Source organism: Manis pentadactyla, unplaced genomic scaffold (genome assembly GCF_030020395.1).
Source record: "Manis pentadactyla isolate mManPen7 unplaced genomic scaffold, mManPen7.hap1 scaffold_525, whole genome shotgun sequence".
In the NCBI taxonomy this organism is placed as follows: domain Eukaryota; kingdom Metazoa; phylum Chordata; class Mammalia; order Pholidota; family Manidae; genus Manis; species Manis pentadactyla.
The window spans coordinates 1-58,839 of NW_026644912.1; the positions used below are offsets into that span (position 1 = coordinate 1).

Consider the following 58,839-nt stretch of genomic DNA (forward strand, 5'->3'; position numbering starts at 1 on the left):
TCTCTTTCATATCGTATCTTAGTTCATTTTCGGGGTAGCCCAATTAGGCTTTGATCTTCTGTATAGACGCAAACAGACCCTTTGCTTACACTTTTATATGCCCTTTACACTCTTGTGTAGAACTCATTGGAGGTTACCACACAGGAACTGCCCTTTTTTTTTTTTTTTTTGGTATCACTAATCTACACTTACATGACGAATATTATGTTTACTAGGCTCTCCCCTATACCAGGTATCCCCTATAAACCCCTTTACAGTCACTGTCCATCAGCATAGCAAAATGTTGTAGAATCACTACTTGCCTTCTCTGTGTTGTACAGCCCTCCCTTTTCTCCTACCACCCCATGCATGTTAATCTTAATACCCCCCTACTTCTCCCCCCCTTATCCCTCCCTACCCACCCATCCTCCCCAGTCCCTTTCCCTTTGGTACCTGTTAGTCCATTCTTGAGTTCTGTGATTCTGGTGCTGTTTTGTTCCTTCAGTTTTTCCTTTGTTCTTATATTCCACAGATAAGTGAAATCATTTGGTATTTCTCTTTCTCCGCTTGGCTTGTTTCACTGAGCATAATACCCTCCAGCTCCATCCATGTTGCTGCAAATGATTGGATTTGCCCTTTTCTTATGGCTGAGTAGTATTCCATTGTGTATATGTACCACATCTTCATTATCCATTCATCTATCGATGGACATTTAGGTTGCTTCCAATTCTTGGCTATTGTAAATAGTGCTGCAATAAACATAGGGGTGCATCTGTCTTTCTCAAACTTGATTGCTGTGTTCTTAGGGTAAATTCCTAGGAGTGGAATTCCTGGGTCAAATGGTAAGTCTGTTTTGAGCATTTTGATGTACCTCCATACTGCTTTCCACAATGGTTGAACTAACTTACATTCCCACCAGCAGTGTAGGAGGGTTCCCCTTTCTCCACAGCCTCGCCAACATTTGTTGTTGTTTGTCTTTTGGATGGCAGCCATCCTTACTGGTGTGAGGTGATACCTCATTGTAGTTTTAATTTGCATTTCTCTGATAATTAGCGATGTGGAGCATCTTTTCATGTGTCTGTTGGCCATCTGTATTTCTTTTTTGGAGAACTGTCTGTTCAGTTCCTCTGCCCATTTTTTAATTGGGTTATTTGTTTTTTGTTTGTTGAGGCGTGTGAGCACTTTATATATTCTGGATGTCAAGCCTTTATCGGATGTGTCATTTTCAAATATATTCTCCCATACTGTAGGGTTCCTTTTTGTTCTATTGATGGTGTCTTTTGCTGTACAGAAGCTTTTCAGCTTAGTATAGTCCCACTTACTCATTTTTGCTGTTGTTTTCCTTGCCCGGGGAGATATGTTCAAGAAGAGGTCACTCATGTTTATGTCTAAGAGGTTTTTGCCTGTTTTCTTCCAAGAGTTTAATGGTTTCATGGCTTACATTCAGGTCTTTGATCCATTTTGAGTTTACTTTTGTATTTGGGGTTAGACAATGGTCCAGTTTCATTCTCCTACATGTAGCTGTCCAGTTTTGCCAGCACCACCTGTTGAAGAGACTGTCATTTTGCCATTGTATGTCCATGGCTCCTTTATCAAATATTAATTGACCATATATGTCTGGGTTAATGTCTGGATTCTCTAGTCTGTTCCATTGGTCTGTGGCTCTGCTCTTGTGCCAGTACCAAATTGTCTTGATTACTATGGCTTTATAGTAGAGCTTGAAGTTGGTGAGTGAGATCCCCCCTACTTTATTCTTCTTTCTCAGGATTGCTTTGGCTATTCGGGGTCTTTGGTGTTTCCATATGAATTTTTGAATTATTTGTTCCAGTTCATTGAAGAATGTTGCTGGTAGTTTCATAGGGATTGCATCAAATCTGTATATTGCTTTGGGCAGGATGGCCATTTTGACGATATTAATTCTTCCTCGCCACGAGCATGGGATGAGTTTCCATCTGTTAGTGTCCCCTTTAATTCTCTTAAGAGTGACTTGTAGTTTTCAGAGTATAAGTCTTTCACTTCTTTGGTTAGGTTTATTCCTAGGTATTTTGTTTTTTTTGATGCAATTTTGAATGGAGTTGTTTTCCTGATTTCTCTTTCTGTTGGTTCATTGTTAGTATATAGGAAAGCCACAGATTTCTGTGTGTTGATTTTGTATCCTGCAACTTTGCTGTATTCCGATATCAGTTCTAGTAGTTTTGGGGTGGAGTCTTTAGGGTTTTTTATGTACAGTATCATGTCATCTGCAAATAGTGACAGTTTAACTTCTTCTTTACCAATCTGGATTCCTAGTATTTCTTTGTTTTGTCTGATTGCCGTGGCTAGGACCTCCAGTACTATGTTAAATATCAGTGGAGAGAGTGGGCATCCCTGTCTAGTGCCCGATCTCAGAGGAAATGCTTTCAACTTCTCGCTGTTCACTATAATGTTGGCTGTGGGTTTATCATAGATGGCCTTTATTATGTTGAGGTACTTTCCCTCTATTCCCATTTTGCTGAGAGTTTTTAACATGAATGGATGTTGAACTTTGTCAAATGCTTTTTCAGCATCTATGGAGATGATCATGTGGTTTTTGTCTTTCTTTTTGTTGATGTGGTGGATGATGTTGATGGACTTTCGAATGTTGTACCATCCTTGCATCCCTGGGATGAATCCCACTTGGTCATGGTGTATGATCCTTTTGATGTATTTTTGAATTCGGTTTGCTAATATTTTGTTGAGTATTTTTGCATCTACGTTCATCAGGGATATTGGTCTGTAGTTTTCTTTTTTGGTGGGGTCTTTGCCAGGTTTTGGTATTAGGGTGATGTTAGCTTCATAGAATGAGTTTGGGAGTATCCCCTCCTCCTCTATTTTTTGGAAAACTTTAAGGAGAATGGGTATTATGTCTTCCCTGTATGTCTGATAAAATTCCGAGGTAAATCCATCTGGCCCGGGGATTTTGTTCTTTGGTAGTTTTTTGATTACCACTTCAATTTCGTTGCTGGTAATTGGTCTGCTTAGATTTTCTGTTTCTTCCTGGGTCAATCTTGGAAGGTTGTATTTTTCTAGGAAGTTGTCCATTTCTCCTAGGTTTCCCAGCTTGTTAGCATATAGGTTTTCATAGTAGTCTCCAATAATTCTTTGCATTTCCGTGGGGTCCATCGTGATTTTTCCTTTCTCGTTTCTGATACTGTTGATTTGTGTTGACTCTCTTTTCTTCTTAATAAGTCTGGCTAGAGGCTTATCTATTTTGTTTATTTTCTCGAAGAACCAGCTCTTGGTTTCATTGATTTTTGCTATTGTTTTATTCTTCTCAATTTTATTTATTTCTTCTCTGATCTTTATTATGTCCCTCCTTCTGCTGACCTTAGGCCTCGTCTGTTCTTCTTTTTCCAATTTCGATAATTGTGACATTAGACCATTCATTTGGGATTGCTCTTCCTTTTTTAAGTATGCTTGGATTGCTATGTACTTTCCTCTTAAGACTGCTTTTGCTGTGTCCCACAGAAGTTGGGGCTTAGTGTTGTTGTTGTCATTTGTTTCCATATATTGCTGGATCTCCATTTTGATTTGGTCATTGATCCATTGATTATTTAGGAGCAAGTTGTTAAGCCTCCATGTGTTTGTGAGCCTCTTTGCTTTCTTTGTACAGTTTATTTCTAGTTTTATGCCTTTGTGGTCTGAAAAGTTGGTTGGTAGGATTTCAATCTTTTGGAATTTTCTGAGGCTCTTTTTGTGGCCTAGTATGTGGTCTATTCTGGAGAATGTTCCATGTGCACTTGAGAAGAATGTATATCCCGCTGCTTTTGGATGTAGAGTTCTATAGATGTCTATTAGGTCCATCTGCTCTACTGTGTTGTTCAGTGCTTCCGTGTCCTTACTTATTTTCTGCCCAGTGGATCTATCCTTTGGGGTGAGTGCTGTGTTGAAGTCTCCTAGAATGAATGCATTGCAGTCTATATCCCCCTTTAGTTCTGTTAGTATTTGTTTCACATATGCTGGTGCTCCTGTGTTGGGTGCATATATATTTAGAATGGTTATATCCTCTTGTTTGACTGAGCCCTTTATCATTATGTAGTGTCCTTCTTTATCTCTTGTTACTTTCTTTGTTTTGAAGTCTATTTTGTCTGATATTAGTACTGCAACCCCTGCTTTCTTCTCACTGTTGTTTGCTTGAAATATGTTTTTCCATCCCTTGACTTTTAGTCTGTACATGTCTTTGGGTTTGAGGTGAGTTTCTTGTAAGCAGCATATAGATGGGTCTTGCTTTTTTATCCATTCTGTTACTCTGTGTCTTTTGATTGGTGCATTCAACCCATTAACATTTAGGGTGACTATTGAAAGATATGTACTTATTGCCATTGCAGGCTTTAAATTCGTGGTTACCAAAGGTTCAAGGTTAGCCTCTTTAGTATCTTACTGCCTAACTTAGCTCGCTTATTGAGCTGTTATATACACTGTCTGGAGATTCTTTTCTTCTCTCCCTTCTTGTTCCTCCTCCTCGATTCTTCATATGTTGGGCGTTTTGTGCTGTGCTCTTTCTAGGAGTGCTCCCATCTAGAGCCGTCCCTGTAAGATGTTCTGTAGAGGTGGTTTGTGGAAAGCAAATTCCCTCAGCTTTTGTTTGTCTGGGAATTGTTTAATCCCACCATCATATTTGAATGATAGTCGTGCTGGATACAGTATCCTTGGTTCAAGGCCCTTCTGTTTCATTGTATTAAATATATCATGCCATTCTCTTCTGGCCTGTAGGGTTTCTGTTGAGAAATCTGACGTTAGCCTGATGGGTTTCCCTTTATAGGTGACCTTTTTCTCTCTAGCTGCCTTTAACACTTTTTCCTTGTCCTTGATCTTTGCCATTTTAATTATTATGTGTCTTGGTGTTGTCCTTCTTGGATCCTATTTGTTGGGCGTTCTGTGTATTTCCGTGGTCTGTTCGATTACTTCCTCCCCCAGTGTGGGGAAGTTTTCAGCAATTATTTCTTCTAAGATACTTTCCATCTCTTTTCCTCTCTCTTCTTCTTCTGGGACCCCTATAATATGGATATTGTTCCTTTTGGATTGGTCACACAGTTCTCTTGATATTGTTTCATTCCTGGAGATCCTTTTGTCTCTCTCTGTGTCAGCTTCTATGCGTTCCTGTTCTCTGATTTCAATTCCATCAATGGCCTCTTGCATTCTATCCATTCTGCTTATAAACTCTTCCAGAGTTTGTTTCATTTCTGCGATCTCCTTTCTGGCATCTGTGATCTCCTTCCGGACTTCATCCCATTTCTCTTGCGTATTTCTCTGCATCTCTGTCAGCATGTTTATGATTCTTATTTTGAATTCTTTGTCAGGAAGACTGGTTAGGTCTGTCTCCTTCTCTGGTGTTGTCTCTGTGATCTTTGTCTGCCTGTAGCTTTGCCTTTTCATGGTGATAGGAATAGTCTGCAGAACTGGGACGAGTGACGGCTGGAAGGACTTCCTTTCTTGTAGGTTTGTGGCCCTCCTCTCCTGGGAGAACAGCGACCTCTAGTGGCTTGTGCTGCGCAACTGCGCGCAGACAGGGTTTCTGCTTCCTGCCTGGTTGCTATGGAGTTAATCTCTGCTGTTGCTGTGGGCGTGGCCTGGCTCGGGCAGCTACTCCAAAATGGTGGAGTCGCGTTGGAGCAGGAGCTGCTGGGAGGCTATTTATCTCCGTAAGGGGCCTCCCTGCTCCCTGCAGCCCAGGGGTTAGGGTGCCCAGAGATCCCCGGATTCCCTACATCTGGATTAAGGGACCCGCCCTGCCTCTTTAAGACTTCCAAAAAGCACCCGCCAAAACAAAACAATGACCACCAAAAAAAAAAAAAAAAAGAAAAAAATTTTTAAATTAAAAAAAAAAAAAGGTGGTCGTTCGTTTTTCTTTATTCTCCGGTGCCAGCCTCAGGCCTCTGCTCACCGGTCTTTCTGCCCTGTTTCCCTAGTATTGGGGTCCCTATCCCTTTAAGACTTCCAATAAGCGCTCGCCAAAACAAAACAGCAAAAAAGCAAAAAAAAAAATGGTCGCGCACTTTTCTTATGTCCTCCGGCACCCGGCCTCCGGTGCCAGCTCACTGTTCTTGCTGCCCTGTTTTCCTAGCATCCAGGGCTCCCTGGGCACATACTGTGTCTGCGCTCTGGCCCGGATGGCTGGGGCTGCGTGTTCGGCAGTCCTGGGCTCCGTCTCCCTCCCGCTCTGCCTACTCTTCTCCCGCCGGGAGCTGGGGGGAGGGGCGCTCGGCTCCTGCCGGGCCGGGGCTTGTATCTTACCCCCTTCGCGATGCGCTGGGTTCTCTCAGGTGCGGATGTGGTCTGGATATTGTCCTGTGTCCTCTGGTCTTTATTCTAGGAAGGGTTGTTTTTGTTATATTTTCATAGATATATGTTGTTTTGGGAGGAGATTTCCGCTGCTCTACTCACGCCGCCATCTACCGCTCCTCTCCCTCAAGAATAATTTTATATGAATTTGATGTTGACATATTTTGGCATGCTGGGAGATATAAAATACATCATTCAATTTAAAAGACAAGATACCAATAAATGGAAAAAAGCACAGTGCTTATGAATAGGAAGAATTAATATTGTCAAAATGTCCATACTGCCTAAAGCAAAGTACAGATTCAATGCTATCTATCAAAACACCAACACCATTCTTCAACAAACTGGAACTAACAGTTCTAAGATTCATAAGGAACAACCAAAGACCCCGAATAGCCAAAGCAATACTGAGAAGAAAGAATAAAACAGCAGGGATCTTGCTTCCCAACTTCAAGCTCTACTACAAAGCCACAGTAATCAAGACAATTTGGTACTGGCACAAGAACAGACTCAAAGACCAGTGGAACGGAATTGAGAGGCCAGATATTAACCCAAACATATATTCTCAATTAATATACAATAAAGGGGTCATGAATACACAATGGGGAAATGACAGCCTCTTCAATAGCTGGTGTTGGCAAAACTGGACAGCTACATGTAAGAGAATGAAACTAGATCATTTTCTAACCCCATACACAAAAGTAAATTCGAAATGGATCAAAGACTGGAATGTGAGTTATGAAACCATAAAACCCTTAGAAGAAAACATAGGCAAAAATCTCTTGGACATAAACACAAGCAACATCTTCATGAACAATATCTCCCCGGGCAAGGGAAACAAAAGCATAAATGAGCAAGTGGGACTATATCAAACCATAAAGCTTCTGTACAGCAAAGGACACCTTCAGAAGAACAAAAAGACATTCTACAGTATGAGAGAATATACTTATAAATAACATATCTGATAAGGGATTGACATCCAAATTATATAAAGAGCTCATGACCCTCAACAAACAGGAAGCATATAAGTCAATTAAAAGATGGGCAGAGGAGCTGAACAGACACTTCTCCAAAGAAGAAACTCAGATGGCCAACAGGCACATGAAAACATACTCCACGCAGCTAATCACCAGAGATATGCAAATTATAACCACAATGAGATATCACCTCACACCTGTAAGCATCGCCATCATTGAAAAGACAAACAACAACAAATGTTGGCGAGGTTGTGGAGAAAGGGGAACCCTCCTACACTGCTGGTGGGAATGTAAACTAGTTCAACCATTGTGGAAAGCAGTATGGAGGTTCCTGAGAATGCTCAAAATAGGAATACCATTTGACCCAGGAATTCTCCTTCTAGGAATTTACCCTAAGAATGCAGCAGCCCAGTTGGAAAAAGACAGATGCACCCCTATGTTTATTGCGGCTTGTTTACAATAGCCTAGATATGGAAGCAACCTAAATGTCCATCAGTAGATGAATGGATAAAGAAAAGGTGGTACATATACACAATGGAATATTATACAGCCATAAGAAAAAAACAGATCCTACCATTCGCAACAACATGGATGGAGATAGAGGGTATTATGCTCAGTGAAATTAGCCAGGCAGAGAAGGAAAAGTACCAAGTGATATCACTCATATGTGGAGAATAAGAACAAAGGAAAACTGAAGGAACAATACAGCAGCACTATCACAGAACCCAAGAATGGACTAATAATTACCAAAGGGAAAGGGACTAGGGACGATGGGTGGGAAGGGAGGGATAAGGGCGGGGAAAAAGTAAGAGTGCATTACGATTAGCATGTGTAGTGCGTTTGGGGCACGGGGAGGGCTGTGCAACACAGAGAAGACAAGTAGTGATTTTACAGCTTCTTACAACGCAGATGGACAGTGACTGTGATGGGGTATGTGGGGAGTACTTGGTGAAGTTGGGAACCTAGTAAACATAATGTTCTTTCTGTAATTGTAGATTAATGATACCAAAAGAAAATAAAGCAGTAAAAATAAATAAATAAATAAATATAGGAAAGCATGCTGGCAAAATGTAGGAGGGAACATCAAATAGTTTGCAGAACGTCTACTTCTGTGTTATTGTCTTCCGTTGATGATAAAGTGCTTAGCAGTTGTTTATTTTCAGTGGCATACACAACACTGAGCCAGAAAATATGTAAATTATGTGACATACTTACATACAAGTTTTCTTTGGTATCTATAGTCTTAGTTGTATAAAGCTGAATTTGGAAAAACTTCTTGAGTTCTTGCATTTTATGCCCTATGAATTGCTGATGCACACGGATGAGAAATCACACTGAAAAACAGGCAGGCCATGTGACTGCAAAGAAATGGGCCAGAACTGTCACATTCTCTCTGGACCTGAGCTGTCTAGTATGGTATCCACCAACTACAGATGGCTACTAGTACTTGAGATGCGTGTAAGTCTGAAGGGAGGTGTGCCACAGGGCATAATCCACGCAAGATGTGGAAGACTTTGTGCAATAAAACAGTGCAAAGGATCTCAGGAATAATGCTTTTTATTTATTTATTTATTTATTTATTTATTTATGTGAGGGCATCTCTCATATTTATTGATCAAATGGTTGTTAACGACAATAAAATTCTGTATAGGGGAGTCAATGCTCAATGCACAATCATTAATCCACCCCAAGCCTAATTTTCGTCAGTCTCCAATCTTCTGAGGCATAACAAACAAGTTCTTACATGTAGAACAAATTCTTACATAATGAATAAGTTACATGGTGAACAGTACAAGGGCAGTCATCACAGAAACTTTCGGTTTTGCTCATGCATTATGAACTATATACAGTCAGTTCAAATATGAATACTCATTTGGTTTTTATACTTGATTTATATGTGGATACCACATTTCTCCCTTTATTATTATTATTTTTAATAAAATGCTGAAATGGTAGGTAGATACAAGATAAAGGTAGAAAACATAGTTTAGTGTTGTAAGAGAGCAAATGTAGATGATCAGGTGTGTGCCTGTAGACTATGTGTTAATCTAAGCTACACAAGGGCAATAAAACATCCACGGATGCAGAAGATTTCTCTCAAAACAGGGGGGGTGAGGTTCTAAGCCTCATCTCTGTTGATCCCCAATTTCTCACCTGATGGCACCACTGCGACTGTGCCTGTCTTAGGTTGTTCCTCCCTTGAGGAATCTTACCTGTCTGTGGCTAACCAGTCATCTTCCGGGGCCATACAGGGAAATGTAAAATTGGTAAGTGAGAGAGAAGCAATATTGTTTGAAAAGGTTAGCTTTTTACTTCTTTGCATATTTATGCCCTTTGGCTTCCATGCCCAGCATTTGTCTTGAGGTATCTTTACCACTTGGAAGAATTATGATACTCGGTAAATTTGATATGAATCACGAATTCTATTTAGGGGTTGTAATTAGGAAGGAAGAAGAAAAGCTATAGAAGTAGCAGGCGGAAGAAAATATGGGAAAATTTATTATTTCTTTGATATATCTTCTTGTAGAGTAACTTCAGCATGTATAGGTTTTAAACTACTAATTAAATTGCGCACACACATTAACATAATAGGAGTATAGTTACATAACCAAAGCATACCTGTAATAACCAGCCATCTCCAGTGAAACCAAGAAAACCAGTTAGGCACTTTAGGCATTTGTGAAAACTTATCTATGATATGGTGGATATTGTCCAACTGAACTTGAATAGTCTGAGAGAAATCAGACAAATTAAAACAACCCATTCCTGGGGAATGTTCACAACCTTTATGTTCTTTTAACAGTAAATAGTCTGTAGTTGTAAGATTTTGGAGCGCTACAATTTGCACTTCTCCTAATTCTTGGTTGAGTTCTAACAGTATAAATCCAGTCAAATTTGGTGTTTTACTGTATGCACAGGCCAGCTTAGATATCTCCTTCCTCAATCCCATGGCAAGTCCAGGAGCTGGTGGAATGAGTGCATCTACAGCTGTAGCAGTGCGTGGATCATTGTTGGGGTTTTTTGATGATCATCTTCTGGCATGAGTCTTCCAGAGAGTGCTGATGTTGGAAGTTCTCTTTCATATCGTATCTTAGTTCATTTTCGGGGTAGCCCAATTAGGCTTTGATCTTCTGTATAGACGCAAACAGACCCTTTGCTTACACTTTTATATGCCCTTTACACTCTTGTGTAGAACTCATTGGAGGTTACCACACAGGAACTGCCCTTTTTTTTTTTTTTTTTGGTATCACTAATCTACACTTACATGACGAATATTATGTTTACTAGGCTCTCCCCTATACCAGGTATCCCCTATAAACCCCTTTACAGTCACTGTCCATCAGCATAGCAAAATGTTGTAGAATCACTACTTGCCTTCTCTGTGTTGTACAGCCCTCCCTTTTCTCCTACCACCCCATGCATGTTAATCTTAATACCCCCCTACTTCTCCCCCCCTTATCCCTCCCTACCCACCCATCCTCCCCAGTCCCTTTCCCTTTGGTACCTGTTAGTCCATTCTTGAGTTCTGTGATTCTGGTGCTGTTTTGTTCCTTCAGTTTTTCCTTTGTTCTTATATTCCACAGATAAGTGAAATCATTTGGTATTTCTCTTTCTCCGCTTGGCTTGTTTCACTGAGCATAATACCCTCCAGCTCCATCCATGTTGCTGCAAATGATTGGATTTGCCCTTTTCTTATGGCTGAGTAGTATTCCATTGTGTATATGTACCACATCTTCATTATCCATTCATCTATCGATGGACATTTAGGTTGCTTCCAATTCTTGGCTATTGTAAATAGTGCTGCAATAAACATAGGGGTGCATCTGTCTTTCTCAAACTTGATTGCTGTGTTCTTAGGGTAAATTCCTAGGAGTGGAATTCCTGGGTCAAATGGTAAGTCTGTTTTGAGCATTTTGATGTACCTCCATACTGCTTTCCACAATGGTTGAACTAACTTACATTCCCACCAGCAGTGTAGGAGGGTTCCCCTTTCTCCACAGCCTCGCCAACATTTGTTGTTGTTTGTCTTTTGGATGGCAGCCATCCTTACTGGTGTGAGGTGATACCTCATTGTAGTTTTAATTTGCATTTCTCTGATAATTAGCGATGTGGAGCATCTTTTCATGTGTCTGTTGGCCATCTGTATTTCTTTTTTGGAGAACTGTCTGTTCAGTTCCTCTGCCCATTTTTTAATTGGGTTATTTGTTTTTTGTTTGTTGAGGCGTGTGAGCACTTTATATATTCTGGATGTCAAGCCTTTATCGGATGTGTCATTTTCAAATATATTCTCCCATACTGTAGGGTTCCTTTTTGTTCTATTGATGGTGTCTTTTGCTGTACAGAAGCTTTTCAGCTTAGTATAGTCCCACTTACTCATTTTTGCTGTTGTTTTCCTTGCCCGGGGAGATATGTTCAAGAAGAGGTCACTCATGTTTATGTCTAAGAGGTTTTTGCCTGTTTTCTTCCAAGAGTTTAATGGTTTCATGGCTTACATTCAGGTCTTTGATCCATTTTGAGTTTACTTTTGTATTTGGGGTTAGACAATGGTCCAGTTTCATTCTCCTACATGTAGCTGTCCAGTTTTGCCAGCACCACCTGTTGAAGAGACTGTCATTTTGCCATTGTATGTCCATGGCTCCTTTATCAAATATTAATTGACCATATATGTCTGGGTTAATGTCTGGATTCTCTAGTCTGTTCCATTGGTCTGTGGCTCTGCTCTTGTGCCAGTACCAAATTGTCTTGATTACTATGGCTTTATAGTAGAGCTTGAAGTTGGTGAGTGAGATCCCCCCTACTTTATTCTTCTTTCTCAGGATTGCTTTGGCTATTCGGGGTCTTTGGTGTTTCCATATGAATTTTTGAATTATTTGTTCCAGTTCATTGAAGAATGTTGCTGGTAGTTTCATAGGGATTGCATCAAATCTGTATATTGCTTTGGGCAGGATGGCCATTTTGACGATATTAATTCTTCCTCGCCACGAGCATGGGATGAGTTTCCATCTGTTAGTGTCCCCTTTAATTCTCTTAAGAGTGACTTGTAGTTTTCAGAGTATAAGTCTTTCACTTCTTTGGTTAGGTTTATTCCTAGGTATTTTGTTTTTTTTGATGCAATTTTGAATGGAGTTGTTTTCCTGATTTCTCTTTCTGTTGGTTCATTGTTAGTATATAGGAAAGCCACAGATTTCTGTGTGTTGATTTTGTATCCTGCAACTTTGCTGTATTCCGATATCAGTTCTAGTAGTTTTGGGGTGGAGTCTTTAGGGTTTTTTATGTACAGTATCATGTCATCTGCAAATAGTGACAGTTTAACTTCTTCTTTACCAATCTGGATTCCTAGTATTTCTTTGTTTTGTCTGATTGCCGTGGCTAGGACCTCCAGTACTATGTTAAATATCAGTGGAGAGAGTGGGCATCCCTGTCTAGTGCCCGATCTCAGAGGAAATGCTTTCAACTTCTCGCTGTTCACTATAATGTTGGCTGTGGGTTTATCATAGATGGCCTTTATTATGTTGAGGTACTTTCCCTCTATTCCCATTTTGCTGAGAGTTTTTAACATGAATGGATGTTGAACTTTGTCAAATGCTTTTTCAGCATCTATGGAGATGATCATGTGGTTTTTGTCTTTCTTTTTGTTGATGTGGTGGATGATGTTGATGGACTTTCGAATGTTGTACCATCCTTGCATCCCTGGGATGAATCCCACTTGGTCATGGTGTATGATCCTTTTGATGTATTTTTGAATTCGGTTTGCTAATATTTTGTTGAGTATTTTTGCATCTACGTTCATCAGGGATATTGGTCTGTAGTTTTCTTTTTTGGTGGGGTCTTTGCCAGGTTTTGGTATTAGGGTGATGTTAGCTTCATAGAATGAGTTTGGGAGTATCCCCTCCTCCTCTATTTTTTGGAAAACTTTAAGGAGAATGGGTATTATGTCTTCCCTGTATGTCTGATAAAATTCCGAGGTAAATCCATCTGGCCCGGGGATTTTGTTCTTTGGTAGTTTTTTGATTACCACTTCAATTTCGTTGCTGGTAATTGGTCTGCTTAGATTTTCTGTTTCTTCCTGGGTCAATCTTGGAAGGTTGTATTTTTCTAGGAAGTTGTCCATTTCTCCTAGGTTTCCCAGCTTGTTAGCATATAGGTTTTCATAGTAGTCTCCAATAATTCTTTGCATTTCCGTGGGGTCCATCGTGATTTTTCCTTTCTCGTTTCTGATACTGTTGATTTGTGTTGACTCTCTTTTCTTCTTAATAAGTCTGGCTAGAGGCTTATCTATTTTGTTTATTTTCTCGAAGAACCAGCTCTTGGTTTCATTGATTTTTGCTATTGTTTTATTCTTCTCAATTTTATTTATTTCTTCTCTGATCTTTATTATGTCCCTCCTTCTGCTGACCTTAGGCCTCGTCTGTTCTTCTTTTTCCAATTTCGATAATTGTGACATTAGACCATTCATTTGGGATTGCTCTTCCTTTTTTAAGTATGCTTGGATTGCTATGTACTTTCCTCTTAAGACTGCTTTTGCTGTGTCCCACAGAAGTTGGGGCTTAGTGTTGTTGTTGTCATTTGTTTCCATATATTGCTGGATCTCCATTTTGATTTGGTCATTGATCCATTGATTATTTAGGAGCAAGTTGTTAAGCCTCCATGTGTTTGTGAGCCTCTTTGCTTTCTTTGTACAGTTTATTTCTAGTTTTATGCCTTTGTGGTCTGAAAAGTTGGTTGGTAGGATTTCAATCTTTTGGAATTTTCTGAGGCTCTTTTTGTGGCCTAGTATGTGGTCTATTCTGGAGAATGTTCCATGTGCACTTGAGAAGAATGTATATCCCGCTGCTTTTGGATGTAGAGTTCTATAGATGTCTATTAGGTCCATCTGCTCTACTGTGTTGTTCAGTGCTTCCGTGTCCTTACTTATTTTCTGCCCAGTGGATCTATCCTTTGGGGTGAGTGCTGTGTTGAAGTCTCCTAGAATGAATGCATTGCAGTCTATATCCCCCTTTAGTTCTGTTAGTATTTGTTTCACATATGCTGGTGCTCCTGTGTTGGGTGCATATATATTTAGAATGGTTATATCCTCTTGTTTGACTGAGCCCTTTATCATTATGTAGTGTCCTTCTTTATCTCTTGTTACTTTCTTTGTTTTGAAGTCTATTTTGTCTGATATTAGTACTGCAACCCCTGCTTTCTTCTCACTGTTGTTTGCTTGAAATATGTTTTTCCATCCCTTGACTTTTAGTCTGTACATGTCTTTGGGTTTGAGGTGAGTTTCTTGTAAGCAGCATATAGATGGGTCTTGCTTTTTTATCCATTCTGTTACTCTGTGTCTTTTGATTGGTGCATTCAACCCATTAACATTTAGGGTGACTATTGAAAGATATGTACTTATTGCCATTGCAGGCTTTAAATTCGTGGTTACCAAAGGTTCAAGGTTAGCCTCTTTAGTATCTTACTGCCTAACTTAGCTCGCTTATTGAGCTGTTATATACACTGTCTGGAGATTCTTTTCTTCTCTCCCTTCTTGTTCCTCCTCCTCGATTCTTCATATGTTGGGCGTTTTGTGCTGTGCTCTTTCTAGGAGTGCTCCCATCTAGAGCCGTCCCTGTAAGATGTTCTGTAGAGGTGGTTTGTGGAAAGCAAATTCCCTCAGCTTTTGTTTGTCTGGGAATTGTTTAATCCCACCATCATATTTGAATGATAGTCGTGCTGGATACAGTATCCTTGGTTCAAGGCCCTTCTGTTTCATTGTATTAAATATATCATGCCATTCTCTTCTGGCCTGTAGGGTTTCTGTTGAGAAATCTGACGTTAGCCTGATGGGTTTCCCTTTATAGGTGACCTTTTTCTCTCTAGCTGCCTTTAACACTTTTTCCTTGTCCTTGATCTTTGCCATTTTAATTATTATGTGTCTTGGTGTTGTCCTTCTTGGATCCTATTTGTTGGGCGTTCTGTGTATTTCCGTGGTCTGTTCGATTACTTCCTCCCCCAGTGTGGGGAAGTTTTCAGCAATTATTTCTTCTAAGATACTTTCCATCTCTTTTCCTCTCTCTTCTTCTTCTGGGACCCCTATAATATGGATATTGTTCCTTTTGGATTGGTCACACAGTTCTCTTGATATTGTTTCATTCCTGGAGATCCTTTTGTCTCTCTCTGTGTCAGCTTCTATGCGTTCCTGTTCTCTGATTTCAATTCCATCAATGGCCTCTTGCATTCTATCCATTCTGCTTATAAACTCTTCCAGAGTTTGTTTCATTTCTGCGATCTCCTTTCTGGCATCTGTGATCTCCTTCCGGACTTCATCCCATTTCTCTTGCGTATTTCTCTGCATCTCTGTCAGCATGTTTATGATTCTTATTTTGAATTCTTTGTCAGGAAGACTGGTTAGGTCTGTCTCCTTCTCTGGTGTTGTCTCTGTGATCTTTGTCTGCCTGTAGCTTTGCCTTTTCATGGTGATAGGAATAGTCTGCAGAACTGGGACGAGTGACGGCTGGAAGGACTTCCTTTCTTGTAGGTTTGTGGCCCTCCTCTCCTGGGAGAACAGCGACCTCTAGTGGCTTGTGCTGCGCAACTGCGCGCAGACAGGGTTTCTGCTTCCTGCCTGGTTGCTATGGAGTTAATCTCTGCTGTTGCTGTGGGCGTGGCCTGGCTCGGGCAGCTACTCCAAAATGGTGGAGTCGCGTTGGAGCAGGAGCTGCTGGGAGGCTATTTATCTCCGTAAGGGGCCTCCCTGCTCCCTGCAGCCCAGGGGTTAGGGTGCCCAGAGATCCCCGGATTCCCTACATCTGGATTAAGGGACCCGCCCTGCCTCTTTAAGACTTCCAAAAAGCACCCGCCAAAACAAAACAATGACCACCAAAAAAAAAAAAAAAAGAAAAAAATTTTTAAATTAAAAAAAAAAAAAGGTGGTCGTTCGTTTTTCTTTATTCTCCGGTGCCAGCCTCAGGCCTCTGCTCACCGGTCTTTCTGCCCTGTTTCCCTAGTATTGGGGTCCCTATCCCTTTAAGACTTCCAATAAGCGCTCGCCAAAACAAAACAGCAAAAAAGCAAAAAAAAAAATGGTCGCGCACTTTTCTTATGTCCTCCGGCACCCGGCCTCCGGTGCCAGCTCACTGTTCTTGCTGCCCTGTTTTCCTAGCATCCAGGGCTCCCTGGGCACATACTGTGTCTGCGCTCTGGCCCGGATGGCTGGGGCTGCGTGTTCGGCAGTCCTGGGCTCCGTCTCCCTCCCGCTCTGCCTACTCTTCTCCCGCCGGGAGCTGGGGGGAGGGGCGCTCGGCTCCTGCCGGGCCGGGGCTTGTATCTTACCCCCTTCGCGATGCGCTGGGTTCTCTCAGGTGCGGATGTGGTCTGGATATTGTCCTGTGTCCTCTGGTCTTTATTCTAGGAAGGGTTGTTTTTGTTATATTTTCATAGATATATGTTGTTTTGGGAGGAGATTTCCGCTGCTCTACTCATGCCGCCATCTACCGCTCCTCTCCCTCAAGAATAATTTTATATGAATTTGATGTTGACATATTTTGGCATGCTGGGAGATATAAAATACATCATTCAATTTAAAAGACAAGATACCAATAAATGGAAAAAAGCACAGTGCTTATGAATAGGAAGAATTAATATTGTCAAAATGTCCATACTGCCTAAAGCAAAGTACAGATTCAATGCTATCTATCAAAACACCAACACCATTCTTCAACAAACTGGAACTAACAGTTCTAAGATTCATAAGGAACAACCAAAGACCCCGAATAGCCAAAGCAATACTGAGAAGAAAGAATAAAACAGCAGGGATCTTGCTTCCCAACTTCAAGCTCTACTACAAAGCCACAGTAATCAAGACAATTTGGTACTGGCACAAGAACAGACTCAAAGACCAGTGGAACGGAATTGAGAGGCCAGATATTAACCCAAACATATATTCTCAATTAATATACAATAAAGGGGTCATGAATACACAATGGGGAAATGACAGCCTCTTCAATAGCTGGTGTTGGCAAAACTGGACAGCTACATGTAAGAGAATGAAACTAGATCATTTTCTAACCCCATACACAAAAGTAAATTCGAAATGGATCAAAGACTGGAATGTGAGTTATGAAACCATAAAACCCTTAGAAGAAAACATAGGCAAAAATCTCTTGGACATAAACACAAGCAACATCTTCATGAACAATATATCCCCGGGCAAGGGAAACAAAAGCAGAAATGAGCAAGTGGGACTATATCAAACCATAAAGCTTCTGTACAGCAAAGGACACCTTCAGAAGAACAAAAAGACATTCTACAGTATGAGAGAATATACTTATAAATAACATATCTGATAAGGGATTGACATCCAAATTATATAAAGAGCTCATGACCCTCAACAAACAGGAAGCATATAAGTCAATTAAAAAATGGGCAGAGGAGCTGAACAGACACTTCTCCAAAGAAGAAACTCAGATGGCCAACAGGCACATGAAAACATACTCCACGCAGCTAATCACCAGAGATATGCAAATTATAACCACAATGAGATATCACCTCACACCTGTAAGCATCGCCATCATTGAAAAGACAAACAACAACAAATGTTGGCGAGGTTGTGGAGAAAGGGGAACCCTCCTACACTGCTGGTGGGAATGTAAACTAGTTCAACCATTGTGGAAAGCAGTATGGAGGTTCCTGAGAATGCTCAAAATAGGAATACCATTTGACCCAGGAATTCTCCTTCTAGGAATTTACCCTAAGAATGCAGCAGCCCAGTTGGAAAAAGACAGATGCACCCCTATGTTTATTGCGGCTTGTTTACAATAGCCTAGATATGGAAGCAACCTAAATGTCCATCAGTAGATGAATGGATAAAGAAAAGGTGGTACATATACACAATGGAATATTATACAGCCATAAGAAAAAAACAGATCCTACCATTCGCAACAACATGGATGGAGATAGAGGGTATTATGCTCAGTGAAATTAGCCAGGCAGAGAAGGAAAAGTACCAAGTGATATCACTCATATGTGGAGAATAAGAACAAAGGAAAACTGAAGGAACAATACAGCAGCACTATCACAGAACCCAAGAATGGACTAATAATTACCAAAGGGAAAGGGACTAGGGACGATGGGTGGGAAGGGAGGGATAAGGGCGGGGAAAAAGTAAGAGTGCATTACGATTAGCATGTGTAGTGCGTTTGGGGCACGGGGAGGGCTGTGCAACACAGAGAAGACAAGTAGTGATTTTACAGCTTCTTACAACGCAGATGGACAGTGACTGTGATGGGGTATGTGGGGAGTACTTGGTGAAGTTGGGAACCTAGTAAACATAATGTTCTTTCTGTAATTGTAGATTAATGATACCAAAAGAAAATAAAGCAGTAAAAATAAATAAATAAATAAATATAGGAAAGCATGCTGGCAAAATGTAGGAGGGAACATCAAATAGTTTGCAGAACGTCTACTTCTGTGTTATTGTCTTCCGTTGATGATAAAGTGCTTAGCAGTTGTTTATTTTCAGTGGCATACACAACACTGAGCCAGAAAATATGTAAATTATGTGACATACTTACATACAAGTTTTCTTTGGTATCTATAGTCTTAGTTGTATAAAGCTGAATTTGGAAAAACTTCTTGAGTTCTTGCATTTTATGCCCTATGAATTGCTGATGCACACGGATGAGAAATCACACTGAAAAACAGGCAGGCCATGTGACTGCAAAGAAATGGGCCAGAACTGTCACATTCTCTCTGGACCTGAGCTGTCTAGTATTATATCCACCAACTACAGATGGTTACTAGTACTTGAGATGCGTGTAAGTCTGAAGGGAGGTGTGCCACAGGGCATAATCCACGCTAGATGTGGAAGACTTTGTGCAATAAAACAGTGCAAAGGATCTCAAGAATAATTTTATATGAATTTCATGTTGACATATTTTGGCATGCTGGGAGAAATAAAATACATCATTCAATTTAAAAGTAAAGATACCAATAAATGGGAAAAAGCATAGCGCTTATGAATAGGAAGAATTAATATGGTCAAAGTGTCCATACTGCCTAAAGCAAAGTACAGATTCAATGCTATCTATCAAAACACCAACACCATTCTTCAACAAACTGGAACTAACAGTTCTAAGATTCATATGGAACCACCCAAGACCCCGAATAGCCAAAGCAATACTGAGAAGAAAGAATAAAACAACAGGTATCTTGCTACCCCACTTCAAGTTCTACTACAAAGCCACAGTAATCAAGACAATTTGGTACTGGCACAAGAACAGACTCAAAGACCAGTGGAACGGAATTGAGAGGCCAGATATTAACCCAAACATATATTCTCAATTAATATACAATAAAGGGGTCATGAATACACAATGGGGAAATGACAGCCTCTTCAATAGCTGGTGTTGGCAAAACTGGAGAGCTACATGTAAGAGAATGAAACTAGATCATTGTCTAACCCCATACACAAAAGTAAATTCGAAATGGATCAAAGACTGGAATGTGAGTTATGAAACCATAAAACCCTTAGAAGAAAACATAGGCAAAAATCTCTTGGACATAAACACAAGCAACATCTTCATGAACAATATCTCCCCGGGCAAGGGAAACAAAAGCAGAAATGAGCAAGTGGGACTATATCAAACCATAAAGCTTCTGTACAGCAAAGGACACCTTCAGAAGAACAAAAAGACATTCTACAGTATGAGAGAATAGACTTATAAATGACATATCTGATAAGGGATTGACATCCAAATTATATAAAGATCTCATGACCCTCAACAAACAGGAAGCAAATAAGCCAATTAAAAATGGGCAGAGGAGCTGAACAGACACTTCTCCAAAGAAGAAACTCAGATGGCCAACAGGCACATGAAAACATCCTCCACGCAGCTAATCACCAGAGATATGCAAATTATAACCACAATGAGATATCACCTCACACCAGTAAGGATCGCCATCATTGAAAAGACAAACAACAACAAATGTTGGCGAGGTTGTGGAGAAAGGGGAACCCTCCTACACTGCTGGTGGGAATGTAAACTAGTTCAACCATTGCGGAAAGCAGTATGGAGGTTCCTCAGAATGCTCAAAATAGGAATTCCATTTGACCCAGGTATTCTACTTCTAGGAATTTACCCTAAGAATGGAGCAGCCCAGTTTGAAAAAGACCTATCCCCCATGTTTACTCCAGCACTATTTACAACAACCAAGATATGGAAGGTACATAAGTGTCCATCAGTAGATGAATGGATAAAGAAGATGTGGCACATATACACAATAGAATATTATTCACCGTAAGAAGAAAGCAAATCCTACCATTTGCAACAACATGGATGGAGCTAGAGGGTATTATACTCTGTGAAATAAGCCAGGCGGAGAAAAACAAGTACCAAATGATTTCACTCATCTGTGGAGTATAAGAATAAAGAAAGAAAAACTGAAGGAGCAAAACAACAGCAGACTCACAGAACCCACGAATGGACTAACAGTTACCAAAGGAAAAGGGACTGGGGAGAATGGGTAGAAAGGGAGGGATAAGAGGGGGAAGAAATGGAAGGGGGCATTATGATCAGCAGACATAATGTAGGGGGTCACGGGGAGAGCTGTACAACACAGAGAAGACAAGTAGTGATTCTACAGCATCTTACTACGCTGATGGACAGTGACTGTAATGGGGGTATGTGGGGGGGAGATGGGTGATGGGAGAAGTCTAGTAAACATAATGTTCCTCATGTAATTGTAGATTAATGATACCAAAGAAAAAAAACACAGTGAGATATCACCTCACACCAGTTAGGATGGCCAGTATCGAAAAGACTAAGCAACAAATGCTTGCAATGACATGGAAAAGTGGAACCCTCCTACACTGCTGGTGGGAATGTAAGCTAATTCAACCATTGTGGAAAGAAATATGGAGGTTTCTCAGAAAACTAAAACTAGAAATACCATTTGACCTGGGAATTCCACTCCTAGGAATTTACCCAAAGACTATAATTTCTCAGATTCAAAAACACATATGCACCCCTATGGTTATTGCAGCACTACTTAAGATAGCTAAGATATGGAAGCAACCTAAGTGTCCATAAGTAGATGAATGGATAAAGAAGATGTGGTACATATACACAATGGAAAACTACTCAGCCATAAGAAGAAAACAAATCCTACCATTTGCAACCACATGGATGGAGCTTCAGGATATGCTTGGTGAAATAAGGCAGGCTGAGAAAGTCAAGAACCAAATGATTTCCCTCATTTGTGGAAGGCAACAAGGAAGCAAAACTGAAGGAACAAAACAGCAACAGACTCACAGACTCCAAGAAGGTACTAGCAGTTACCAAAGAGGAGGGGTAGGGGAGGAAGGGAGAAGGGGATTCAGGGGTATTATGATTGGCACACATGGTGTGTGGGGGGATCAAATGGAAGACAGTGCAGCACAGAGAAGGCAAACAGTTGACTCTGTGGCATCTTACTCCACTGATGGGCAGTGACCGCAATGGGGCATGGGCAGAACACGATAAAGGGGTGAATGTAGTAACCACATGGTTTTTTCATGTGAAACCTTTATGAGAATATATATCAATAATACCTTAATAAAATAAATAAATAAATGAAAGAAAATATCTTACTTCTTGGCAAAAAGTAAATCTGTGACAAATTACTACACTGAGGGACAGTGGCTGCAATAGGGTATGGGGGGGCAACTCGATAATATGGGTGAATGTAGTAACCACATTGGTTTTTCATGTGAAACCCTCAAATGGGGGTATATCAGTAATACCTTAATAATAATAATAAAAAGAATCTTACTTCTCAACTTCCTGAGTGCTAAAATGCAATCTCATCTTTAAGATGGGATCCTTCGTGCCTTTTACTATGTAGTCTGTGGCTGGGCTTACTTGCCATATTAATTGCCCAGGTTATATATTACGTCATTAGGGGCTCGAGGAGGAAAAGCAGCATCCAGGCAAAGCTAAAGTTATACTGGGCCTTTTAGCAGGCTAAAGTAAAGTTTACAATAGCCTCATTTAATTGACACAATGAAGGCATGGGCCATGCTGAGCTATTTTCTTATCTGGGGGATGTTCACACATTCCAGGCCAAGTTTCTCCTGGCTTTTTAGTTTTAACTCAGCTTCACTGAACAATGCTTATACTCCTACTAGTCTGACATTTTACTTTAGAGAATTAATGTGACTCTGCGCTCAACTGTTTAATACAGAGTTTTGGTAGGGGTCTTTTTCAGAGGCCTCCACGCTACTCTTACTATACCCACGGTCCCTGTCTCAGAATCTCTGCCGCTAATTGCAAACTACTCAGCTGCAGACCACAAACCTCAATGACTGAAAGACAGTAATTTTTAAATACAAGAAAATGCACTGTCAATTCCAAAACCAAAGTAAAGAAACTTCATTCCCAAATAGAAAATACGAGAGGTACCTCATGAAAAAATTTTCAATTCTAAAGGCGCTGCCTCCGGGCAGCCTCTACCCCGCCGCCCCGCTGCGGGTCCCACTTGAACTTCAGCTCCCCCAGCCCTCGCCCTCGAGGCCCCCGCCTAGAAAATCTACACAAGGCAAACCGCCCACGGGTCTCCACATATACGTGGCCTCACCTGTGCCCTCCACCTGTGGCCCCGGCCCAGGCAGCGGTAGCAGGTCGGCGGCGCGGCACCAGGCCAGACAGAGAGCAGCCGCCTTCACCGCCCGGTCCCAGACAGAGGAGCAGCGGTCCAGCGAGCCCCTCTCCCCTGCCTGGCAGACTTCGGCGGCGGCGCGGACAGCCTTCTCAGCGCACTTGCTCCACCTCCCTCCCTCCCCGAACAGCCCCTCTGGTGGAGTGCGCCATCTCCCGACCCCCGGCCGGGCCCGGCAGGCCCACCACCCGTGTCGGTCGCTTCCCGGTCACACGGGTGATGCAGTATCCGCCAAGCAACTTGCACGGACGCCCCTCACCAGCTCCACCGCGACCTCAGGTGGAGACAGGGGTCCCCGCGCCCCGTCCGGGTCCGGCCGCCCACCGAGGTCACGTACCTTCCAGCCCGCAGAGCCGTCGCTTCACCTTCATCCTTCAACTAGGGCCTGCTCTTGACCACCCACCGTAGATCTGCGGCAGCGTGAGCCGCTTCTCGGCCGAGCTCTCAATCTCAATGGACTCGGCGATGCGGTCGGCATGGGACAGGTTGCACCACGCGCTGTGGCCGGACGAGCTGCTGTTGCGCGGCTGCCCCTCAGTGGCCACCGAGGCAGAAGGGAGGCCCTCGGCGGCATCAGGGTTCCTGGTTGCGCCACCCCACGGCGCTAGGCTGGAGGTGGCAGAGCTGTAATGGCTCACGTCCGACCGGGGCAGCGGCTTCAAGTCCGGGTCAATCGCCGCCTTTCGCCCGCCACTGGAGAGAAGAGAAGGGGCGAGGGCGGCGCCGGGGGCCCAGCAAGCGCGAAGAGATGATCTGAGGCTGGGGAGTGAGGTCAGTGCTGCCAGCACATTCGTGCCGGGAGGAAGGCACAGCCGAGGACAGCGCGGGTCCAACATCTGGTCTCCGCTGGGCACACGGTGCGAAGGAGTCGGCTGTCTGAGGGCGCCGGGTCGACCCTGCGGACAGGGCCGGAGGACAGAAGAACGGAGGGAGCCGTTAGAAACCCCTCTCCTGGCGGCGCTCGCGAAGCTAATGAGTACTGAACACGGAGGCGGGAAAGCCTGCATCTACTGTGCAGCTGCCTGAAACACGTGTTCTGTGGGCGCCCCCAAAGGCGGTCTGCTCTGCGTTGGTGCTCACTCATTGGCCACGAGGGACACCTGTCTGGGGCGGGCCTGCGAGTGACTCTGCGCAATAAATGGCAGTCAGCGCCATCAATCGAAGCGAGGCAGCCAATGGGCGTGCACGCAGAACACATTGAATAAGCAAAATAGCACCAGATTCACATAACCCAAGAATGGACTAACAGTTACCAAAGGGAAAGGGACTGGGGTGGATAGCTGGTAATGGAGAGATAAGGGGAGAGGGAAAGAAAACGTGCATTACTATTAGTACGTATAATGTGGGAGTGGGGATCACAGGGAGGGCTATACAACACAGAGAAGACAAGTAGGGATTCTACAGTATCTTACTCTGCTCATGGACAGTGACTGCAATGGGGTACCTGGAGGCATCTTCATGATGGGGGGAGTCTAGCAAACATAATGTTACTCATCTAATTATATATTAATGACAGAAAGATAGATAGACAGATAGGTAGATAGATAGATAATGAATGAGTGAATGAATGAATGAATGAATGAATAAATAAATAAATAAATAAATAAAAGAATGCAGCAGACCAGTATAAAAAAGATATGTGCACCCCTATGTTTATCACAGCACTATTCACAATAACCAATCTACAATTATATGAGCAACATTATGGTTACTAGACTCCCCAGGTCATCAAGTAGCCCCACCACATACCCCATTACAGTCACTGACCATCAGCCTAGTAAGCTGATATAGAATCACTACTTGACTTCTCTGTACTAAACTGACTTCCCCTTGGGACCCCTCCCACATTATGTGAGCTAATTGTAATACCCCTTTGTTTTTCCCCGCCCTTATCCCTCCCTTCCCACCCATTCTCTCCAGTCTCTTTCCCTTTGGTAACTGTTAGTCCATTCTTGGGTTCTGTGATTCTGCTGCTGTTTTGTTCCTTCAGTTTTCCTTTGTTCTCTTACTCTACATATGAGTGAAATAATTTGGTACTTGTCTCTTTCCACCTGGCTTATTTCACTGAGCATAATACCCTCTAGCTCCATCCATGTTGTTGCAAATGGTAGGATTTGTTTTCTTCTTATGGCTGAATAATATTCCATTGTGTATATGTACCACATCTTCTTTATCCATTCATCTACTGATGGACACTTGGGTTGCTTCCATTTCTTGGCTATTGTAAATAGTGCTGCAATAAACATAGGGGTGCAACTGTCTTTTTGAAACTGGGCTGCTGCATTTCTCTGAATTTTTAATACTGGCTTCCTGCATCCAGTACATGGGCTCCAGATTTTAATAGTAAACATGAATTTGTAACACTCCATCCTAAATTTCAGCTTTTCACTAACTTTATTCTAACGATTTCAGTCCCATTTTGTTAAGTGCCTGAACCTGGCAAATATTCCACATGTAATTCCAGTTTGGTTCCTAGAGTCTCGGTATTTTTGGTTTAATCATTGGTCTGAAAGCTTTCAGGATACTCTGCAGGAGAAGAAAATGGTATTGGCTCCCTTTTGGCATTTAGTATTGATCCTTCTTCCATAATTAAAAAAGATATTTTTTTGAGAGGGCATCTCTCATATTTATTGATCAAATGGTTGTTAACAACAATAAAATTCTGTATAGGGGACTCAATGCACAATCATTAATCAACCCCAAGCCTAATTCTCAACAGTCTCCATTCTTCTGAAGCATAACAAACAAGTTCTTACATGGTGAACAATTTCTTACACAGTAAATAAGTTCTTACATGGTGAACAGTGCAAGGGCAGTCATATCACAGAAACTTTCAGTTTTGATCTCGCATCATGAACTATAAACAATCAAGTCAGATATGATTATTCGTTTGATTTTTATACTTGATTTATATGTGAATCCCACATTTTTCCCTTATTATTATTATTGTTTTTTAATAAAATGCTGAAGTGGTAGGTAGATGCAAGATAAAGGTAGAAAACATAATTTAGTGCTGTAAGAGGGCAAATGTAGATGATCAGGTCTGTGCCTATAGACTAAGTATTAATCCAAGCTAGACAAGGGAAACAAAACATCCACGGATGCAGAAGATTTCTATCAAAACCCGGGGGGGTGAGGTTCTTAGCCTCACCTCTGTTGATCCCCAATTTCTCTCCTGATGGCCCCCCTGCAACTGTGCGTGTCTTAGGTTGTTCCTCCCTTGAGGAATCTTACCTGTCTCTGGCTAACCAGTCATCTTCCAGGGCCATACAGGGAAATGTAAAGTTCGTAAGTGAGAGAGAAGCAATATTCTTTGAAAAGGATAGCTTTCTACTTCTTTTCAGATTTATGCCGTGTGGCTTCTATGCCCAGCATTTGTCTTGAGGTATCTTTACCACTTGGAAGAATTATGATACTCAGTAATTTTCGATATGAGGCACGAATTCTACTAAAGGGTTGTAATTAGGAAGAAGAAAAGCTACAGAAGTAGCAGACAGAAGAAAACATGGGAAAATTGATTATTTCTTTGACATATCTTCTTGTAGAGTAACATAAGCATGTATAGGTTTTAACAAACTACTAATTAAGTTGCATACACACATTAACAGAATAGGAATACAGATACATCACAAAAGCAGACCTACAATTACCAGCCATATCCAGTGAAACCAAGAAAACCAGTTAGGTACCCTATGCATTTGTAAAAACTTATCAATGATATGATGGATAATGTCTGACTGAATTTGAATAGTTTGAGAAAAATCAGACAAATTAAAACAACACATTCCTGGGAACTGTTCACATCCCATATGTTCTTTTAACAGTAGATAGTCTATAGACGCACGATTTTGGAGCACTGCAACTTGCCCTTCTCCTAATTCTTGGTTGAGTTCCGACAGTATAGATCCAGTCAAATTTGTTGTTTTACTGTATGCACAGGCCAGCTTAGATATCTCCTTCTTCATTCCAATGGCAAGTCCAGGAACCGGTGGGATGAATGCAGCTACAACTGCAACAGTGCCAGGGTCTTTGTTGAAGTTCTTTGATGATCATCTTCTGAAATGACTCTTCCAGAGGATGTTGATGTTGGAAGATCTTCTTCATACAGTATCTTAATTCATTTTCTGGGTAGCCAAATTAGGCCTTGATCCTCTGTATAAACACAAACAAACCCTTTGCCCACACTTTGATATGACCTTTATACCATTGTGAAGAACCTATTGGAGATAACCACACAGGAACTGCTTTTTTTTAAGAGAAAGATATATTATCAGAAAAGTGTACTTCCATAGCTGATCATCCCACAACCTTTAAAAGATCAAAATTAAGGATATGTAAAGGATGCATTAATCATTGATTTACAGTTAGTTTTATCCTATCGGGAAGTAATCCCCCATTTCTTTCTTTTTTTGTTATCATTAATCTACAATTACATGAAGAATATTATGTTTACTAGGCTCTCCCCTACACCAAGTCCCCCCCACAAACCCCATTACAGTCACTGTCCATCAGCATAGCAAAATGTTGTAGAATCACTACTTGTCTTCTCTGTGTTGCACAGCCCTTCCCTTTCTCCCACCCCCCACATTATGCATGCTAATCATACTACCCCTTTCTTCTCCCCCCCCTTATCCCTCCCCATCCACCCATCCTCCCCAGTCCCTTTCCCTTTGGTAACTGTTAGTCCATTCGTGGGTTCTGTGATTCTGCTGCTGTTTTGTTTCTTCAGTCTTTCCTTTTTTCTTATACTCCACAGATGAGTGAAATAATTTGGTACTTGTCTCTTTCCACCTGGCTTATTTCACTGAGCATAATACCCTCTAGCTCCATCCATGTTGTTGCAAATGGTAGGATTTGTTTTCTTCTTACGGCTGAATAATATTCCATTGTGTATATGTACCACATCTTCTTTTCTTAGGTTGCTTCCAATTCTTGGTTATTGTAAATAGTGTTGTGATTAACATAGTGGTGCATCTGTCTTTCAAACTGGAGTGCTGCATTCTTATGGTAAATTCCTAGGAGTGGAATTCCTGGGTCAAATGGTAAGTCTATTTTGAGCATTTTGAGGAAACTCCATACTGCTTTCCACAATGGTTGAACTAATTTACATTCCCACCAGCAGAGTAGGAGGGTCCCCCTTTCTCCACAACCTCACCAACATTTGTTGTTGTTTGTCTTTCGGATGGCAGCCATCCTTACTGGTGTGAGGTGATATCTCATTGTGCTTTTAATTTGCATTTCTCTGATAACTAGTGATGTGGAGCATCTTTTCATGTGTCTGTTGGTCATCTGAATTTCTTCTTTGGAGAACTGTCTGTTCAGCTCCTCTGCCCATTTTTTAATTGGATTTTCACTTTTTGTTTGTTGAGGTACATGAGCTCTTTAAATATCTTGGATGTCAAGCCTTTATCGGATCTGTCATTTACAAATATATTGTCCCATACTGTAGGGTACCTTTTTGTTGTATTGATGGTGTCTTTTGCTGTACAGAAGCTTTTCAGCTTGATATAGTCCACTTGTTCATTTTTGCTTTTGTTTTCCTTGCCTGGGGAGATATGTTCAAGAAGAGGTCACTCTTGTTTATGTCTAAGAGATTTTTGCCTCTGTTTTTTTCTAAGAGTTTTATGGTTTCATGAGTTACATTCAAGTATTTGATCCATTTCGAATTTACTTTTGTGTATGGGGTTAGACAATGGTCCAGTTTCATTCTCTTACATGTAGCTGTCCAGATTTGCCAAAACCCTCTGTTGAAGAGACTGTCATTTCCCAATTGTATATCCATGGCTCTTTTATCAAATATTAATTGACCATATATGTTTGGGTTAACGTCTGGATTCTCTAATCTGTTCCACTGGTCTGTGGCTCTGTTCTTGTGCCAGTACCAAATTGTCTTGATTACTATGGCTTTGTAGTAGAGCTTGAAGCTGGGGAGTGAGATCCCCCCAACACTTTGTTCTGCTTTGTGAGGATTGCTTTGGCTATTTGGGGTCTTTGGTGTTTCCATATGAATTTTTGAACTATTTGTTCCAGTTCATTGAAGAATGTTGCTATTAATTTGATAGGGATTGCATCAAATCTGTATACTGCTTTGGGAAGGATGGCCATTTTGACAATATTAATTATTCCTAGCCAAGAGCATGGGATGAGTTTCCATTTCTTAGTGTCCCCTTTAATTTGTCTTAAGAGTGTCTTGTAGTTTTCAGGGTATAGGTCTTTCACTTCCTTGGTTAGGATTATTCCTATTTATTTGATTCTTTTTGATGCAGTTGTGAATGGAGTTGTTTTCCTGATTTCTCTTTCTATTGGTTCATTATTAGTGTATAGGAAAGCCACAGATTTCTGTGTGTTAATTTTGTATCCTGCAACTTTGCTATATTCCGATATCAGTTCTAGTAGTTTTGGAGTGGAGTCTTTAGGGTTTTTTATGTACAATATCATGTCATCTGCAAATAGTGACAGTTTAACTTCCTCTTTACCAATCTGGATTCCTTGTATATCTTTGTTTTGTCTAATTGCCATGGCTAGGACCTCCAGTACTAAGTTAAATAACAGTGAGGAGGGTGGGCATCCCTGTTTTGTTCCCGATCTCAGAGGAAAACCTTTCAGCTTCTTGCTGTTCAGTATGATGTTGGCTGTGGGTTTATCATATATGGCCTTCATTATGTTGAGGTACTTGCCCTCTACACCCATTTTGCTGAGAAGCTTTTTTCATGAATGAATGTTGAATTTTGTCAAATGCTTTTTCAGCATCTATGGAGATGATCATGTGGTTTTTGTCTTTCTTTTGGTTTATGTGGTGGATGTTGTTGTTGGATTTTCAAATGTTGTACCATCCTTGCATCCCTGGGATGAATCCCACTTGGACATGGTGTATGATCCTTTTGATATATTTTTGAATTCAGTTTGCTAATATTTTATTGAGTATTTTTGCATCTACATTCATCAGGGATATTGGTCTGTAATTTTCTTTTTTGGTGGGGTCTTTGACAGGTTTTGGTATTAGGGTGATGTTGGCTTCATAGAATGAGTTGTGGAGTATTCCCTCTTCTTCTATTTTTTGGAAAACTTTAAGGAGAATGGGTATTATGTCTTCTCTGTATGTTTGATAAAATTCCGAGGTAAATCAATCGGGCCGGGGGATTTGTGTTTGGGTAGTTTTTTGAGTAAAATTTCAATTTTTTTGCTCGTAATTGGTTTGTTTAAATTTGTGTTTCTTCCGTGGTCAATCTTGGAAGGTTGTATTTTTCTAGGAAGTTGTCCATTTCTTCTAGATTTTGCAGCTTGTTAGCATATAGCTTTTCATAGTAGTCTTTAATAATTCTTTGTACTTCTGTGGAGTCTGTCGTGATTTTTCCATTCTCATTTCTGATTCTGTTGATGTGTGTTGATTCTTTTTCTCTTAATAAGTTTGGCTAGAGGTTTATCTATTTTGTTTATTTTCTCAAAGAACCAGCTCTTGGTTTCATTGACTTTTTCTATTGTTTTATTCTTCTCAATTTTGTTTATTTCTTCTCTGATCTTTATTATGTCCCTCCTTCTGCTGACTGTAGGCCTCATTTGTTCTTCTTTTTCCAGTTTCGATCATTCTGATGTTAGACTATTTATTTCGGATTGTTCTTCCTTCTTTAAGTGTGCCTGGATTGCTGTATACTTTCCTCTTAACACTGCTTTCACTGTGTCCCACAGAAGCTGGGGCTTTGTGTTGTTGTTGTCATTTGTTTCCATATATTCCTTGATGTCTATTTTAATTTGTTCGTTGAACCATTGATTATTTAGTTACATGTTGTTAAGCCTCCATGTGTTTGTGAGCCTTTTTGGTTTCTTTGTAGAATTTATTTCTAGTTTTATACCTTTGTGGTCTGAAAAGTTGGTTGGTAGAATTTCAATCATTTGGAATTTTCTGAGGCTCTTTTTGTGACCTACTATGTGGTCTCTTCTGGAGAATGTTCCATGTGCAGTTGAGAAGAATGTGTATCCTGTTGCTTTTGGATGTAGAGTTCTATAGATGTCTATTAGGTCCATCTGTTCTAGTGTGTTGTTCAGTGCCTCCGTGTCCTTACTTATTTTCTGTCCAGTGGATCTATCCTATGGGGTGAATGGCGTGTTGAAGTCTCCTAAAATGAATGCATTGCATTCTATTTCCCTCTTTAGTTCTGTTAGTATTTGTTTCACATATGCTGGTGCTCCTGTGTTGGGTGTATATATATATTTAGAATGGTTATATCCTCTTTTTGGACTGAGCCCTTTATCATTACGTAATGTACTTCTTTATCTCTTGTTACTTTCTTTGTTTTGAAGTCTATTTTGTCTGATACTAGTACTGCAACCCCTGCTTTCTTCTCCCTATTGTTTGCATGAAATATCTTTTTCCATCCCTTGACTTTTAGTCTGTGCATGTCTTTGGGTTTGAGGTCTGTTTCTTGTAAGCAGCATATAGATGGGTCTTGCTTTTTCATCCATTCTATTACTCTGTGTCTTTTGATTGGTGCATTCAGTCCATTTACATTTAGGGTGACTATTGAAAGATCTGTACTTATTGCCATTGCAGGCTTTAGATTCGTGTCTACCAAAGGTTCAAGGTTAGCTTCTTTAGTATCTTACTGCCTAACTTAGCTCGCTTATTGAGCTGTTATATACACTGTCTGGAGATTCCTTTCTTCTCTCCCTTCTTATTCCTCCTCCTCATTTCTTTATATGTTGGTTGTTTTATTCTGTGCTCTTTCGTGTTTCCTTTAACTGCTTTTAGTGGGTTGTTGATTTTATTTTTTGCCTTTAGTTAGTATTTGGTTGGTCTGCTTTCTTTGCTGTGATTTTATTTTCTCTGGTGACATCTGTTTAGTCTTAGGAGTGCTCCCGTCTAGACTAGTCCCTCTAGAATACCCTGTAGAATTGGTTTGTGGGTGGCAAATTCCCTCAACTTTTGCCTGTCTGGGAATTGTTTAATCCCTCCTTCATATTTAAATGATAATCGTGCTGGATACAGTATCCTTGGTTCAAGGCCCTTCTGTTTCATTGCATTAAATATATCATGCCATTCTCTTCTGGCCTGTAAGGTTTCTGTTGAGAAGTCTGATGATAGCCTCATGAGTTTTCCTTTATAGGTGATCTTTTTCTTCTCTCTAGCTGCCTTCAAAACTCTGTCCTTGTCCTTGTTCTTTGCCATTTTAATTATTATGTGTCTTGGTGTTGTCCTCCTTGGGTCCTTTCTGTTGGGAGTTCTGTGTATTTCCATGGTCTGTTCGATTATTTCCTCCCCCAGTTTGGGGAAGTTTTCAGCAATTATTTCTTCAAAGACACTTTCTATCCCTATTTCTCTCTCTTATTCTTCTGGTACCCCTATAATGCGGATATTGTTCCTTTTGGTTGGTCACACAGTTCTCTTAATATTGTTTCATTCCTGGAGATTCTTTATCTCTCTGTGTCAGCTTCTATGGGTTCCTGTTCTCTGCTTTCTATTCCATCAATGGCCTCTTGCATCTTACCCATTCTGCTTATAAATCCTTCCAGAGTTTGTTTCACTTCTGTAATCTCCTTCTGGACATCTGTAATCTCCCTCCGGACTTCATCCCTTAGCTCTTGTATATTTCTCTGCATCTCTGTCAGCATGTTTATGATTTTTATTTTGAATTCTTTCTCAGGAAGACTGGTTAGGTCTGTCTCCTTCTCATGTGTTGACTCTGTAATCTTTGTCTGCCTCAAATTTTACCTTTTCATTTTGATAGAGACAGTTTGCAGAGCTGGCACGAGTGACGGCTGGAAGAACTTCCCTTCTTGTTGGTTTGTGGCCTTCCTCTCCTGGGAGAACAGTGACCTCTAGTGGCTTGTGCTGGGCAGCTGCATGCAGACGCGGCTTCTGATTCTTGCCCGGCCGCTATGGAGTTTATCTCTGCTGTTGCTGTGGGCATGGCCTGCCTCGGGCTGCTGCTCTGATATGGCGGAGCCGCGTTGGAGGGGAAACGGCCGGGAGGCTGTTTATCTCTGTGAGGGCCCTCTGTCTGACCTGCCCTGCTATACAGGGGTTTAGGGTGCCCGGAGTTCCCTGCTGCTGGACTAAGTGTCCCAGGACGCTTCCGTCTGGCTGTGTGGTCCCTGTCCCTTTAACACTTCCAAAAAGCACTCGCTTTTCTTTTTCCCTGGGGCACCGGCTGCCGGGACCTACTCACACATCTTACTGTCCTTTTTCCCTAGTATCCAGCACCCCACGCATGCACTGTCTGCGGTCCAGTGTGGATGGCAAGGGCTGGCTGATTAGCAGTCCTGGGCTCCTTCTCCCTCCCTCTCTGACTCCTCTCCTCCTGCTGGGGAGCTAGTGTGAGGGGCGCTCAGGTCCCACTTGGCTGCAGCTTGTATCTTACCCCCTTCGTGAGGTGCTGGGTTCTCGCAGGTGTGGATGTAGTCTGGTTGTTTTCCTGTGTCTTCTGGTCTCTCTTTCAGGAAGAGTTGTCTTTGTTGTATTTTCAAACATATATGTGGTTTTGGGAGGAGATTTCTGCTCCTCTACTCACGCCGCCATCTTGGCTTCACCTCTAAAAAAGATTTTGACATCTTAGGAAAAATGATTGATTCCATGTATGGTACCAAAAGATCACAAAGTTAAATTGAGAATTGTAGGGTTATCCCAAAGGAAAAGGAATATGCCATTATATTTTTAGAGGAATCAATTCTTTCTTTAAGACATACTGAGAATTAATCTTGCCTTTAGAGCCCTCTGGCTGTATTTTTTCTTAGCAATATTATGATCTATTTTTGATGTTTTAGTTCATAGAAAATTTCAATCTGTTACATACGTTTACATTTATTGAATTCTTTTTCTTCTTTGAGGTTCTATTCATGGTCTTCATAGGACTGACTTTATCTTGGTTTTCACAGTGTATATTGTGGTACCTCATTAATTTGGTGAAAGTAGAAGTTGGTTTGGTATATCTAATCTGTATTGCTCTCATCTTCATGAATTTAAACAAACATCTTTCTCCTAGGCTTGAGTTTCTATATCTTAAGCAGTTTGGATTAAGTGACCCCTACCACCTCTGAGATGTTTGGACTTAGTATTGTTCCCAGGTTGAAGGCTGTTTCATTCTTAGTCCCCTCCCTAGTTGCTTCACTGTACCAATCCAAGACCATTTCATAATTTAGAACAGGTGAGTAGCTGTTTGGTTCTTGGTAAAAACTAAGAAAAATGATTTTAGAAGGAATTTTGAAGCCACATCTTAAATGTTATCAAAATGGAATTTACCTTTAATTAATGATGCTGTAAATATTTGTGGTGTAAAATTTAATGTGCTGTAGAAATTAGTGATGCTACAGTTGGAATTTGAAGAATTTTTATAGCCAACATGTAATTTTTTATTTAAATACAGTTCATCTGTATATTACTATTTCATCCAATTTACGATGCCATTAATGGATAGACACAACCTTATTTAAAATACTGCTAAGAAAGACTGCCAGCTAACAGACTCACCATTGAGTCTAAGGTATACCCCTATTTCAGAGACATTAAAATGTAAATCTTAGCCATTTTGAGTTTTCAGGCCCTTTTCTGTCCTAACAGTGACATGGGACCACTCTTCTATTGACAGTTTATCTTAAAACACCTGCAAAACCGGAAGGAGTTCCTGTTTCATAAGAACAAGTGGACCTCTTTCCTTCACCGTCACTAGTAAGAGTTAAAAATTAGATTTTGTAGTTTTCAAAGAAACCATGCTTATCTTATTGCTGATTTTGTGTATTTATGTGTGTCCCTTTATTAGCACCTCAGGCAAGTAGAAGTGGCTGGAAAGTTTGTTGAGTTTTTTGGAAGTGGAGTTTCACAATTATCTATAGTGGATCAAACTACAATAGCAAATATGTGTCCAGAATATGGTGCTATCCTCAGCTTTTTCCCTGTTGACAATGTGACTTTAAAACATTTAGAACATACAGGTAAGAAGCAAGATCATTTAGGATAAACTTGTTACATTTCCAGTGTGTGTCTCTGAAATATTCTATAGTAAGTCACTATTCTTGTACATGTTATTTAGTTATTCATGAAATTGTCTTATTTTAAAAGAATGCATAAAATGCATATTAAACTTCCCAGATTCTGGTCTGTTCCTGGTTCCCTGGGGCCCATTTACGGCAACGTAAAGGGATTATCTATACTGCCTACCTTCAGCTTTGTTTTTCCCCATAATGATGGAGACCTCCATTCTGCTTAGGGATCAGAGGTTGCAGTTTAATGGGAGTCAAGCTTGAGAATATTCTCCTCTGTTCTTTTAGCAGGAATAGGTGGTCACCAGACAAAGAGTTTGGGACCCAGTGCTCTGACAGTAAGAAGCACGTGATTTGGTGAAAAGCAGCACAGGGTTACAAGTTCCGAATCTTCTGTAGCCTGGTAAGCTAGGAGTTTTTACCACTCTTATGTTGAGTAGTTTATGTATTATAAGAAGTACCTGAAAACCCACAATGTGTTGATACTACATAAGGCCCCTTGTTTTTAAAAAGCAGGACCTCTTTTCTTATTTTGATCCACTTCCTCTTTTTTTTAAGTAAAAACAATTTTGTTTTTTTATTGAAGCATAGTTGCTATACAATCTTATATTGGTTTCAGGTATACAACACAGTGATTCAACACTTACATACATCATTAAATGCTCACCCCAGAACTGTTGACTATATGCTGTACTTTCATGTCTGTGACTAATTTATATTATGATTGAGATTTTGTGACTCTCTGTTTCACCCACCAACCCCAATTCCTCCCCCATGGTAACCACCAGTGACTTCTCAGTGTCTATCAGCCTATTGTCTGTTTTTTTCATTTTGTTTTGTTTTGTTTTTAAATTGCCCCTCTTCCTCTTTTAAAGAGATCATTGCTGAACTCCTAATCTCTAATCATACATATATTTGGGAAATATATTCTAGTATTTTTCATTTTGGGAGAAGATTATTATAAGTCACATGGCAAAATGAATAATTCATTTGGATTCTTGGAGAGGGAATAGTCCTCATAAAATGCTGAGATTTCTTCAAGCTGGATTTTGATGGGTGGCTTCTACATGGGTCTGGGCTTTCTCATGTGGTGGCTTTAGGAATCCAGTGGTCCGAGGACACAGAGACAGCCAGCCTTCTGGAAATCACACTGCTTTGGTGCAGGGGGAACACAGACCCCACCCCTTGCTGGAGGAATGTTACTGTTACATTGTGAGAAGAACTTATAACTTGGAGGATGTGTTCTGTGACAATCCTGCGGAAAGACCATCTGCATAAGTCACTTTACTTCTCATCAGGCTTACAGACAACCACCCCAATGTTCAATTGGAAACTTTTAATATCAACATCTAAATTCTTTAATTTCTGCTTTTTCTCTGTAAAACTGTTCTTAACTTTCACTTTATTCTTTCATTTTAACTATTAATATTGTTTATTGTTTACGGAAAGTGATGGATTTCTTCCTTCATGGTGGATAGTAATTTATTATGTTCGGTTTTATTACTGGTTTTTCTTTTGCAAATAATATTTTTTGCGAGTCTTATAGAAGTTGCTCAGTATTTATCATCAGTGATTAACTTTTAAGTAAGGGCTGGCAGGTGTTTTTAGCAAGTAGCGTTTTCATGAAGGGTAAACTTTACTCTTGAGAATAATATCAAATATTAATTTGGAAAAAAATCTATTCTGAGTATTATGTAATCTGGAATATTTGTTTCTTGCTCATCATTGGAACGCAGAACCCTACCCCCAAAGATTTCACAATTCCTTACTTGATTTTTGTTATTAATCTTCTTTTTAGGTTTTGACAAAGACAAACTCAAGTCAATGGAAGCATACCTTAAAGCTGTGAAATTGTTTAGCAATAACCAGAATAATTCAGGAACACCTGAGTACTCCCAAGTATATACAGAATAACCCAAGTAGTAGTGAAGAGTGTAAATTCTGGAGCCTAACCACCTGGGTTTGAATCCCAGCCCTAAAATTTATTAGTTTTGTAACCTTGGGCACTTTATTTAGCCTTTCTGCCTCAGTTTCCCCATCTCTAAGATAGGAAGATCCTATCTAACTCAGGATTCTTTAAAGATCAAACACAAATTCATTAGAACAGCCTCAGGCACATAGTAAGTGCTCAATAAATTTTAGCCATTATTACTATTTAACAAGCTAATGGGTATGTGAGTCTCATTTTATTAATTAATTTTACATAGATTTCTATTACAGTGAATTTTTCAACTTTTTATGGGGTCTAAATTTTTAGTATTTAAAGTACAAAATTGACTCTTAATTTAGCACTCTAATTTTTTTCTACTTCATGATCACTATAATATCCTCCCAAAATACCAGTTTTGATGATGTCTGCATCTGGTTAATGTCTATATTTTGTGAAAATCCACAATTATGAAAGGGATATCCAGTTATGCAGTCTTAAAATATTAAATATATTTTACAATCTAAGCAAATGTTTCTAATCTGTTGAGGATTTGTGTTTATATTGAAGTAGGTAGTATTCACTTTCAGGAGTCTTAATTTTAATAACATTCATTTTCTAGTAGTGTGTCAAGGATCTAAATAAACAACAGGATGTTATCATAGGTGTGGTTAACTGTTAGCTATATTTTTTGTGGGGGGTGGGAATCCATTTTCTCACCCAGCTGTATTGTTCTTGATAGCATGTATCCCTCCTTGAAATCTTAATTTGTGTACTGGTTTGTCTGTCTTTCCAAATGGAAGGTACACATAGGCTCCATTAGGACAGGAACTTGTGTCTGCACTATTTATTTTTATTTATTTTTATTTTTTGCATTGCATCTTCAGCTCCTAGAACACTGACTGGCACACAGTAGATATTCAGGAAACATGTTAGGCAAATAGGTGAATACATTACTGGCATTTTGAAGGCTAGTATAGCACCCGTAGGGATTGAATTGGTGTAAATTTGCTTTGGTCGGGTCTTCTAACTTCTGTGAGGATTTTCTGGTCCACTTCACCACTGTTTATTGACTCTAGTGCTTTGTCCACATTAAAAAACAAAGAAGGGAAGAAAGAATTGTAGGAAAGAGTAAGAAAAAGTAAGTAGAAACGTGGAAGAGGTAAAATAAAATGGAATACATTTGCTTATTAAAAACCTGACCATATTAAGAAATAAAGCTATAACCCATCAAGAAATTGATTTCAAGAGAAACTCATGAATCCCACTTTTAAACACAAAGACTACGATCACCTGGAGCCGAGAAATGAAGGCATAAGAAAAGCAGGTTTGTGGTCAAGGTCATTCAGAACAAGCGGGGTTGTAGAGGAATCATGAAGGTCTCAATGAAGGGAAACTTAATTTGCACATACGCTGGATAAGTGGATGACAGGAAGTGATAGAAATACCAGAGAAATTAATAGAAACTTAGGTGGAAGGTGGGGCTTTTAAAAAAATAATTTTTTGAACCAAGGAATAAAAGTGTGACCTGCAGGAGCCTGCCTGGCCAGCTAGACACTGGGGAACCAGCAAATGAAAAACCCTTTCTCTGTCGTGTCCCTCCACCACCATCTACCGACTGGCCGTGAAAGGGTAAATGCTCACGAGCCCAACTCCACTGTCACAGAACAGGCAAAGAAGGGAGAATTTAGAGCTCAGAGGCCAAAGTTGATAGTCACCACAGGCATCCACTGTACAAGAGACATCTGTGAAGACAGTGTTTATCATCTTCCTGGGAAAAAAAAACATTTGGGGAACAGAAAATTTTTTACAGACTATTCAATTGATGTTGGACAGTGTATGCATTGTTCTGCTAGTCTTCTAGCAGTTTTTGTCATGTTTCATAAATGGGGTTGTTAAAAAATCTGTATTTCTGGGGTTGAATGTCAGAATGAATACGTAACTCAGTGTGCTTCAGAAATTAGTCCTTAAGTTAGAATCTTTACTTAAATTTCTAAATCCTTTCCCTTTTCTCCATGATCTAGGTGATCCAGATTAATCTGAATTCAATAGTTCCATCTGTCAGTGGTCCAAAAAGACCTCAGGATAGAGTTGCTGTGACAGAAATGAAAAGTGATTTCCAAGCTTGCTTAAATGAAAAGGTAGATCACTCTATTGATATCCTTGTCAGTGCACTTTGTGTTGAATAAGTAATATAGAACTAGCCAGGTGACCCATAAAGTCAATCTGCTGTGTTTTTTTGTTACAGCACACACCATCAGCCCCATTTTTCCTTCTGACCAAAGTATAGATCAGTCGTTTACCCAGGTCCACTGTGATGAGCAGAGGTTGTCTCTCTTTAAGTTAAAATTTAAATTAATTAAAATTTGGGTTTCTTAGTCACAGTGGCCTCATTTCAGGTGCTGGATAGTTACTTGTGGTTAACACTTTTGTGTTGGACAGCATAGATACTAAATATTCACATCATCACAGAAAAATTCTGTTGAATAGCACTGTTCTGGACTTTTGACTTCCCAGAATAGGAGAAAAACACTACTGTGTAACTAATTATTCTCAAAATCTGGTAACAAGTGACCTCTTTGACTTGTGGGTTTATACAGAATTTCTGAGAATCATGGCTTCAATCTTGCCACTTTCTCTATTCTGAGAACTAGTAGCTGGCTTTCAGAGACTTCCTTTCTTAAAATTTCTTTGTGTGTGTGTGTGTGTGTGTGTGTGAGAGAGAGAGAGAGAGAGAGAGAGAGAGAGAGAGAGAGAGAGAGAGAGAGAGAGAGAGAGAGAGAGAGAGAGAGAGAAAATGTCAGACTTAGACAGGAACAAAATGGTGTATTGAATTCCCATGTACTTCACTTCAACAATTAACAACTCATTGGCAGTCTTGCTTCATCTATTTTATACACATAGGTTCACAGGCTCATTTTGAAGCAGATCTTCAGGGCCATTGTTAACAAAGAAAATTTGTACATCTCTTGAGTATTACCTGAACAGCAGTGAGCAGAGAACAATAAAGCCAAGGTATACCTGCATTCTGGGTAGTTGGCTGTACCTAGTAATTCTTATTGTGACTACTCAAATTCATATTTTAGCTGAATCTTAACTACTAAAGGTCATGAATCTTTAGCAACACTCACAAATAATCAGAACTTCCAGTGTCAAATCATCATATGTCAAGGATCTGCTGTATTTTCTGCCAGTCTTTTTTCCTATTTGTATCCAGAATGCATAGTTTATATTTATGTGCAAATTTACATAGGTTGGATTTAAAGGCTTCCAAATTGCTGCCGAAAAGCAGAATGATGCCTTCACTATTCGCTATGAATAGGTGTCTATCAGCTGTCCCATGAGTCTGTCATCGTCGCTGCAGTTACCAGTTGCATCAATAACTGAAATCCATCTGTCATGCTCTCTGCAGGTAGGTTGTGTTTTATGGCCATACATAGTCTTTTCCTAAATTAGTTTTTACTTTTCTGTTATGTGGTTTTTCTATATCACACGTGAGTATCAGTGTCTGTGTCTGAGAAACTTCATGAGGTTTTTAGGTCTTCAACATTAGGTCTCAAGAAGACTAGGTTTGATTTATGTTACTAATTTTGTTTTTATTACATGGGAGGTAAATTTTAAAAAATCATAACTTGCATGTCTATTAGTTTTAGGTTGTATCTGCTGCTTCTGGTAATTTAGAAGTGTAATGATCGAATCCCTTGATAATCTATGTGAAGTTTCCATAGTAGTGTGCCATAGTCCATTGAGAGTAAAAGATGATTGGTAAGGATTGTAAATGAAATCAGTTGTATGCACATAGAACCACTCATTGTTAAAAGTCATGTGTAATACATGCTGAATTATTATTTATTATGACTGGAATTTTAAAAGGCTCACTATGCGTTGGTTACTGTGTGCATTATATTACTACATATCATCCTTTGGTCCATTTATGCGCATGCCACATCAGGCTGCACGTGAACGATTTACAATGTAAAGCTAGTGTATCTGCTGCAACTTGTGGTTTGTTTCAAATGAAAAAAATCAAGAGCATAGAGTGGACAAAATAATGACAGTAAATTCATGAGTGTGGACTTTTACCCTGACAAGAGATGGAGATTGGCTTGTTAAATAAATACTTTCTCGCTTCCCCCTTTAATGTGAGGAAGGAGGGAGAGACATCACCGTAATGAATCATTGTTCACTGTGCAGGTCTTTTGGCTAAAAAAGCTGTTCAAGCTGGTCTGCATGTTAAACCTTACATCAGAATGAGTTTATCTCCAGGCAGTGGGATGGTTACACATTACCTCAGTTCCAGTGGAGTATTGCCATACCTTAGTAAACTCGGGTAAGTAAGTGATAGTTACACCTCTTTACACTGACATTGGTACTCAACAGTGATGGAAGCTGCTTCCTAGAACCCTTCATAGTCAAGAAGTTAGAAAAATTGTGCTCTAGCTTACTTGTTACCTCGCCATTGTCACACATCTTTGAGGCCCTGTCACTCACAGGTAAGATTGGTTATAGTCAGTGAACACAGCAGCAGTGTGCTGGCTGCAGAAGTAGGAAATGTGGATTCGAGTTTAAGGATGGAAAGACAAAATGGACAAGTAAAACCAAGTAGCAGTGGCCGGCCATATATGCCATGGTACCATGTAGAGTGTAATTTCCATGAGTTGGGAAGACAGGAAGAGTGAACTCTTACAGGTTGTTTTATTAACTGAGTAAATTGTCTTGATTGGGGCTTGTGATGTGCTGGGGTCTATTAAATAAGCACAGGTGAAGTTGTCCCTGAACTGTGGGGAAAATATGTTTACATTTCTTACATAATCAGAAAAATAAATTGTGGCTAGCTATATTCAGTGTCTATTTTGGAACATACCCTACATAAGTAGTCAATTCCTTTGCAAGAGAGATACATTTTAGATTTTCTTTTTGCTTTTAGAAGGGCAGCTGAAGGTAATTTTGAGGATTTTACCTACAGTTTTTTAGTTATATCATCTTGGGATTCTTTTCAGGGACTTTTTTTGGTTAAGAATGGGAAGATTTGTTCCTGTCAGAGGACCCAACTCCAGCGCCTCTTTGGTGAGCTTTGGTCAGTTTGTTAAAGCCAGGCTGTCTTGAGGCTTTGTAGTTTAAACCCTCAGGCAGAAGTACAGCATCAGTTTTTTGAGTGCTCATGTTATGTTCCTAGCAAGTAGTAGCTGAGGAGTTTTCTTGTGTAGTGTGATTGGCTCTCTGCAGAGTTAGTTACCAATCCTGACTAGGGCTTGTCCTAAGCATCAGGACTTCAATGGTTGGCATCCAGTGCAGGCTGCATGCCTGAGAGGGAGAGTCAGGCTTGGTTGCTCAGAAACCGGAGTAGACATGCCGATGAAGGTTGATCCATCTGTCATGAATATTCTCTTCAGTGATCTTATTACAAAGGTGGAAATAAGAGATAAGGCTTGTCGTGTCTTCACAAATGCTGTGACGTTCTGTCCAGTCATATTTCTGTTTTGAAATGCAGATTTGAAATAGTTGGCTATGGATGTTCAGCATGTGTGGGAAACACAGCACCCTTATCAGAAGCCATTTTAAATGCAGTCAAACAGGTAAAATGTGTCACTCAATAAGATAACGAACTCTGTTTTATTAATAAATTACAGAAAATGTATATTGACATTTGTATTTCTGTAGACCTATATATATTCTGTGGGAATAGTAACCTGTCAATCTTAAAATGATTCTCAAAGAATAACACAAGGAATTAGTTTATTTAGTTTTGATAGTTCTGTAATAATTGGTAGAACATGTTTTGGTTATCTTGTCCTCAGAAGTACAATATTTGAGATTGTTTATGTATATATAATTATCCAAATTTGTACCATCTCTAGAATATATATTGTTTGTGTGTGTTTTTCTTCAGGGTGATTTGGTTACCTGTGGAGTTTTATCTGGAAACAAAAATTTTGAAGGTCGTCTTTGTGATTGTGTCCATGCCAACTATCTTGCCTCTCCACCCTTGGGTGGCTTATGCCATAGCAGGTACAGTGAATATAGATTTCCAGACCGAGCCTTTAGGTATCTCTTCCTTTATCTGCATACATATGTCCCTGCGCACACTTTTTTCCCAGAGGCTGTTGTATTTTTGAAATGTTTCTTAGATCAGCCATTCTTTGATCATTTCAGGACCTCTTGGTGTAATGCATCATCATTCATTTCTGTGTTTATATGAAGAAAGTAAAATGGGCATAGTTGCTTCCTTCAGCTGCTTATGCCTAAATCAGTCTGCTGTTGAGTAATTTACTTAGTTTGTATGATAATTCCTTTGGCGATGTGAATGTCTTGAATCTCATACTAAAATATTTTAAACAGGTACTGACACTACTGGCAAGAACATTTACCTACATAATATTTGGCCTCCTCGAGAAGAAGTTCATCAGATAGAGGAAGAGCATGTTATATTGTCCATGTTTAAAACATGAAAAGAGGAAATAGAGGTAAGAGTCTCATTTCTTCAGCAGTTCAGTGAAGTGTCGATGTTTTCTTTATTTCACACATCCTGCTTTCTGAATAGAATAAAATTTTAGATTACATTATTTTGAACACATACGTTTTAATGAGTGATAGTCATTTTGTATCTGGAAATCTCTAGTATCTGAGAGAATAGCTTAGAGTAACAGAATTGATTTATTTTTTTACCTATTAGAAATATGTAGCAAGCATTTACATTTGGCATCTTGAATATGGGCACACTTCATATAAACTGCTCTGTTAGCCCACTCAGATGGTTCAGATTTCAAAAGAAAGATGGTGCAATGGGTCTGTCTCACCCATGCCTGGCCTCCTGCTTCACCTCCTCAGAGGCAACCAGTGCTTGTCAGTTTTTTAAGCATCGTCCCATGGATGTCTTTTACACCAACAAGTAAATACATATAGTCACACTTTTTTTAATAATGGAAAATATAAATATGAGGGCACAAAAAGTGTTTATTCACTTAACAAATATTTACTGAATCTCTGCTGTGTGCCAGGCACTCTTCTAGGTATGCAGATTTCATCAGTTAACAAAACCCAACATTCTCATGGGGAGAGGAAGGCAGTGAACCATTAGCAGAATAACTAGGTAGATTACATATTATGCTAAAAAGTGGTAAGTGGTAATGAAAAAATATATATGATCAGGGTAAAAAGAACCAATTGTGCAAAATTTGGGGAGTAGATTGTAATTTTATATAGAGTGGTTGAAAATATGACATTTGAGCAAAACTTTGAAAGATGTGAATAAGTTAGCCATATATCTGGACAAAGAAGAGGGCTGCCCGGTAGAGAAATCAGGGTAAAGGCCTCAAGGAGGGCAATGTGGCTAGAGCATGGGAAATAAGGATAGTGGTAGGAAACGATGTCAGAAATGGAGGTCCCAGTACATAGGGAACTTTAGACCAATGTTAAAATGTAGTCTTGTACTCTGAGTGAAGTGACACGGGGAGTGGGAGCCATGGGAAGGTTTCGAACAGAGGAGTGTCATACTCAAAAGGGTTGCTCTTTGTATTGACACTTTCTTGGGGGTGAAGGTTAGGTAGAAGCAGGAAGACCAGTGACAGCAGAATCCAGAGGGAAAGGCGATGATGGCTGGACTGCTGGGGTGGTGGTGCAGGTGGCAAGGGTTATAAGTGTAGTTTGAAAATATCACACTGTGATGTGGGACGTGCATTGAAAGAAGTAGCGGTTTTTGTCCATGACGATATTCTGAAGATCAACAGCAATACCCACACACAATCTCTCTTTAGCAACTTGTGTAGATATTTTTAAGTTTTTTAGATTTTTGGAGTCTACAAATTTTGACATTCAGTTTCTATTGAAACTTAACTCACAGGGTAGTGCTCCTAAAAATCTGGTGTGTTGGAATTTGATGAGCAAATCTTTATTGATTCCATCCAAAATGTCATGATTTTATAGAATGTGCTGTCAGCTTTATTTCTAAATCAGTAAGACCTATTTTTTTCATTTTAACATAAATACTTTATTCCCTTGATCATTTATATAAGCCTCTTTTTATGACTCCCATTTTATCTTTCTTTTAATTCACCAACCAAAACCATATTCACAGATGGGAAATAAGCAGTGGGATTCCTTAGAAGCACCATATTCACTCTTGTTTCCATGGGACTTGAAGTTTACTTCTATCAGATGTCCTTCATTTTTTGATAAGCTTGTTAAGTACTGTTTTATCACTGTTTCATCTTTTAAATGTTGTTATAACTAAAAAAACTCATGAAGAGTTAAATGCCTTTAACTTTTTACCTTTTAGACCAAAGAGCCAGTTTCACTGCAGTCTATTGAAAATGCCCACGTCCTACTGCATCTAGGAGACTGTGTCACCACAGACCATATATCGCCCGCTGGAAGCATTGCGAGGAGTAGTGCTGCTGTTAAATACTTGGCCAGTAGAGGGTATGTGTGCCTGGTGTTCAGATGCTTTTATTTTGTCTCCTTTCTTACTGATTAAGAGGCTTCTGGTCACGTTCGTTCCTCCAGGAAGTACCTGCTGTCACAGGTGTCTGCTTGCCATGGTGACTTACGCAGTAACTGGAGTACCTGTTGTACCTGCTTTTGCTTATGTTTTTAGAAACTGAAATGGCTGTTTTAAATTGCACCCCTAATAGAGGGGTAGCCAAAATAAACAACTGATTGGAAGCAAGACTTCTCTTTTCAATTTTTCTTTGTTGAAAAGTCATCATGGTTTGACCTGTCAAATTACCCTAACCACCCTCCCCTAGTTAGAAATTTAAATGTGTCTTTTGTGGACTATAAGATGCATGTGCATGACGCTAGGCTTGATCTGTGTCAAATGGAAAGACAGTGAATTCCTGCTTTTTGAGTCTAAAATTTTACATAAATCAATGAATGTAAAGATCGTTTATAGAGGAGATAACAATCTGAAACTAGAAGCACATTATTTCATTTCTCTGTGCATGGTAATGCTCTCTGGTGTCACAGAGCCATCCTGACACCACAGACAGGTTTGCTGAAGGTGGGACATGCTGCCCGATCAACCTTGGTGTTTGTGCTGCTTGAATGACAAGACTTTGCAGTGAAATCTCATACAGAGACCATGTCATGTGGCTTGGTTTGTCATGTAGTAAACCTGAAAACTCTTACTGTAGTTTCAGCAGTGCTGTCGTGAATTTTGTGTTTGAACTTACTTTCCAGTTAACTGTAGTTTGGTGTGAATTAAAGTACTTTGGTAGAAATTACTAATAGCAGCTGCCTTTGGTAAAACTTCACGAAGATGAATCAGTTTCTTACCCACTTAGCTTTTATATACAGTGTTGAGAAATAAGGTAAATTTTCTTTTTCCCAGATATTTGTTGGTTGTGATTTCCATCTTGGTCATAATTGTGACATTGCTGCCAACCCTCAAAAAAAAGGAGCCACCACTTTCCAAGATACAGTTTTTATATTTATTGTAGTTTCAGATCTTAGAATATTTAATCCAGTACTTCTCATAAATCAGAATTTTTTAAAATAGACATATGAACCATCCCCCACCCCCACCTCCATTATAAAAACATTTAAGTGTACAAATTTAGAATATTTATTGCCTTTACATAAAAGGCCGAACAGACACTTAGCTGTTGTTGAGATGCTTAGCTGTTTCTTGTCCTGGTGACCAGTCCAGCCCGTTAACACCCAGATTATGGTGTCTGAATGCCATAGCACTGTACAGGTATCTCAGCTTTCCAGAAGCTCAAGTCACACCACTTTGTTTTCACAAAAGACCTACATTGGTGTGGTAACAGCTTTTTTCGTGGAAGTGAAAATCCTCTTCGGACTTCTTTCCATTAGCAAAAAGGCAAGTGCTAGTGTAGGTCTATGGCAAAAGTGGAGGGATGTGACCCTCCAGAAATCAGGAGATGCCCTGCACTGGATGCTGTTTTGGTTTATGAATGGTTATGTTGGAACATTCTCTTCCAGATAGGAGGGGAAACCCGTACAAACAACCAGTGCTTCTTGGAGAGATGATTGATTCCAAATTTGGGTCTGGAAAATGTCTATATTTTTCCCAGTGAGAAATAGCTGCCAGAAACTACAGGGCTTCTGTGAAAAGGTCTCAGGAACCAATTTGAACCTGCCACTGCTTAAAGATGGGACATGCTGAGCATCAGTAAAAAATACTAACTGGAATGGATTAAATCATGCATTTTAGTCTCTGAGTTTATAATAATACTGAAAGAAAAAAACAGACCAACTTACCTCTGGAAGTTGGTAGGGAACCATCTGATTACTTAACAGTCATAGATTTGTAAACAGTCTTTACCATGTGGAATGAATTTCAGTATAACCTAATCATTGATGAAGGACATTTGTCTTTATAGAAGTTTTGCAGCTAAAAGTTGGAGGAGGAGTGATGAGTATCACTGTTGTGTAATCCCTAATGAAAGATTTAATCTGGACAGTGATGATAGTCCCTGGTAACATTCCAGAAAGAGACAACTGGGTATCATGTGCCTCCAATGGATGTTTGACCTATGAGGCCTGTTACACAAATTAACATTAAAAACCCAAATATTATCAAGCCATTGGATCTGACATCTTGTTTACAGGAAATAAAGTGACAGAGGATTGGGAATGACACCGTGGGAATGCAGTTAGCACAGTATAAATGCAGGAAACTACAACCAGTGACCTGTTTCCTTCAGAAAAAGTACAAGAGGGGCAAGAAGGGAAAGCAGATGTGAAGATTAAGAGATTGACTGAATGAATATATGAAGCATATTTGGACCCTGCCTGATTTGAACAAACCAACAACAAATGAATCATGGGGAAAATCAGGGACATTTGAATATTGACTGGCTCTCTGATATTAAGAAACTGTGGGGGCTTTTTTTGGTATCAGGATAGTATTTTACGAGTCCAAATCTTTTAGAGGAACATACTGAAATAGATACAACTAAAATGTGTTTTCCTCAAAATAATGTAATAGGGGATAATTATGGAAGAAACAGAGTCCATGATTTGATTATTACAATGTGATGAGAGGCACCTGCTTGTTGATTCACTGTTCTGTTTGCCCTACTTTTGTACATACTTGAAATTATCCATAATAAAAAATGTTTTGAGTAAGTTTTACAATTCAGTAGTACGTGATTATTTTCCACCTGAAATTAAATTACTTACATAATTTTCCTGTAGCCTTACCCCTCATGAATTCAACTCTTATGGAGCCCGAAGAGGTAATGATGCTGTAATGACAAGAGGAACTTTTGCAAATATCAAGCTTTTTAATAAGTTTCTTGGAAAACCAGCTCCCAAAACAATTCATTTTCCATCAGGACAGATAGTCAGTATATATACAAAGTATTTAAGCAGTTGCCAACTATATCAAAATTTGTGTTAATGATTTTTGTGTTTGTTTGACTCTATAGCTAGATGTGTTTGAGGCTGCTGAGCTGTACCAGAAAGAAGGTATCCCACTGATTGTTTCAGCAGGAAAGAAATATGGGTCAGGAAATTCAAGGGACTGGGCCACCAAAGGACTGTTTTTGCTGATATCAATTCTTAAATTTTATCTTACTAAACTTCAAAGAGTTTTAAATGTTTCCTTTTGGCGGTAACATCCTGTGAAAGTTTATTTTCCTCATTTGGATTTTTTGTACTTATTTGAATATCATATTTTTGTTTTTTTTGTGATCTTATATAATATTTTGTACTAATCTAGCTTCACTTTAATACTCTGTATTTGATTAAATCTAGGTCACTCTTTTCTTATTTGAGGAAATCAGTATGTTAGAAGGAAAGAAGATTCTGTCCTGCTTGATAATAAAAATTACTTGTGTACAGTGGTAGTTTACTTAACCCCTTTTGTCTGATTTGCTCCATCAGGGGTTAACAGACTCAGAGATAGTAGGCTACGTTTTCCTTTTTATTCCTAGAACAGGTGAAGATGGTGACAGGTCATCTGCCCCAAGACATTTCTCCTGAGACTCTTTATTGGAGAGCAAATAGGGGTCCACTGGAGAGAGAAGTCATAGGACTTGTAGTTTCTGACATTTCATACTCACAATTTGTAGTTGTAAAAAGGCTGGGCAAAACCAACCCTCACCACTTTCATATCTTAGGAACTTTGTTCTTTTTGAGTTTTTGGTCTTCACCCTTAAGATGGACATGCTGATTCTCTCATCTTTCTGAGATAGTACAAATATTGTGAATATTAATTACAGGTATAGGTTCCCTTTTCCCTGAGACGTTTTTTAAATTAAGGTATCATTGATATACACTGTTATGAAGGTTTCACAAGAAAAACAATGTGGTTATTACATTCACCCTTATTATCAAGTACCCCGCCATACCCCATTGCAGTCACTGTCCATCAGTGTAGTAAGATGCCACAGAGTCCCTATTTGTCTTTGAGCTACACTCTTCCCCGTGACCCCACACACACACACCATGTGTGCCAATCATAATGCCCTTCAATCCCATTCCTCATCACTCCCCACCAAATCTCCCCAACCCCTCCCCTTTAGTACCACTAGTCCCTTCTTGGAGTCTGTGAGTCTGCTGCTGTTTTGTTCATTCAGTTTTTGCTTTGTTATACTCCACAAATGAAGGAAATAATTTGGTATTTGTCTTTCTCTTCCTGACTTATTTCACTTGAGCATAATACTCTCTAGCTCCAGCCATGATGTTGCAAATGGTAGGATTTACATCTTTCTAATGGCTGAATAGTATTCTATTGTGTATATGTACCACATCTTCTTTATCCATTCATCTACTGATGGACACGTAGGTTGCTTCCATATCTTAGCTATCATAAATAGTGCTGCAGTAAACATAGGGGTGCTTATGTCTTTCTGAATCTGAGAAGTTGTCTTCTAAGGGTAATTTCCCTGAGGTGGAATTACTGGGTCCAATGGTATTCCTATTTTCATTTTTTTGAGGAACTTCCATATTGCTTTCCACAGTGGTTGAACATTCCCACCAGCAGTGTAGGAGGTTCCCCCTTTCTTTGCATCCTCGCCAGCATTTGTTGTTCCTAGTCGTTTCTGTGCTGGCCATCCTAACTGGTGTGAGGCGATATCTCATTGTGGTTTTAATTTTCATTTCCCTGATAATTAGTGATGTGGTGCATCTTTTCATGTGCCTGTTGGCCATCTGAATTTCTTCTTTGGAGAAGTATCTGTTAATATCCTCCACCCATTTTTTAATAAGGTTATTTGGTTTTTGGGTGTTGAGGCGTGTGAGGTCTTTATGTATTTTGGATGTTAAGCCCTTGTGGGGTATTTCATTTACAAATATTTTTTCCCATACTGTAGGATGCCTTTTTGTTCTGATGATAGTGTCCTTTGCTGTACAGAAGCTTTTTAGCATGGTGTAGTCCCATCTGTTTAGTTTTTATTTTGTTTCCCTTGCCCGAGGATATGCGTTCAGGAAAAAGTTGCCCATGTTCATATTCAAGAGATTTTTACCTATGTTTTCTTCTAAGAGTTTTATGGTTTCATGACTTAACATTCAGCTCTTTGATCTATTTTGAGTTCAATTTTGTGTATGGGGTTTGACAATAATCTAGTTTCATTCTCTTACATGTAGCTGTCCAGTTTTGCCAACACCAGTTGTTGAAGAGACCGTTATTTCCCCATTGTATGTCCATGGCTCCTTTATTGTATATTAATTGACCATATATGCTTAGGTTTATATCTGGGCTCTCTAGTCTGTTCCATTGGTCTATGGGTCTGTTCTTGTGCCAGTACCAAATTGTCTTGATTTCTGTGGCTTTGTAGTAGAGCTTGAAGTCAGGGAGTGTTATCAACCCACACTTTATTCTTCCTTCTCAGGATTGCTTTGGCTACTCATGGTCTTTTGTGGTTCCATATGAATTTTAGAACTATTTGCTCTTGTTTGTTGAAGAATGCTGTTGGTATTTTGATAGGGATTGCATTGAATCTGTAGGTTGCTTTAGGCAGCATGGCCATTTTTTCAATATTAATTCTTCTTACCCATGAGCATGGGATGTGTTTCCATTTATTGGTATCTTCTTTAATTACTCTCATGAGTGTCTTGTAGTTTTCAGAGTACAGGTCTTTCACTTCCTTGCTTAGGTTTATTCCTACGGATTTTATTCTTTTTGAGGCAATTGTGAATGGCAATGTTGTCCTGATTTCTCTTTCTGCTAAGTTCATTGTTAGTGTATGGGAATGCAACAGATTTCTGTGTATTAATTTTGTATCCTGCAACTTTGCTGAATTCAGATATTAGATCTAATAGTTTTGGAGTGGATTCTTTAGGGTTTTCTACATACAATATTATGTCATCTGCAAATAGTGACAGTTTAACTTCCTCCTTGCCAATCTGGATGCCTTTTATTGCTTTGTGTTGTCTGATTGCCATGTCTAGGACCTCCAGAACTTTGTTGAATAAAAATGGGGAGAGTGGGAATCCTTGTCTTGTTCCTGATCTCAGAGGAAAAGCTTTCAGTTTCTAAATGTTAAGTATGATGTTTGCTGTGAGTTTTTCATATGTGGCCTTTATTGTGTTGAGGTACTTGCCCTCTACACCCATTTTGTTGAGAGTTTTTATCATGAATGGATGTTGAATTTTGTCAAATGCTTTTTCAGCATCTATGGAGATTATCATGTGTTTTTTGTCCTTCTTTTTGTTGATATGGTGGATGATGTTGATGGATTTTTGAATGTTGTACCATACTTGAATCCCTGGAATAAATCCTACTTGTTCATGATGGATGATCTTTTTGATGTATTTTTGAATTTAGTTTGGTAATATTTTGTGGAGTACTTTTGCATCTATGTTCATCAGGGATAGTGGTCTGTAATTTTCTTTTCTTGTGGTGTCTTTGCTTGTTTTTGGTATTAGAGTGATACTGGCCTTGTAGAATGAGTTTGAGAGTATTCTCTCTTCTGCTTTTTGGAAAACCTTAAGGAGGATGGGTATTAGGTCTTCACTAAATGTTTGATAAAATTCAGCAGTGAAACCATCTGGTCCAGGACTTTTGTACTTAAGTAGTTTTTTGATAACCAATTCAATTTTGTTGCTGGTAATTGGTCTATTCAGATTTTCTGTTCTTTCCTCGGTCAGCCTTGGAGGGTTGTATTTTTCTAGGAAGTTGTCCATTTTTTCTAGGTTATCCAGTTTGTTAGCATATCATTTTTCATAGTGTTCTCTCATAATTCTTTGTATTTCTGTGGTATCCACAGTGATTTCTCCTTCCTCATTTCTGATTCTGTTTGTGTGTGTAGGCTCTCTTTTTTCCCTGATAAATATGGCTAGGGGTTTATCTGTTCTGTTTTATTTTCTTGAAGAACCAGCTCCTGCTTTCATTGATTATTTCTATTGTTTTATTCTTCTCGATTTTATTTATTTTTGCTCTAATCTTTATTATGTCCCTCCTTCTACTGACTTTGGGTCTCATTTGTTCTTCTTTTTCTAGTTTTGTTAATTGTGAGTTTAGACTCTTCATGTGGGATTATTCTTCTTTTCTGAGGTGTGTCTGTATTGCAGTATACTTCCCTCTTAGCACAGCCTTTGCTGCGTCCCACAGATTTTTGCGATGTTGAATTATTGTTGTCATTTGTCTCTCCATATTGCTTGACCTGTTTTTATTTGGCCATTGATCCATTGATTATTTAGGAGCGTGATATGAAGCGTCTATGTGTTTGTGGGCTTATTCATTTTCTTTGTGTAATTTATTTCTAGTTTCATACCTGTGTGGTCTGAGAAGCTGGTTGGTATAATGTCTGTCTGTTTGAATTTACTGAGGCTCTTTTTGTGGCCTAGTATATGATCTATTCTTGAAAATGTCCCATGGGCACTTGAGAAGAATGTGTACCCTGTTGCTTTTGGATGGAGTGTTCTGTAGATGTCCATTAGATCCATCCATTCTAACATGTTGTTCAGTGTCTCTGTCTCCTTACTTATTTTCTGTCTGGTTTATCTGTCCTTTGGAGTCAGTGGTATGTTGAAGTCTCCTAAAATGAATGCATTTCATTCTTTTTCCCCCTTTAATTCTGTTAGTGTTTGTTTCACATATGTAGGTGTTCCTGTGTTAAGTGCATAGATATTTTTAATAGTTATATCCTCTTGTTGGACTGACTCCTTCATCATTATGTAATGTCTTTCTTTATCTCTTGTTACTTTCTTTGTTTGGAAATCTATTTTGTCTGATACAAGTACTGCAACTCCTGCTTTTATTGTCCCTATTAATTGCATGAAATGTCTTTTTCCATTCCTTTACTTTCAGTTTGTGTATGTCTTTGTTGATGTCTCCAAATGGTTTAAATGGCTGATGTTGGGTTACAGACGTGGTGTGGGTAAACAGGAAAGAGATTGGCATGAGTTTCTAATCATTATTCTTTGGAATACAAAATACACTATTACCACAAACTGCTGACACACAGGAACTTAAAGCACTCTAAGATAGAGTTGGGTACCTTTTGCACTAATCCCTAAATTTTGATAAGGCCAGTGTCTAAAGTAACAGTAGTCAGATCTACAGGGTTTAGTAAGTATCTGCATCCTTACTCAAAGCTTCATATTCACCAAAGGTAGAACAGAGCTCTATGACTTAAAAGACATAAAAATTTTAAGTCTTGTATCCTCTTAAAGGTGTTGTTTTCTGTAGATTTCAGAGCAAGAATTTTCTATTTTGTTGCATAATTAGCAGTTTCTCAACAGTCTCTGCTTGCCCTTCTAATCAATCTTTTCTGTTCTCTTTATCCTTCCTCTTTGAGAAGAAGGAGAAAAAATTAAATCATATACCCACTTTACTTTCTAGGAATTTATTAAGTCCTGCTATAAATCTAATCACTGTTTAACTGGCCAAATATAACAAGAATGTTAACAATAAAAAATTGATTTCTGTATAATTTTGATTGTGCACTAAAAAAATCATCACTCTAAGGTTTACTCAACATCATAGGCACAATCAAAGAATGTTCTATCAGAGTGTAACACACTTGTAGGGCTGTGTAACTCCAAGAGGAGCTAAATCAAAAGCCTTGGGGAAATTCCGAGCTTGCCCTGTTTTTAATTTAAATTACCATGTACTAGTATTACCCACAGTTTAAGTAGAACTAGTCAAAAATGTGTGGACTACTAAGCTTATATACAAATAAGGATGTCCATTAACCAAGCAAATTGGAAAGAACAGATCTGTCAGTGCTTTTGTACTGACAGCAATCAATGCTAACATGGGTTTTTTTTTGTAGATAATTATTTTTTATTGAAGGGTGGTTGACACACAGTATTACATTAGTTTCAGGTGTACAACACAGTGATTAAAGATTTATATACATGATAATTCTAGGTACCAGCTATCACCATACCAAGTTGTTACAATATTTTGACTATATTCCTTATGGAATACATTACATCCTGGTTACTTATTAATTTTACAATTGGAAGTGTGTACTTTTTTTTTTGGTGAGGGCATCTCTCATATTTATTGATCAAACGGTTGTTAACAACAATAAAATTCTGTATAGGGGAGTCAATGCTCAATGCACAATCATTAGTACACTACAAGCCTAATTTTCATCAGTCTCCCATCTTCTGAAGCATAACGAACAAGTTCTCACATGGAGAACAAATTCTTACACAGTGAATAAGTTACATGGTGAACAGTAAAAGGGCAGTCATCACAGAAACTTTTAGTTTTGCTCATGCATTATGAACTATAAACAGTCAGTTCAAATATGAATATTCATTTGATTTTTATACTTGATTTATATGTGGATACCACATTTCACTCTTTGTTATTATTGTTTTTAATAAAATGCTGAAGTGGTAGGTAGATACAAGATAAAGGTAGAAAACGTAGTTTAGTGTTTTAAGAGAGCAAACGCAGATGATCAGGTGTGTGCCTGTAGACTAAGTGTTAATCCAAGCTAGACAAGGGCAATAAAACATCCACCTATGCAGAAGATTTCTCTCAGAACGGGGGGGTGAGGTTCTAAGCCTCACCTCTGTTGATCCCCAATTTCTCACCTGATGGCACCCCTGCGACTGTGCCTGTCTTAGGTTGTTCCTCCCTTGAGAAATCTTACCCGTCTCTGGCTAACCAGTCATCTTCTGGGGCCATACAGGGAAATGTAACGTTGGTAAGTGAGAGAGAAGCCTTATTGTTTGAAAAGGTTAGCTTTTTCCTTCTTTGCATATTTATGTCCTGTGGCTTCTATGCCCAGCATTTGTCTTGAGGTATCTTTACCACTTGGAAGAATTATGATACTTGGTAAATTCGATATGAGGCACGAATTCTATTTAGGGCTTGTAATTAGGTAGGAAGAAGAAAAGCTATAGAAGTAGCAGGGGAAAGAAAACATGGGAAGATTGATTATTTCTTTGACATATCTTCTTGTAGAGTAACTTCAGCATGTATAGGTTTTAAACTACTAATTAAATTGCACACACATATTAACATAATAGGAGTATAGTTACATAACCAAAGCATACCTGTAATTACCAGCCATCTCCAGTGAAACCAAGAAAACCAGTTAGGCACTTTAGGCATTTGTGAAAACTTATCTATGATATGGTGGATATTGTCCAACTGAACTTGAACAGTCTGAGAGAAATCAGACAAATTAAAACAACCCACTCCTGGGGAATGTTCACATCCCTTATGTTCTTTTAACAGTAAATAGTCTGTAGTTGTAAGATTTTGGAGCGCTACAATTTGCACTTCTCCTAATTCTTGGTTGACTTCCAACAGTATAGATCCAGTCAAATTTGTTGTTTTACTGTATGCACAGGCCAGCTTAGATATCTCCTTCTTCATTCCCATGGCAAGTCCAGGAACTGGTGGGATGAGTGCATCTACACCTGTAGCAGTGCATGGATCTTTGATGGGGTTTTTTGATGATCATCTTCTGGCATGAGTCTTCCAGAGAGTGCTGATGTTGGAAGTTCTTTTTCATATCATATCTTAGTTCATTTTTGGGGTAGACAAATTAGGCTTTGATCCTCTGTATAAACACAAACAGACCCTTTGCCTACACTTTTATATGCAATTTATACCATTGTGTAGAACACATTGGAGGTCAACACACAGGAACTGCTTTTTTTTGTTGTTATCATTAATCTACACTTACATGATGAATATTATGTTTACTAGAATCTCCCTTATACCAGGGCCCCCATATAAGCCCCTTTACGGTCACTGGCCATAAGCATAGCAAAATGTTGTAGAATCACTACTTGTTTTCTGTGTTGCACAGCCTTCCCCTTTCTCCCAACCCCATGCATGCTAATCTTAATACCCCCTTCTTATTCCCCCCCTTATCCCTCTCTACCCACCCATCCTCCCCAGTCCCTTTCCCTTTGTTACCTGTTAGTCCATTCTTGAGTTCTGTGGTTCTGCTGTTGTTTTGTTCCTTCAGTTTTTCCTTTGTTCTTATAATCCACAGATGAGTGAAATCATTTGGTATTTCTCTTTCTCCGCTTGGCTTGTTTCACTGAGCATAATACCCTCCAGCTCCATCCATGTTACTGCAAAAGGTAGGATTTGCCCTTTTCTTATGGCTGAGTAGTATTCCATTGTGTATATGTACCACATCTTCATTATCCATTCATCTATCGATGGACATTTAGGTTGCTTCCAATTCTTGGCTATTGTAAATAGTGCTGCGATAAACATAGGGGTGCATTGGTCTTTCTCAAACTTGATTGCTGCATTCTTAGGGTAAATTCCTAGGAGTGCAATTCCTGGGTCAAATGGTAAGTCTGTTTTGAGCATTTTGATGTACCTCCATAATGCTCTCCACAATGGTTGAACTAATTTACATTCCCACCAGCAGTGTAGGAGGGTTCCCCTTTCTCCACAGCTTCGCCAACATTTGTTGTTGTTTGTCTTTTGGATGGCAGCCATCCTTACTGGTGTGAGGTGATACTTCATTGTAGTTTTAATTTGCATTTCTCTGATAATTAGCGATGTGGAGCATCTTTTCATGTGTCTCCTGGCCATCTGTATTTCTTTTTTGGAGAACTGTTCAGTTCCTCTGCACATTTTTTGATTTGGTTATTTGTTTTTTGTTTGTTGAGGCATGTGAGCTCTTTATATATTCTGGACGTCAAGCCTTTATCGGATCTGTCATTTTCAAATACATTCTCCCATACTGTAGGGTTCCTTTTTGTTCTATTGACGGCGTCTTCTGCTGTTCAGAAGCTTTTCAGCTTAATATAGTCCCTCTTGTTCATTTTTGCTGTTGTTTTCCTTGCCCAGGGAGATATGTTCAAGAAGAGGTCACCCATGTTTATGTCTAAGAGGTTTCTGAATATGTTTTCTTCCAAGAGTTTAATGGTTTCATGACTTACATTCAGGTCTTTGATCCATTTTGAGTTTACTTTTGTATATGGGGTTAGACAATGGTCCAGTTTCATTCTCCTACATGTAGCTGTCCAGTTTGGCCAGCACCATCTGTTTAAGAGAGTGTCATTTCGCCATTGTATGTCCTTGGCTCCTTTATCAAATATTAATTGATGATATATGTCTGGGTTAATGTCTGGATTCTCTAGTCTGTTCCATTGGTCTGTGGCGCTGTTCTTGTGCCAGTACCAAATTGTCTTGATTACTATGGCTTTATAGTAGAGCTTGAAGTTGGGGAGTCAGATCCCCCCTACTTTATTCTTCTTTCTCAAGATTGCTTTGGCTATTTGGGGTCTTTGGTGTTTCCATATGAATTTTTGAATTATTTGTTCCAGTTCATTGAAGAATGTTGCTGGTAGTTTCATAGGGATTGCATCAAATCTGTATATTGCTTTGGGCAGGATGGCCATTTTGACGATATTAATTCTTCCTAGCCAAGAGCATGGGATGAGTTTCCATTTGTTAGTGTCACCTTTAATTTCTCTTAAGAGTGACTTGTAGTTTTCAGAGTATAAGTCTTTCACTTCTTTGGTTAGGTTTATTCCTAGGTTTTTTGTTTTTTTTTGATGCAATTGTGAATGGAGTTGTTTTCCTGATTTCTCTTTCTGTTGGTTCATTGTTAGTGTATAGGAAAGCCAGAGATTTCTGTGTGTTGATTTTGTATCCTGCTACTTTGCTGTATTCCGATACCAGTTCTAGTGGTTTTGGGGTGGAGTCTTTAGAGATATTTATGTACAGTATCATGTCATCTGCAAATAGCGACAGTTTAACTTCTTCTTTACCAATCTGGATTCCTAGTATTTTTTTGTTTTGTCTGATTGCCGTGCCTTGGACCTCCAGTACTATGTTAAATAACAGTGGGGAGAGTGGGCATCAGTGTCTAGTTCCCGATCTCAGAGGAAAAGCTTTCATCTTCTTGCTGTTCAATATAATATGGGCTGTGGGTTTATCATAGATGGCCTTTATTATGTTAAGATACTTCCCCTCTATTCCCATTTTGCTGAGAGTTTTTATCATGAATGGATGTTGAACTTTGTCAAATGCTTTTTCAGCATCTATGGAGATGATAATGTGAATTTCGTCTTTCTTTTTGTTGATGTGGTGGATGATGTTGATGGACTTTCGAATGTTGTACCATCCTTGCATCCCTGGGATGAATCCCACTTGGTCATTTTGTACGATCCTTTTGATGTATATTTGAATTCGGTTTGCTAATATTTTGTTGTGTATTTTTGCATCTACGTTCATCAAGGATATTGGTCTGTAGTTTTCTTTTTTGGTGGGGTATTTGCCAGGTTTTGGTATTAGGGTGATGTTAGCTCCATAGAATGAGTTTGGGAGTATCCCCTCCTCTTCTATTTTTTGGAAAACTTTAAGGAGAATTGGTATTATGTCTTCCCTTTATGCCTGATAAAATTCTGAGGTATATCCATCTGGCCCGGGGGTTTTGTTCTTTGGTAGTTTTTTGATTACCGCTTCAATTTCATTGCTGGTAATTGGTCTGTTTAAATTTTTCTTTTTTTTTCTGGGTCAGTCTTTCAAGGTTGTATATTCTTAGGATATTGTCCATTTCTCCTAGGTTTCCCAGCTTGTTAGCATATTGGTTTTCATAGTATTCTCTAATAACTCTTTGTATTTCTGTGGGGTCCGTTGTCATTTTTCCTTTCTTCTTTCTGATA

At 39.4% G+C, this 58,839-nt stretch overlaps 1 pseudogene; it reads left to right on the forward strand.

Moving 5' to 3' along the window:
- The first annotated feature begins 24,060 nt into the window (after window positions 1–24,060).
- LOC130682443 (iron-responsive element-binding protein 2-like) lies at window positions 24,061–48,789 on the forward strand (annotated as a pseudogene).
- The last annotated feature ends 10,050 nt before the right edge of the window (window positions 48,790–58,839 follow it).